The sequence below is a fragment of the Cyprinodon tularosa genome, unplaced genomic scaffold, assembly GCF_016077235.1.
Source record: "Cyprinodon tularosa strain WSP-4 unplaced genomic scaffold, ASM1607723v1 ctg315, whole genome shotgun sequence".
Taxonomy (NCBI): Eukaryota; Metazoa; Chordata; class Actinopteri; order Cyprinodontiformes; family Cyprinodontidae; genus Cyprinodon; species Cyprinodon tularosa.
Genome location: NW_024039025.1, coordinates 246,490 through 318,578, shown reverse-complemented (window position 1 = coordinate 318,578; position 72,089 = coordinate 246,490). Strand labels below are relative to the sequence as shown.

At 37.5% G+C, this 72,089-nt stretch overlaps 1 protein-coding gene and 1 long non-coding RNA gene across 4 annotated transcripts; one reads left to right on the top strand and one right to left on the bottom strand.

Annotated features, from left to right (window-relative positions):
- The first annotated feature begins 26,303 nt into the window (after nucleotides 1–26,303).
- On the top strand, nucleotides 26,304–28,107 carry LOC119788360. The gene is made up of 3 exons (XR_005281450.1): nucleotides 26,304–26,591; nucleotides 27,024–27,144; nucleotides 28,054–28,107. It is a non-coding gene; the product is annotated as an uncharacterized LOC119788360 (long non-coding RNA).
- A 9,647-nt stretch (nucleotides 28,108–37,754) lies between these two features.
- Nucleotides 37,755–71,303, bottom strand: LOC119788367 (cAMP-specific 3',5'-cyclic phosphodiesterase 7B-like). 3 transcript variants are annotated; one of them, XM_038292661.1, is made up of 13 exons: nucleotides 71,023–71,303; nucleotides 68,349–68,409; nucleotides 56,029–56,118; nucleotides 53,871–54,034; nucleotides 53,709–53,772; nucleotides 53,424–53,519; nucleotides 51,594–51,694; nucleotides 50,538–50,669; nucleotides 50,349–50,440; nucleotides 48,694–48,838; nucleotides 44,312–44,408; nucleotides 41,778–41,858; nucleotides 37,755–40,714 (listed from the first exon to the last, which is right to left on the bottom strand). In XM_038292661.1, the coding sequence occupies exons 1-13, from the start codon at nucleotides 71,041–71,043 to the stop codon at nucleotides 40,497–40,499; spliced, it is 1,362 nt and encodes a 453-aa protein (XP_038148589.1). In that variant the 5' UTR covers nucleotides 71,044–71,303; the 3' UTR covers nucleotides 37,755–40,496. The 3 variants fall into 3 exon arrangements, with proteins under 3 accessions (XP_038148589.1, XP_038148590.1, XP_038148588.1); XM_038292662.1 differs by lacking the exon at nucleotides 68,349–68,409; XM_038292660.1 differs by lacking the exons at nucleotides 68,349–68,409; nucleotides 71,023–71,303 and adding an exon at nucleotides 60,081–60,677.
- Nucleotides 71,304–72,089: the final 786 nt, after the last annotated feature.

The window sequence follows — 72,089 nt, the reverse complement described above, 5'->3', positions numbered from 1 at the left end:
TATCTATCTATCTATCTATCTATCTATCTATCTATCTATCTATCTATCTATCTATCTATCTATCTATCTATCTATCTATCTATCTATCTATCTATCTATCTATCTATCTATCTATCTATCTATCTATCTATCTATCTATCTATCTACCTATCATCTGTAGTTATGCACCACTTGTAAATGGTGTTAAATAGCAGTGCTCAATGACGATGGAAATCAATCGCCCCTTTTATTTTCAAATGTGAAATGTGCATTTCAAATGGAAATTCATGTAAAAATCAATACATAAAGTTATTGAAATGTTTACAAAATGGATTTGGTATATAAGTTTTAAAGAATTTAAAGTTGAAACTGTATGAGAATGCCAGAAGTAGTAAAATGTTCCTACTTTAACCAATGCTGGCGGCATCACAGAAGCAAAGGAAGTATGTTGGGGTGAAGCTCAGCAACACTGAAGTGGAGCATTACACATAAGAAATGTTTGATATCACCCTTATGAATGATGAGGAAAATGAGCACAGAGCAAGAAGTGTTTTATATTATTTAGCAAGTTGCTAATGATCCTCTGCTGATTTGTAAAACAGATTATTTTAAACATCTCCTGTCTTTGACATTGAAAGAAAAAGTAAAAAGGAGTCGTTACCTACGATATTTGTGACCGAAAGGCAAGCATAGCTCAAGATGCCACATAAGACACATTTGGCTTCTTTTTTTGAAGAGCTTATTTGCACAACCACAAACCTCCTAACACTTTTTTTTACATATACCATTTTGATTCCGTCACTACCTTGCTTGGTTATTTATAAGCATAAAAGTATTAAGTTGAGACCGACAACCCCATGGCATCTAGGTTCACTCCTAAATCACACCATGAGAGCAAAATAACATCTGACTTGTTGCCAAAGTGCTAACAATGTCAATAACCTCTCTACTGAAGTTATAAAACAACTAAAAGCATCATTTTTCTTAACATTATTACGTACAACTTTCTGGAGAAAATGTTGTGCTGTTAAACTAGAAAATCCTGAAATGAAAATATATCTGAGCTGTTTGAAACCTAAAGGAGATTTGCCTTTGTAGGCAAATCCCTCCTTTGTAGGAGACAACCCAATTCAACACCCAGCGCACAGCAGGACTCTTTTTGCACATCACTATCACTGTTTCCTGTCCTTGTCACCTCTCTCCAAACACTTTTACACTTTTGGATCATATTGAGTATAGTTAGGATTGGATCAGCTTCCTGTCTGCAGGTACAGATTATCCTGTTCCAAAGGTAATATCCTTGGATCTTTGCGCATTTTGTTTTTCTTATCACCATCAGCAAATTAATATATGACTGTGGTATCTGTGTGAATTCATTTTATCATGGACTCTCAGCTTCTAGTGGTTTACAGCTTCTAGCAGGTTTTCTTCAAGACTGCCCATTTAGCTTCATCTTTCTCTTGTCATATCTCCCCATCCTATGTTCTCTTGATAAAAAACACCATTCTAACAGCATTAGGCTGCTGCCAACACAGTATCTCTTTGTGAGAGGATCTTAGTTTTTCTACACTCAAAGTTTTTAATGTAGGCCAAAAATTTAGCTTTTCATCTCATCTAATCAGTAAAACTTTTCCCCACACATTGCTTTCTGGGTTCTCTACATGGCTAGAGGACAACTTCTTATATACTTCCCTATACTTATTACTCTCAATGCTGTCTTGCTTTTTTTCTTCTATAAAGAAAAAAATCTGTCTATAAATTCAGAAAGACAGACATGTTCTCCCGTCTCAGCAATGGATCTTTGTGGATATCAAGAACAGGTTGTGGTTTGTTGCATAATGTGTGCCGTATGTGTCATTTTGTTGTTGGATTTGTATGGTGGTACATAGAAAAGACAGCATATTAAAGCTTTCCTATAACCTCGTTTTTGTACAAACACTGAAAAAATATCTGACCTCTTTTGTCATTATTAGAAGCTAAAGTTCATGGGTCACAGGTAGCAGATTCCTGATTCAGGATTGCTAGTTTGCAGTTGCTCTGTATTCTTTCCAATTTCAGATGATGGCATTACCTACCATTCACAACAGGTTTGCACTGACTATGGCTGGTTGCAAATAGACAGCCCAGCTCCAGATCCCGCTGTGGAAACCATGCTCGCAAAAACACAGGTTCAAGTGGATTCACACTCTTTCTGGGAGTTTTAGGGCAAAACTTGTTTCCGGTAAGGATAAAATTCCTTTTCATCCTCCAGTAGCCCCTCTGTTTCCTAGTGCTTCTCTTTTACCGTTTTGTTTACCATAATCAAGTTAGGGTAAGTTGGAGGGTTGACTTTATTCTGAAAGGAACTCTTTCTTGTTTGGTGCCATATTTTCCTTGTTTTGCTTGTGAAAATCAGGAGCCTGATATGCAGGCGTCTGCACTACCGTGACGATGGTTCATTTTCAGAAGTTTGTTCTTAGTAGATTGACAAACGAGAATGAAATTGAATTTTTCCAGATGGCCATCTGCTTACTGCCACCATGCAGCTTTCTGTGGTGGTAATGCTCTTTTTTTAAATACTAGCTACATATTCACTATGGAGTTTTCTAAAGAACAATAAATGCTTTGTATATTTCTTCTTCAAACTTTGCATTAGTTTTCTTCACAGAACAGCTTCACCAATGAAATATCTCAACAATCCAATCTATTCACTAATTTGTTTTATCTATTTTGGTGGATTTTTTTTTTTTTTTCGTGTATCAGTCAAACACAAACACATTTCAAACTTCAAATTTGCAGAAATGTTTTAAAACCTGATTTTTTTCCTTCTTCTTTTTATAGAGGTAATGTTTAAAAAAAGCATTTCTGAAGTATTTCTAAACAGTAATAACTTGAGTCGATAGCCAAAAACATGTTACGTTTCATATTTTAGTATGTATTCATTTTCCACAGAACAAAACTAGAGGTGTAATACACACCTTGAAATTCACACGCACTTACATGTTAAAAGACAAAACCACAGAGCTTCACAGTGTAGTTATCTGGATGCAACACTGGGTCTATGTGACCAAGGAGAGGCGCCTCAGCACATCAGCGGAATGGTGGGGGAAGTGTGTGTATGATTTCTTGTGGGGGGGGGGGGGGGGGGGGGGGTTGAGGTATGTGTGAGGACATGAGTGTGTAATGGGGTGGGGGGCAGGAGTCAGGGTGGTGGGAGCACAGCAGTGTAGAAAGAGATAAGAAGTTGTGGGATTTCGAGTTGAGAAGGAAAAAAAAAACCCAGATGGATGTGTAGGCTTTCTGTGAAAGAAAAATAAGTTTATTTCAGCACAGTTAGTGGTCATATGAATTAGAATCAAATACAAAACATGATGCATAATCTTCTTTTGCACACAAAACAGATAATTATCCATAAATGAATCAAACATTTCAATTTAATCAAGCAGCAAAAACGCAAATCGTTACAGTCAACATGCTCGAAAATTATATTTGTTGGAACACAAACAACAGCAAACATATGGAAGACGCTAAAAAATATCTACTCTAATGCTGTTTTGTTGTTTAGTTTATCCTCAGAATTTAACAAAGAACTCATGCCGCTCTAATGAGTGTTTAAAGCCTTTTTTATTCAGCCGAGAGTAACATCTGCCATGTTCAGCCCTTATCCACTCACCACACACCATCTGCTGGGTGCAGCTCACTACCTTACTTTTATCAAGGAAGCCGTTAGCTGGGGATTCCCAATTTCTCCTAGAGTCTTATTCCTGCTGCTTAGAGGTGATTAATCCAGTAAGAAGAAGATAGAAGGATGGAGGTGAAAGGGCAGACATGGATGGTGTTCCTCAATTAAGACAAAGAAGTATGTGAGTAGACCAGAGTCCAGGCGGTGTTCCAGAAGACTCCGCTATGCACAAAGGCAGTAGGGATTCTTGTCAAGGTAGCGCATGCGTGTTCTGTTGCCTCATTTAAGTGGACGCACACATTAAAAAAAGGCACGTATGCACAGCAGCTTCCTGTGTGAACACCTTTGCATGAGCAAAGAGGTAGATGAGTTCTGTGCATGGCTTTCATGTAGGGTGATGCACTACAGAAAAAAGGTGAGAAACAGCCATGCAAAAAACAACGCTTAGTAAGCTTCATGCTTTGTTTTCTGTGAGGACGCACACCAAATTCAGCCGTGGTACAGCTCACAGCTGAGGTAAGCAAATTTTTCCCAGCATTTGTGAAACCAGCTATCCTACTCTTCACACATGCGCACCAAATACCTGTGATTTCCCTTGTTCACCAGATCAGGTTGACTCTTAGGGCATCCGTACGCGCCTGCGGTGGACATTAGAGCGGCGGAAACTGAATGCAAGAGGAAAAAAGAAGAGTGGGTTATGCAAAATCTTTACGTGACACAGTCATCTTGTCACTACATGGATGAGTAGAAGATGGCTTAAAAAAAAATCAATGGACCCCTTATGAGTGATGTATGATTGCTCATATCTGTGAGCGGAGTTAATCAACCTCAAGATGTCGTAATAACAGCAGAAGAAGAACCAACAAAAGTTGGTCTCCTCATAAACTCTTGTAGCTGTATCTACGTATGCATGTGTTTGCGCCCTCACTTAAAAGCAAGCGTACATTCGATTTAAATTGCATTCTGAGAATTTGCCCACATCAGATGCATATGCTAAATGTATTAGAGGCACACACACCCTGACAAAAACAAAGGGTCCTGTGGGAGGAAGTGTGCGTGAGGGAAAGTACCTTGTAAAAGACAACAACAACAGCAGAGGTGCAGGGAGTGACAGCTGTGTACTGAGGCTGATATGAGGGATCACCTATGAACAACAACAAATGTAGCTCTGCACAGCGCGGCTGCCTCCAGTGTCTGCATAATAGGTCTGATAAACAAACTCCTATAAACGATGATCTGGCACTATGGTGGTGTTAAAAATGTCTTCCTATCATCATCCAAATGTAACTTCTACTGGCAAAAAAGGAAGGCCGTTGACATCTACAATGAACATGCTTGCATCACGTCATGAGTGAGTTCCCCCATGCTCTTAAGATGCTATCACGTAATGAGAGAACAGAGTTCACAGAATGTTCCAACTACATGCTTTGCTGAGAAACAGCACATGTAGACTCCTGTGCATAAGAGTCTACATCTGAGGTGTTGAAACTTATTATGGATGTTAATTAATAGTCCATCTATATAGCTATCCTTCAAAATAATTTAACTCTTGTGGGTGTTTTCACTGCTCCAATTTGGATATTGAGTAGTAGTTGCCACACACTTGTAAAAGCAGTACAAGTTGTATGTGTAAAGCTGGTCCCCAAATGCTCTGGAAAAAAATGTTTTAAGTAGCAATAAATAAGAAATGTGCTGTAATTTTAACCCAGAACATTCCCCTTTGGCATCTGAATGAAATTTGCCCTTCCTGTCATACGCGGTCTGTTCTCTACATCAGCAATGTCTCAGTTAAGTATTTCTCGTTTTAACTCTAGTACTACATTGATGTGTTACCATCGTTCAATCTTATGTGAATTCCCAGAATCAAATGCGGATTCCCAATATAAACAAACAAACATGTATGATGAAGAACTTCGAAAATAACATGCAGCATTAGATATTTGAAGTTCCCACAAAGGAAAATTGTCATTTTTACCCATAATACCATCCATCCATCCATCTATCCATCCATTTTCTCCTGCCTAGTCCTTGTTAGGGTCGTAGTGGGGCGTCTAAGGACGAGAGGCTGGGTACAGCCTGGACAGGTTGCCAGTCTTTAGCAGGGCAACAGAGACACACAACCACACACACACAAAAACACACACTACAATCTAAGGACAATTTAGATAAGCTAATTAAGAACCCACACGTGCAAGGGGAGAACATGCAAACTCCATGTAGAAAACCCAGAATTGAACTCAGAACATTTCTTGCTGCAAGACAGAAGTGCTAACCACTGCACCACCATGCATCCTATAATACGTAAGATTATAAATAGAAAATAACGTTTGTTTTGAAAAAATAGTAGTTATTACGCAAACAGAGATCTCACTTGAGATCCAATTTGACTTAAGAGGAATTTAAAATGGCTGACAAGGAACCAGCAATGGTCATATTTTCGGAATTCATTTTAACAGAGAAAACTATTACAAAAAGAAAAGGCATTGGTCAAAAGAGTGGAGATAATGCAAGCAGGAACCCTACCTGAAACACTGGTGATTTCTTGTGTGATTTTCTCCAGGAAAACACTTTCCAATTGCCTATATGTCATATTTAACATACTCCGCTTTGCTAGGAAACACCTCACATGCTAGGATGTTAGACCAGGACAACACATCCATCACAATTTAAGATCAGAGAGGCTCTTATGTCCTTTCCACAACACTAGATCATGCCTAACACACCCCACGGAGTGGGATTATCTCATAAGATCATCTTTAGAGTCCTCACAATGCTGTGGGTATCTCTGAAAGGGAAGGTTGGAGCAAATAACTTCTTGGTTTATAAACTTCAGTTTAAAACAGCTTGACTTTAATTGATTGAAGAGTGATAGTTGTTTTTATAAACCACACCATTTGAAAACATATTCAAACTTTAAAATTGGCTTTAATAAAGAGAAACATTTAGTTGAAGGACAACAATATCGCTTTCAGCCAGCTGATCAGCAGGGCACATAGACAGATTGCGAGGCGGGGGGTCCTTTACTACCTTATGACAAGAAATTTCATTGGCATCAATCTAGTGAAGTGAAACTTTTCAAAACCTTGGCATAATCTGCTTCAAGTAACCAACCCATGTTGAGCCTCAGTTTAAAGACCACTGGACTTGTAAAGCAAATATTTGTTGAGAAATATTTGTACTTTTTACAGTGAAATACTTTCTTCTTTCACTACTTTAATTGAATGTGTGTGCTATTGACCCATAGAAATCATCATTTTTAAATTCAAACTAGTGTTGCACCGATACTGATACCAGTATCGGGCTGGGCCCCAATACTGAACTAAAATGGAAGTATCGGTATCGGTGAGTACCGACCAATAGGGCACCGATACCATTTTGAGAGCCAAAAGTTTCTTCAACTATTGTCACCCATTACAGGTAGACAATAAAAAGTTCAACTGGATTTACTTTGTTTTAGCCTTTTTACACATTCTAATCCATTTCAAACAGATGGTATCGGTATGGTATCGATATCGTCCGATACTGCACAGTCAGGTATCGGTTATCAGTATCGGGGCAAAAAAAAGGCATCGGCGCAACACTACTTCAAGCTCATATATGGTATCTTTCCTGAAACAGACTGGTCATTGAATAGCAAAATATTAGCCTATAAGATAAAAGTTAGTTTAGTTAGTAAAGGACTTTTCAAATAAACTAATACTTGATCAAGTTTTCACAACTCTTGGTCTTCTATGGGGGCGGATCATATTAGAAGTCATCATTACACACAATAACATAGGATGTTGTCATAAAATGTAAAATGATATCATGATGTAAACCTGACATGATGTGGGAGAAGAGTTGTCAACATTTGTGAAATTGATCACTTTCTGACACCTTTATTATTTTTGTATGAGAACAGAAAATCTCAAATATCTAGAAAAAAAAGAAGAAAAAAGGCCATTCAAGTCTGTGAGAACTTTCGAGATTTAGAAAAGTTCAGAAGGATCGAACAAAACTTTGGAAGAAGACACTATATAGTGGCTCTGATGTTATAGTATTGTAATATACTCCACTGAAGTGTGAATCTGTAGACCAGATTACCCAAGAGATTAACAAGCAGTGGTGATGGAGGGGGGATGCTCTAAAGCGTATGGAAAACATGCACATGAGAAACACAAATCTGTTACTTTGAATCCATTAGCCTATATGAAAATAAAACTGTTACATGGGGTTGGTGCTAAAAATGAGATTACTCATGGTTGAAAGTAATCTCAAAGAAGAACTAGATGCACTGACATGGGTCTCCACCCAGGGCAGCATAGCTTTTGGGGAACTAGCATATTTTAAGTTAGGTTGTACTACTTATGTCCCAGTTCAGTACTGTGTTACTATAAGAAATGGCTAGATCTCTATAAGTTTTTACACTCACTTTAGCATCTACATTCTAGAATACTTGAGTGGAAGGATAAACCCGAAATGAATCATACCGCACAAAGATTTTTTTTTTTTTACTGCAGTTTGGGATTTAAAAAGTTTGAAATCTATTTTTGAATTCTAGAAATCTTACGTCCACATTGGTTTTGAATGCAGTGTTTGTCCGGCAAAAAAAAAATATATATATTTTGCCTAGAGATGTATTTATCGGGAATGACTTGAAAACATTGAGGGCATGAGTTAAGGGCAGAACGGACTGCATGAGGGATTTTAATGCTAGATATGAGGTTTACATGTTTTATATATATACAGTCAGGAAAACCAAGAGCATATTATAGAGGGTATGTTGTGGTTCATGAAAAAAGTTGTAGCATGTTGTATAAACTTTTACAAGGAAGATTACCCTTACAGTCCCTCATTAACTAACTTATTGTGCATTTAATTTCCTGATCTATCCATCCTTTAAAAAAACACACAGCCGTCTGACCACAATGCAATCCTGTTTGACCTCATTTTCTCCGGTCACTTTGAATTTATTAGCTTAAATGAAAACATAAACCATGCACACAACTGAATGCCCCAACCTGGCTTGGTCATTCTATTACATAATGAACACGATCCATGGTGGCAACTGTCAGTCATGGAAATATAGAAGATATTTAAAAATTTAGCTAAATTAATATTTTAAACTTAAAATATATATATTTTTGGTCATTAATGAATGATGCTGCTAAATGAAAGTTCAGAATAAAACAAGGGAAATTCCTTTTTTAGATGCTCTCTTATGCACTTATGTATGCAATCAGCACATCTACCTACAGGCAATGCACCTCAAATAACATTTGCCAATCTTAATTTGATATCTATTATAATCAAATATATTAGAGCAATAAAAACAGCACATGTGCACGTAAGATTGCTCCAGCGTATTGGTATTTTCCCCAACATTGTCTTGAGTGTTATCTGGCTCGTTGGCCAGATAAGTTGTAAAGTGCAGGTGCACAGCCCTGTGGACGGATAATTGGTCGGTGAGGAGTTGTTTTGATATGCAAACACAGACACTCTCACTAACACTTGTGCAGGTGCATCTAGGTAGATAACCCAGTGTCATGCAATGTCATGCAATGCTTCATGGCTACAAAGTAAAAGATAACCAGATCAAACATCCATTTACAAAAAGCCTCTTTCTTAAGTGTTTTGCATGCCGGGTGTATGGGTATATGCCCAGCATGACACAGAACAGGAAAAGGAGGGAATAGAAAATGAGAGCAGCAGGAGGCAAAATAAACTAAGCAGCCAGAACAAATAGCTCTAAATGGGTAAACATGCAGTTCAGTGGTGCGTATGCAAATTCTTAGATTTGCAAAGAGCTGGCAAGTCTGGTATGGGCACCAGAGGGCATAAGTTGTGAAGCCTTCAATGACCTTTTAAAAAGTGAGTGTAGTCAGATTGAGAGGATTCCTTCTGGAATCTTTAGACTACATCGTCAGCAATAGACACTGTTTAATAGGAGTCACATTGTGTAGAAGTGGCCTGGTAGCTGTGTCATGCCCTTCAAGTAGGAATAACAGAGGTCACAGTGACCGAATACTGGAAGCAATGGGAATCTACCCACATCCTTTTTAATTGATACAGGGATTGCAACTTCAGAACATCAGACCTTATTTCAATCTTTTTTTAAACTTTTTTCCCCCTTACACTTGCTTTTGGTGTCTTAGTTGAGCTGGATGCCCGATGCTTCTTATCATCCACAAAATCCATTTTGAATATAACAATTAGATTCCTTGTTAGGTTGGACCCATTTAACATGGATGCACTTGGCATAACATCCGCAGAACAGCAGGGGGATGTCTGACCTGAAGTACATTTTGGGAAAATAGGCCAAAAGAATGTAGATGCATCAGCGCTGAACTACAGAGGTGTCAGTCTGCTCATCAAGCAATGTTTTTGTCACTCAGAAAAGTGGATCAAGTATTCAAGGCAGACAGACAGTCAAATAATTCAAAAGTGTTTATTTTAAAAACTGCAGATCTGCAGTATCAGCGAGGACTTCTAAGGCAGGAACCTCTGATTTTATGGCTTAGTCCGGGCCCAGAAAACGAGGTAGGATCCATCCGGTGGGCTGCCAACAAGATGTGGCGGGTACCGCTCAGAGTGTTCCAGATGCCGCAGCACCGCAGAACGGAGAACAAGCAGGAGAACAGATCCGGACAGATGGAGGGCAGGATAATTCAGAGGGAGAAGACAAAGCCGGTGTTGAGGACACACTCAGAATTCAGAACCAGAAGGTCAGAAATTTGAAAATATTCCCAAAGGGAAATCCAGGTCGGCGAAAGGAAACAGCTCCAAGTTCAATAAACAGGCGGAATCCATAGACAGGTCAGGCAAACAGATCAGATGGGAACAGGTGGGCACAGTAGTTGAGATGCAGACCAGGAAACCAGAAACACTAAGGTAACGCTGAAATGTTCTCCCCAATGGCTCGAGATCAATCTGACACCGATGACTGGTAGCAGGCAGATTTAATAGAAGCTGGAGCAGGTGGATAAGATGAACGGTAATGAGAAAACAGGTGGAACTAAGCAGATGAAAGAAATTAGCAATCCAACCAGTCATCAGCGCAAAGATCATGACAGTTTTAGTCGTAAAGGGTCATAAATTGCTATTTTAAATATATTTTCAGTTAAAACTAACACATTGTCTCTTTAGTGAGGTTCCTGACTTTTCCACCGGGTATAAAGACACTGATTCTCATTCTTATAACCTTTATGAACCTTACCCTGTTAACCTTACTGGCATGCATGCAGTATGCTCATGAAAGTCATTCTGATATCAGCCACCGACCAGAGTTTAACTTTTGGGTTAAGTCTGTCTTGTTAGTTTTTCGTAATATTCAGTATTTCTCTCTTCCTTGCTGAAGACAGCTGACCTACTGCCCTAAATGTTTGGCCTATATAAGAATTGAGCCTGTAAGTTTCACAATCTGCAAAGGATTAAGTGTCAAAGAATTTCCCCTACTAGGTTATTTCTAGCAGATCTTGCAAGCAAATGGGTAGCCACAGTGTGAGTGCTATTTTTTTTCATTTTAACCAATTTTAAACAGAATTCCTTAAAGTTATACGATGATCCTATTGAAGATTTTGGTTTAGTTTACATCAGCATAATTGCTATATCCACTTACAGATGACATATTAACAGCAAACAAGCAACCACAAACCCCCATTAAAGGTCAGTTGCCCCTAGATATCAGACAATTTGATCTGCAGAGATCTTGGGCTTTGTGCATTCAGAATGTGAAGACTGGATTGCGAACCCAAAGGTGGGTGGATTACAAATCATATTCACTTGAACAATATGTAAAAGGTAGAGGGGTAAATCCCCCACGGGGTAATCTTTAGGTCATGGCCTTTATTAAGTGTGATCAAACTGATTTAGTGGTTTCGTTTAGTAGGAAAATTGTTTGTCTCTATCCACTTTATCTTATCTCCATTAATCCCTGTTCGTTACCGTTTTCTTTCCAGATGAGATGAAAATTTGAATATCAGGCAGTGCTTCTGCTCTGTAAGCTTCGGCATATTTATTCTGCTACTCTAGTTCTCTTTCACAGTCCTTGATTAATCCTTAAAGGCCAAAGTGATTACTGGATTGTACCTTTTGAGGAAGTTTGGAGGCATAATAATATTTAATCAAACAATAAACCACTCCCGCCCTTCTGTATTGGTAGATTTCAGTTTATGGTAGAGCATATTAATTAATCGATTTTAAGTTTTCATTATGTATTGGAGGATTCTACAATCAGTCAAATAAATGATCAACATTAACGCACAGTTAGTTTGACTAACTAGTTAATTTGACTCAGGATGTAAGGTCCACTTCTACAGGGGCAGAAACTGGCTGTTCCAGAATCAGCCAGGGCCAGGCGTTGTTGTCTGGGAGGCTGTGGTAAGGCCATGAGGAGGATTGCAAAACAGGAAACACAGGGCCTTGATAGCTCTTACAGAGATACAAGAGCAAATGCAAAGTGTGTGGAGCTTTCAGAGATGGGTTTGATTAAAAAAAAAGAGTGTGTAAATATGTGGCATCAACAGGGCCCCATCTGACACTTACCACTACTCACAGCAGTAAGTACAGGATGTAGGCATGGTGTGTGTGGCCATGTATTTGTTACCTTGTGGGGACAGTATAAGGCCAATTTCACATGAATTTGCTATTTTTGGGGGAGTTATGGGTTATGTGAGTACCATTCAATGTCTCCATGCTAATTTTTTTTAGGACTATTGTTGTGAAAAGAGTTTGGGTTAAGTTTAGGATCAGGTTTATATTGTTAATAGGTAGAGTGGGTGAGGGTCTGGGTTAGACCATAGAAATTAATGGGAGTCATTGCAAATATCCCCGTAAGGATAGCAGTATCTAACTTCATATGTTTGGGTGAGTGGGAATGTTGGAGATGTGTTTAGAGCTTATAGTAATTGATGTGATCAAATGTACAGAGGCTCTTAGCTGCCTTTTTGTTTGCTCTGCTGGGCTGAATGAAAACAGACTTCATGGAGTAAACTCTGAATATTGGTAGAGAAAGAGAAAAAAAACATTAACCTGGATAAGTTTCATCTTTGTTGTTCCTCTCTGAGTCAATATTTTTATGTAATATGCACATATCCACATTATGTATTTTCCATGAATCCAGCCAAGACAAGTCTGAACATGCAAACGAGCACATGATCAGATCCTAACACGCCTGTTGAACCAGTCAAACAGCACTTAGTGTATTTGAAGACTTCATTAGAAATACGATAGGGAAGGCCATGAGGGGGGCAGGTGTTCAACATGTCAGGATTCCTACTGGAAGTCTTTGCAACAACACTTAAAAGATACCTTACTTATTTACTCCCAAATGTCCTAGTTTTTTTGTTAACCTTTCTTCTTCTGTTCTTAAAACCATGGAACTAAGATTTTTATTTATTTTTGTATTAAAGCCTTAGGAGATTTGAGGATATAGATTAATTCAGTATCCTATAACTTATTTTTTTGTACAACTAAAAGCTGTTTCTAATTTGCGTGGAATATAGACACTTTGGTGTCAATGGAGGTTAATGTTACCTGTGGTCTGATGATTAAAGAAAAGCTGAAAATAATCAAACATATCTTTTTTGTGCATTTTAGGACTTTAGATATCATGCCAAATGAAGCCTAAAGTTATAGTGTTGCTGTAAGTTATGGATTTAAAAATTTTTATAGAAAAACTTTAGAGATGTTAAATGGAAAAAGGAAGAAATTGCCTTGTGTCTCATAATTTCAATATTTTTATTGTTTAAAGCTACAGTGTGTAATTTTTAGCGACATGACATCTAACGTCCAGACTGCAGACCGCAGCAACATGAACATCCCCCCCCACCGCTTCTCCCCCCCAACAGTACGGCGAGCGTTACGGGACAAAATGTCTTCCACGACGTCCGCATCACCTACCTTCTCAAGTAATGAGGTTTGTTTACATAGATAATTTTACAGATAGTATTTCATTAGTCTGTGTAGGGTATAGATTTCATGTAGACTTAAGATAATAAATATACCCGTAATGGGCGATCTTGCAATCACTAGTTTGTTGGCTCTGCGCTGCTGTAGCGCAAAGATGTCTGCCTCCATGGCTGCGAGACCCGCTCCTATGTAATTATAAATAACGAATTCTAAGGCAACGCAAATATTAAGGTTAAGAGGCTGAGCTCGTAGATGATGATAAAATAACATAGTTATGTATACTATATTACATTTCTGACTGTATATCCCTGTAATTATTACACACTGTAGCTTTAAGTCGACAAACCATAACAATTTTAAACTTTACAACTATGACATCCAAGCATAAGATGCACACATATGATGCTGTTCCCTGATTACATTAAAAACCATTGAAATAGCACTGAAAAGAGGAGAACATTAGCAATAAATTTCAAACATTTGAGGGAATCCACATATGCATCTCTGATACACTGAAAAAAGTGTAACATGTAACCGTGCATTCAAACTAATGCTTTTCACTCCAAACTAGATCAAATTATTGATTTGATTGTGTAACTCATTCTTTTTGGATTTTGAGACATCAAGTTTGATGTAACCTGAACTAAATACACGTAAAAAGGAACCAAAACAAAGTTTTTGATTTTTCTCAATATGTATATATTTATTCATGGCCTGCAGGTAATTTTTTCTGTTTGAGTCAAATGTGAACTGCGCTTTGTATGCAGTCAGAGCACGTGATGAAGTCAAAGTCCCAGAACATGACAGAGTGTCTCAGTGGTGCAGTGGGTACCACTGTTGCATGTTCTCCTGTAGATGGAGGGTGTATAGAGTTTGTAAAATGGGAAAAGGAAATTATTTTTTTAATAAAGTCAAATGATTTGTGAAAAATCTAATTTGGTTCTATTTAAATTAACTGGTTTCTATGCAAACATTAATTGTTGTTAATTTAGTTTAAAGTAAGTATATTAGGTTGGTCCAATGTCAATATATTAGTTTGGTTCATCAACTGAAATATTCAGAAAATCATTTGGAACAGGCAACAGATTTTAAGTTGTGTCAAGTGCAGTATTATTGTTTACATCAACATAACATACTGTAATCAGGTCATAACAAGCGATTAAATTCAGATTCTGTGAAGTCAAATATTTTAGATGTGTTTTAGTTTGAGCAAGGTTACACTTTTTTTCAGTGTATACTGAACAAGAAATTCAGGGCCCTGTCAAACCTGATCAATTTAGACAGCGTGAATTTTTTTGTATTTTTTTTAATTTTTTTTGGCGTGTATGTCCAACAACAGCCTAACTTATGCATAACATACAGCAGCATCACAAGCCACTGTCCTGATGGGGCAGCAATGTGCCTCAGGTGCCCGGGCTGCATAAAAAGATTTATTTGATAGCGGAATTCACCTAGCTACTGTTTGCAGCCTACCAAAAAAAAAAGGATGAATAAACAAAAAAATAAAAAAAAAGCTGCTAGAAGGTTTGTTGGTCATGGTCATGGGCGTGAATGCAGGGAGGCTCCATCACACTCACCTTCTCACTCACCCTCTGATGGGGATGAAGTCTTGAGGAGTACTGATGGCTTCCTCCTGTGAACCGCCTTTTATACCAAAACACTGCCAATACGCCATTATACAGAAGCTGTAAGTAGGAAACGCGTTCAGCGATTGCTTGGAACACGTCAAATATGTTGATATATGTTGGAGGCAAGTTCCGGATAAGTTACGCATAAGTTATGCACAAGTTACTTATAGGATTCAGATAAGCTGGACACCAGAACTTATGAGTAACTTACACTTAACATATGTCAACGATCAAATAACTTATCTTTACTACATGCCGTGTGTTGACGTGTGCCAGCGTGTTTCAGTGTTCCTCAGCGTGTTCATTACTTATACAAAATGTATCCATAACTCATCCAACGTATGCCAGTGTTTTTGCTAGATTTTCCGTACACCAGGCATATGCTGGTCTAAATTGTCAGTGTGACAGGGGCATCAGTGATGAAAAATATTTAACAATGAAAATACTTTTAAAAAAAGATTTCTAATTCAGACATTCCAAATCTGTAACACTATGTTTGCATTGTATTTGATTCCTGATGACTTTTTGTTATTTCCCCACACAACTTCATTCTTGAATGATTTCATGTTTTGAATGATTTTATGTTTTGCACATCTCTTTACATAAAGTAATTACATAAAAGTAATTACATTACAAGTGGAACCTATTTTGTCATCACTTCGGTTCATACATACAGTGATAAATTCTGTTTGTTTGTTAAAATAATTCTAGTTATTTATTCAACATCCTTTCTGTTAAGTCTTTTCATGCAGCTGGAGAGTCAAAAGGAATAGTTAATGGTCTCTATGTGCTTACTTTAAAAGGCGAGACGATTTAAAATTGACAGGTATTCCTGTGTGAAAGAGTTGGCTAATTTTTTCTTTTTTTTTAATCTAATCTAAATGCAGTGAAATTTTGATAAAAATGAGTCATACAATTGTTCAGTGATGAGAGCAATGCATAAAACTGCATGTCAGTGAATTTAAGGTATTGGGAGGATTTTGGCGAATTATTAAAAGACCCACCCTCTTAACGCTAGAAAAAAATGCACATGCACCTGAAAGGGAATACCTATTAAATACGTGCGAGAGCATGCACAAGCATGCTCTGTTTAAAAGTTGCTGTTCTCATAGCTCATACAAGCCTACTGTGCCCGGATGTCCGCCCTAACCCCTAAATACCTCTATTACTATATAGAGCTAGGAACATATAGTGTAGGGTGACCAGATTTGGATTTCTGAATAAAAATGAGTGTGCCCCATCTGGCCAAAGTAGTAGAACACTTTGACATAGATTTGGAGTTAGTGGGTCACTTGACCTGGAAAGCATTGAAGAAATATCAATTATTTTTGTAATAAAAAATGTCTAAAAATATATAAATGGAATAAAAATTGAGCCTGACTCATCAGACTAATGTAGTAAAACAATTTCACAAAGAATTTGAGTCGGTGGGACACATGACCTGGAAGCTATTGAAGAAATATCAATTTTTTTTTTTAATAAACAAATGCTTAAAATGTAGTGAAAATGAGTGTGCCTCATCAGGCTAATGTAGGAAAAACAATTTCACAAAGAATTTGAGTCAGTAGGTCACATGACCTGGAAGTTAATGAAGAAAAGTCTCAACTTTTGTCTTTAAAAATAGCTTAAAATTGCATAAAAGCAAGTGTGCCTTACATATTTTATCTATTGGCATGATTTTATATTAGTTTGGTCTTAGCTAGTCATAAGATAAGGAATTTATGGATTTTTGTTTCTCAAGAGTGCTTGATTCAAAGATTTGTTGACAGTCTCTAACTGCACCACAGGGTGTGGAAGGAGGGAGCGTCTGAGAGATGCTGGCCGACATCGGAGTGCCGCAACCCGATCAACCATTTGCTAGATCCCGCTGACTCTGTGGAGCTTGAATATCCAATAACCAACTTCAAACCAACTTCACCGTGGTGCTGACGGCTCGGTTCTGCTGCACTGTAGTAGACCAAAATCCCAGAGCATTTTGAAATTCCCCCCCGGACAATTTTTTAGGTGTGAAAAGTAGGACGTCTGGTCACCCCAATATAGTGGACTTTATGGCGAACTCAGTTCAGACAGATGATCACTTCTGCGTTGGTCACATAACACTTTATTGAGTGCATGCTGCATCCTTGTTATTAGTCACCACTGTCGGTAACAACAGCCATTGACGACAGCAAGCTGCTGTGACAGCAAATCCCATAATTTTTGGACATATTTGACTCTTTTGACGCCTTTCTTTTCTTCTCATACACTTCGTAGACACTTTTTCTCTTATGACCCTCGGCCATTTTAAAAGAACCCCAATGAGAAAGGTGAGCTTCAATGACTGTCTGAAACTAGCTCACCACAGATATAAGCCTTAAAGTGCGCATGGACAGAAAAAAATAGCTAACTGGGGACGAGCACGTAGGAAGGCCTTACGTACACATATCACCAGAATGTTTTACAATTAGGAGGACCACTTATTTAAATGATCGACCTGGAAATAAAAGATTGTCCTCTATACCTTTAAGTGAAAAGCTTCAAGTCTTCTAAGAGATATTGCACCCCTGCATTTCTAAATAGGACTTAGAAAATAGCTTTATACAGTAAATTCTGGGCTCTTTGGGTTTCAGGGGGTAACACCTGAAGTGCTCTGATTATAGCAGTGAAAGTTTTAAATGCTTTTGATTCCCAAGTGAATAAGCATGTAGTTGCTTAAATTAGATGAAGTCAATGCAAAGCTTTAAGCTAAAATTCAAACTAAAACATTGTGCTTGTGAAACCACAAAATAGAAGTTGGGAGCTATTGTGCCTGAGAACCCTGGACCAACACAGTGTTGGATTGTCCACTATTGCTTAAAAGAAGAACAATTCAAAGGTGAAGTATTATTTTTTTCCCCTTTATGAGGAACTCTCCTGACTGCAATGTAATTGGATGTGTGTCTGTGTGCATGTGTGTGCCGGGGGGGTTTCTCTGGAACAGGATGTAGCTGTGCAAACGCCTAAAGGCTTCTTTTACTTGTGTTTGCTCAAGAGATGAAACTGCAAAAAACCTGTATAACCATTACTGTAAGCCTCAGGTCTGTGGTGCACCCATGACAGGGACTTTATCCTGTCAGTCATCACACTGTTGTCCCATCAGTCTAATAGGCCATGAAACAAGAATTAAAATCTCAGTTCAGGATCTTCTTTATTATAACTCCATCTTTTAGAAAAACACCAAAGTGCAAAATATCGTACCAATTGATATTTAGCTAAAAGGATAACTTTCCACCCACATATTTGAATGCAAATTATATGCAAATGTCCAAATTCAATGCAAATAGGGACTCAGTGCTATGATGGAAAATTTCTGTTTGGCTCAGTCACCATTCTGAACAAGACCTGTAACATCTTGAGTCTTTTATCAAACCACATTGTTTTTTACTGATCCGGTGGAAACTAGATTCCTTTAATTAAATTCTTGGAGTTGATTTTTAGGAAACTGTAAGTACTGCCATTACATTTTTTTAAATACATATTTTAAATCTTCCAGTTTTGTAAATATTTGTTAACGTTTTTAACTTTTCAGATATACCCCAAAAAACATCCAGAAAATGGCTAATCTCCAGCTCAAACAAATCAGTGAAAGTAAATCGAAAATCACAGCCAAGCAAGACACCTCTGCTCTTTCACATCAAATCAAACTGCAGCAGAAAGCCCTGTTTAAAACTCAAAGCATGTAGACAAGACTAATAGAAAAGACAACTATAACCCAGTGGCTTATAAATAATGTGTGTAGAATGTCAAAAAATTGTAATATCCAGTATATTGAAGGCTGATTGGAAATATACCGAATGGAAATATGACTTTTCAAGTGTTCCAGTTCAGGGCACTTTTTTTAACCAACGCATTACTCCCCCCACTCAGTAGGATACTTGGGGTCAGTTGTATAGCCAATAACAAATCTAGATGTGGCATGAGGAAGCCTAAACAAAAGCCACAATTTTTCCAGCATCAGATGTGATCTAATTGATATTGTTTTAAGTTGAGCATTGCTAATAAACCACATTTACAAGTGGTGCATAACTAACTATATAACATTAGGAAGATAGATAGATAGATAGATAGATAGATAGACAGACAGACAGACAGACAGACAGACAGACAGACAGACAGACAGACAGACAGACAGACAGACAGACAGACAGCTGTAATTGCATCACAAATTCACTTCATACTTTTATCTTCAAAATTATGTCTGAGTAAAACAAACCCCAAAAAAAGCACTTTGTCCAGCAATAATTTTGCAGAACTGGCCTCCTACATCTTGGCCTGTTGGCAGATAACACCAGTTTGCTCTGTTTCCAAGACATACTGTAGCCAGGCCAATTATAATAATCAGTTGGATAAGAATTAAGTGTACGATGTAGCAATTGATTGATCTATTTTTTTGTTATGCTTACTAAAGATCAAAAGGTTGCGCCTGAATTATTAACAATTAGACCATCTGGTAAAACTGGCTCAACAGGCTGCTGGTCAACTAAACAATAACATACATGCAAGTCAAGATTTCTCTTGCTAATAACATGGTTTAGCTAGGTGCATGAAAAAATTGTTGTATGCCCTTTTTTCTCCCAAAGTATTCAAGGAAATTCTCATCCTTTTGTCTGCGGCTTAAAGGTATAGAGGAGGATTTTCGCTAATTTTTGAGAAGACCCACCCTCTCCACAAAAAGCACATGCACAACCCTGTACCCACCCTTGAGAGAGAACCCTTATTAAATGTGTGTGAGAGTGTGCAAAAGCCTATTTCTCCTCGTGCACGTCTGTTTAAAAGTTGTTGTTTGCTTCGCTCATACGGGCTTACTTTCCAAAAGAAGATTTGCAATTTTTCCACCATGTCAGACTCACCACCTGTAAGTAAAAATGGGGACAAGCACATAGGACTGCCTTATGTAAACATATCACTAGAATGATTGACAATTAAGAGGACCACTTACTTTGATGATCCACTTCGAAAAGTAACATCCTGCATGTGCATTTTTTTTTTTAAGTGGAGAGGGTGCGTCTTTTCAATAAATTCGCGAAGATCCTCCGCTATACCTTTAAGTAAAGGACACTTCTTGGTCAGGCATTGTCTGACAACGGAGGGACATGAGAGTGAAAAAGAGTGGGGATCCAGGTGGAAAAAGGGTCCCAGCATTGTAGCGCACCTCGCTTTTCTAGCTGGTCCAATTTCACAAGTCGTTTTCCACCATGGTAAACCAACCAATCAACGCACAGCTCATCTAAATATTCATTAGCATACTATAAAAGGAAGAAAATCCGTAGTTTCATTCTAGGGCTTTTAACCAGGCTTGCATTAGGGCTCATTGAACGGCAACTATTCCATTTTCAGCCTAACCAATGATACCCACCTTATTCAGAGACTTTAAGGACCAGCACCAAATAAACTATATAATCCTTCCATGACCATTTTAACTGATAATAATCACAAATTTCTTCGCAAAGACACAGCTTTGACATTGAAAAAGTTTTAGAAAAGACAGAAACTAAAACAGCTAAAGACATATAAATGCATATTGTAACAGACCTTTAAGAAAAAAGGATGCTTATTTTTTTTTCAGTCTGGACAGAGAGATTCTCTTGGGTTTTATACAGTACCTGCTTTTAGGGCCTAGGAGTACAATTTGGTTAGAACCTGATACAGCACAATTTAATAAAACACAATTGTCTTATAGGAAATAGATGACCCATGTGGGGGTCTGGAAGATGAAATATTAAATTGAGTAATAAAATAAACTAGTAACCAGTATAAAGACATAGAAAAAGTAGAAAATGTTTGTTAAATTCCAATCAAGGATCTTGCTTCATAAAACCAAAAGCGAAGAAAGACTTTTTTTCATCGATGCATAAAAAAGTAACTGTCTAGACAAGGGGAAATAAAAAAAAGAAAGAAAACTTTGATAAATACCTCAAGTTCCTGTTTTTATACCAACCTTCTTAGTTTGGAAATATTTCTCAGATGATAAAAATGTATAAGCATGTTGTGTTGAGTAATCCTTGAGAGACATCGATCTAAGCTCTCGTGGCATTAATCGAACATCTGGTCTTTAAGGAGTTGAAGAGAGTTTAAAAAAAAAATTTTTCAACCAGTTTGTAATTTATTTTAACTGAAATAATTAAATTGAAAAATCCACAGAATTAAATTTTGTGCTGACCTATCCAAGCTGGCATAGGAAATAAAAAACAAGGAGTCAGGCCAAAACAAAGTATTTGTGTAACAAATAATTTCTTTAATGTTTAATTCATTACAGTTGCATTTCTATAACCATTAATGAAAACAATATACAAAAAAATGAACAGGGGTCAAAACAGAATACCATCCATTAAGTTTCTCTATTGTGCTTAAAATGTCTTTGAAACCATCTACTGTAGGTGGATTAGGCAGCACATTCCTTCTTTAAGCCCTGGGCGAGTAATCACTTGCAATCTGAATGTTGTGGGTTCAATTCCTGCTTCCACCTGTCACACGTCTCCAAGTTGCGTACTGATAGTGCTGTGAATGAATGTGTTCATTTGTGAGTGGGATTGCTTTAACATGGCTGCAGTAAACTGATGTGGTTTTTGAACGGTTGGTATGATTAGAAGTGGATCCTTCCAAAAAAAAAAAAAGAGAATTAAAAATAATCCACTGCACTTTGTTTCCAAGTTTGAAGACGTTTCGCTTCCCATCCAGTAACTTTTTCTGTTCAAAATGTCAGGAATAAGGTTAAGTTTGAGGTTTTATACAGTAGCCCATTAAAACCTTGTTTTTGTTTTGAAAGCATTACAAATAGAAAAGGACGAAATGGTGCACTGCTTTAGAATGGTCTAAGTGTCTGAAAGGGGGTTGTTAAAGGGAATTGTTGGCCTGGCTCAATAGGTCCTACGCTCTATTGTACAGGTGCCGGGGTTATAGCAGAAAAGGATTAACTCAATTGCTGCATTGAAGGTTTTTGAAAGCTGAAACCTAAGTCCACCCCCTCTGTTTAAGGTTGGTTTTTAGTGTGATTAGAAGTGGAGTATATGTATCTTCAGTCCATTTACTATTTAAGTATAATTTGCATCAGGGGTGGAAATATGGAAGTATTGGTACTGCAGTTTTTTGACAAGTTGGCAAAAAGCATGGCTTTTTGCATCATGTACTTCTATAAATTGATCTATAAACCTTTATTTTTAACAATCAGTTTGTATTACTGTTTAGAAACTTGACTTTTGTTTACTAAAGTAGGGAACAGTTTAATATATATCATCTTTATAATACTGAGAAGTATTCTGTTCATTAGGGACTGGGTCATGAGGGCAGCAGTATCAGTACTCCCAGAGTTCACTCTCCGGTGACAACTCCTCCAGCTCTGCCGGTTCCCGGGTCCCTCCGAGAGACATAATCCCTCTTGGTGAGGCGTGCATGGAACACCTTCCGAGGGTTTTGCCTAGGGGACATCCAAATGCTGCAGCTGACTCCTCTCGAAGTGAAGAAATGACTTTACTCCAAACCACTCCGCCATGACTGAGCTCTTCACCATATCTTTAAGGTAGTGCTTCTCCACCTTGCGGAGAATTTTCATTTTATCTGCTTGTTTTCAGAATTAGAGAATGACCACAGTAAACTAACAAACTAGCTCTAAATCTTTTAACATTGAGCAGATAGGCCTTTAATGTGATTAAGCCTCTTATGCAGTATGATATCTAAAAACAGTGTTTTGGTCCTCCTACAGGCAGGTTAAAGGTTAGGGTCAGGCACAGTTTGGGACCTTGCTAGGGGCATCTAACATGAGCAGGTGGTGGTCATCATCGCCTTTGCTTTTGTGTTTTTACCTACCTGCCAGAAATGGTTCACAGAGATTAAAGACTGGATGGCAGCACCTACGCCTTCCTCTTTGTTCTCCATGGGTTCCTTAAAAGAGCAGGACGAGATGGTGAATGGAAAGCAATACCTTCACCTCCAGCTGATGCAGGTACAAGAACAGGTTGGACAAGTGTAGCAAAATGATTTCGACACAAGGCAATGGATGAATACAAGCAAATAAAGGAAGAATAGACAAGAAGGAAGGGAGCAGCATCAGAGCTTATTTCCAGGTAATAAGCTGTAAATAAGCACCACGCCCCCCTCTTTTACAATGTACATATGTATCTGTAAACAAGTGGAGAGGGGTAAAAACGAATACATGAAATGAACCAGAAATGTTTCCATTGAAGTCACTTTCATTTCCATCATAGGAAAACCATTGGGTGTCAACATGGCTCAGCAGACAGTTATGAAAACCTTGTGTTCCAGAGGTGGGCAGCTGATGCCTATCTAGTGGTATTCTTATAAATTTCACACTTAATCCGTGAGGGTGTCTGCCCGTCTATCCTGCTCCAACTAAAAAACACAGAATCGTGTTTTCTCTCTGTGGCTCCATATAGTATCTATCTACAAATCTATCACTGTGCTAAGGTATTTATTTTTTCCAGTTTTCTACTTGGACCGAAAAACGCCTGGGGTTTTTCTCGTGGGAAAGTCTGGGAGAGGTATGCTGCTCCGTGAGCAAGCAATAAGACAGGAATCCCGTTTTTCTGGGTCCAGTCTCACTCCCTGCTCCATGATCCTATCCAGGGCTCCCGTCACGACCGGCATCGTGTCAGGACTCGCAGCGGAGTTGGGAAACTCTCGCCTGTTCTCGTTTAGCCGGATCTGGTTTTGGTTGTGCACACAACACTAAGACTATTTCTTTTTTTTTCCTTTCCTTTGCACTGTTTGTCAACTCTTGAAAAATATCTTATATTTTCTCCTATTTTTTACCTCACAATAAGGAATATTAAGTTTCAACTGCTTGCACAATTTGTTTTTACTGATTAATGCAACAAAAATACAAAAAATTGTAATTATCCTGTATTTTATTTGAGCAGTGCTTAAAGAAAAGCGCCGACATTCAAGATGGAGAGACTCACCCCACACCTGCTGAATATATCCAATAACAGCCCTCACTTGTAAAACTCCCCATTCAGGTCGGGTCAAAGACTTTTCAAGAAGTCACATGATTTCCAATAAGGAGCATCCTTCTTAAGAAGTGGGGGTGTTGTTGATGGCGGAAAGGAACTAATTCTCCGCTCCAACATAAATATGGATGTTTTTTAACTCTAATATGTTTCTAAAGGTGGAAGAAAAATGTTTTTTTTTTGTTGTTTGCCAAACCATCAGTGCAGAACAGTTTCAATACAGACTAATAATAATGGGGGTGGGGGATTCAAGAGTGCAAAGCCATAGAATCTGAATTGAGCAAAGAGATCCAAACAGATGGAAACACATTATCCTTTAACATTGTATCATAGAGATCAGAACTTATGTTTCCATCGGTTACAGAAGGTTATTGAGGTCCTGAAGAGGACAGCGCCACACCATCAAAAACATGTTTGACTCTCGGTTTTAGGTTCCTTCTGTCTTTATGTCTGGACCAAATGTAACCAAGCACACAGCTTTCATAAGTGCAAAACAATGTTGTTCCAAAGTAAAAGATATAGTTTTCTTGCAAATTCTGCTAATTTATCAGTATCTTGTCTTATATAACTTTATCCTTATATAAATTATATACCTTTCTTCAACTGTTGTTCAATCACAAACATTGAGCTCAACAACAAAGAAAGGACTTTAGAGCTTTAGATGTTTTTATGTTTCTATATTTTTAGCACTAGTATCCTGTTTATGAGTATTCTGTCAGGAGATGTAATTGAGTGAGAAGTGGGAAGTAATGCGGTAGATATCCACAGACTCAAACCAAGGGCAGCCATGTTGACGATGAGGCCCTCCTGACCCCTTTGCCACCACTGCATAAATGTTGTTCTGTACACTACACTTCCTAGGTCACTTGCTGATGCAATGTTTTGAGTCATTTCCACAGAATGATTGACCAACATTTAACATGATAATCGCAGTTTCTTGCTCCGTTCAGTTCCGGTTGATTGGTAGGGTATGCTCTAGCTTTGGTTTATGGTGTCTTAAAGTCATAGAAATGTTTAACCCCATTGATAGAGGTTTTTGCTTTTAGGTTTTCTTTATCTATGGCATAAAGTGTGTTATAATCTGAGCTCCGAGCCACCTTCATGTTGTTTAACAGGTTCTAAGTAAGCACTTGTTTTGATTCTACAGGTCTGGGTGTTGTCTGGCCTAAGGAGAGTGGTATTGAATAAAATTATATTTGTAATCCCATTGGAATTGTTATTTAACTAAGAGGAGAGTATATTTTGAAATAAATTTAGTTTTTTATTATCCTAATCAGGTAATCTGACAGTAAATTCTGTGTGATTTTCTAAAATATTTATATGCTTTTAGCCACTTGAGAGAAAATTGTCAGTGAGGTAGTTCATCTTACATGCTAATGTATTAAATGTAATCCACAATTAAAAGATTGTTGCCTTTTTAGCACTGTTAAATTAAAATATGTTTTCATGCATTCTTCTTAGAAAAGGTGCTTAGAAAATGTTTAATGAATATTATAGGTGCTCTGAATTATAAAAAGTACTTCTCTGTTTGTCTACACTTTTTTAAATAAAAACTATATTAGTATACATAGTGTTTTTGGGTAAATACTGCAAAATGGTTTAAACATTGATCTGATTTAGCAATACAAGCTGATAAATATGCATAAAAAGTCAATTTATCATGTGGAACAGGAAAATTTAGCAAACCAACTGGCAAAAATCTGATGATCAAAAACTAGATTTTTATCTTCCTTGCTTTAAATATTCTCCTGGATTAACTTTTTGATCATTGCAAAGGATAATTTAATCTCTAATGACAAAGTCTGAAAGTTATTAACAATGTATTAAACGTGTTCTTCATAATTATTGTAATATATACTTATAATGACTTCCCAGCATTATGTATGTGAACACTATTTCCAAGAAAGTGAAAATGAAACAAGCTTGAAAATCAGGAAGAATCCTTATCAGACACCTGCACACATGCTTGTTCTAACGCTCTCTCTCATATGTTATTTGTGTGAACATTTTACCATAGAGAAATCCAACATGAATTACATTATTGTATTCATATTTACCTCCTTAAATTCTTTTCCTTGTAAAATTAACAGCTGAGAACTGAAAAACTAACCAACAGCAGACGTAACCCATGTTGAGTTCTTCTAGAATCTCAGCTTTACAGAGGGAAACATGTCTTCAAAGAGGTAGAAACACTTTACATCCCTATCCTACTTTCTAAATAAAGCCGTTCACAAACCATCACGGGTTTGGAACAGTGAGCTGCACTTACAAGCGAGTGAAGAGGTTTGGTGTTGAAACTTCTGGACATTTGAAGAAAGAGAGTGAGGACACCAGACTGCAGGGAACTCACGCGACAGAACGTCCTTCATCGGTTGTATGGACTGATATACTCCTAGGATTCCACTTACTCTCCGAACCAATGCAGACACAGTGGATAAGAGAAGACAGCAGGAAGTAAGTTATATTACAGTTTGATATTAGTGAAATACCTGTGGATCACCAGTGCTTGTAGTTGTGTTTGAATACATGCGCAGTTAAGGACTAAAACAAATGATGTAAGTTGTGATCTAACCTCTTCTTTGCAAGTAATACGAAGTAATTTGTATAAGCTGTCAATTTGTTCATTTCTAAAATATTTGTCATAGCATCCATGGTGTAGTATGTTATCATCTGTTTAAGTGAGGAAGATTGGCAAAGGTCATGAAAGGACTTCAGGAAGTAAAAAACATAATAAATGGACTCTTTACTTTCATTGGGAAGCAGTTTCATTCTTTATTGTATGCTTTAACAACATCCCAGAGAACTTCTGTTGAGGAAGTGTGATTCAGGAGGAACAACAGCAAAAGCAAATATCGACTTATGTTTCTGTGTATCATTTATGTGCAGAAAGGCTGGTGTATCCCGGTGTGTGCAACATGCATCGGTCCCCTAAAGAAGTGCACGCTGATTCACCCACAGCGCATTCACCGAAGAAGAAAAAAAAAAGAGGAAACCCTCCTGCAATGAGGTGAACAATACTCGGCATATCTTGTCATATTTTTACTACACACTTCCTCTCGTTGTGACAACTTCCCCACAGTTTTCACTACCCGTACGGCTTACTACTACAGGCTGCATATGAATGAAGGGAGATGAACAACCCAGAGACAAACACACACACGGAAGAAGAGGCAACGACTAGGAGGGTTGTTTTGCAACTAGAAAGAGGAAGATGCATATTTCACTCATGCTTTTGTGATGCAATGTGAACGCTCGCACACTTTCACACATTGTGTTATCCAATCTTGTATGCAAAATATCACACATATCTCTTGAGTGATTTCTCACAAAAAAAAAAAAAACTCATGTCAGCCCTGGTACAATGAGGGATTTAAGCAAGATGGAGCATGACAGCATCGCCTCCTCTTTTCCTTTACTCCTAAAACACACACAGCTTTCCGTGGGTCCACCTCTCAGGCACAGTAGATTTGCATTGGATTTGCCAGTCAAATGAGATGCATGGGAAAGTAGGAGTGGATATTTGGAGAACAAGGTTCCTTAGAATTCCCCTGTCCCTGGTATCCCAAAGTCCTATACAACAAGATAAGAGCTTATAAATAGTTGGACGTTAATCTATTTTTACTCACGCATCCTTTATACAGTGTTCACATGTGGTTGATGGTGTAATTAAATGTAGCAGAATGGAATTGGTATAAGGGGAGATTCCTAAACAGTTTTTCTTACTGGTTTTTTTCTGTTAAATATTGACTGCTGGCTGTCATCCATGCAGTATTTCAATCTCATAGAGATTTTACTCTAAACCGTTATCATTACTGTGACTGAAGCTACAGCATGTATCTTTCAATCTGTTTATTTTGCACCCTTTCTTACTGAACCACTTGCTCTCCATAATTTAGATTTTTTTTTTTTTTCACAGAGACCAACATGTTTTCCCCAAGCTTTGCTGCTTTTGGAAAAAATCAACAACAACCAAAAACATCTGGAAACAAGTCTTACCGCAGATTCTTCATTAGATTTAGGTCTGTTTTACTTTTCTGTCTCACATAGCATTTTGCATTTTTGCTGAAAGGTCTTCCACATGCTTGATGTGCCTCCTACATTGCTTCCAGCACAATTTTACATAGGCCTATTTTCTTATCAGCCTCCCGTAAAAGTTGTGGAGTTGTGGAGTGCATGAATAATAGTTTTCTGGTCGCCAGATTCTCACACCTGATTCGTGGATCTTTGCATCTCTATCAAATGTATCACGAGCCTCTCGACTGCCGCTCCGACTAATGTTCTCTCTTCAGCCAGCCTATCTGTTTAAATAGATGGCCAAATTCTCATAGGTTAACAGTTGTTGTATACACTTTCCATTATCAGATGATGGACTACACAGTGCTCTGTGAGCTGTTCAAATCTTGAGATGTTTAATTATAGCCAAAACTACTTTAAGGCCCCATCCACACTAAGATGTGCTCAGGCATAAATGCAAAACCACTTTGAAAATATTTCAAAACTCCTCTTTTCATGGTACTGTGGTTACTGGCTCTCCACAACTTTATCAGAGATGCTTGCGTCATGGGCCTTCCTCTAGATAAACATGCCTACGCCACAAGTGTGGCATTGTACAGTGTTGTGTGCACGCTCAAATACCTCCACGGTTTGTTTTGGTGCATACTGACTACGTTCATTTGGTGGCACACATTTCCTGAGCTGACTTCATGCTTAGAGAACGTAGCCTAAAGTTCTTAAAAACGTTCCCCCCTGCCTGCTCTGCTGTTGTGTTTTTGTCTTCATGATGCTTCTTGTCCACAAAAATCCCTGACAGGAGACTAAATCACACATGTTGGCTCTATTTAATAATGCGATCCTTGTCTTGCATGTTTAAGGTGTTCCTCAGCTCACACTCACCTGGCTTCACCCAATGTGATTAAAAGGCTTCCTGAGAAGCAAAGACAATCATTTGCATCAGGTGTGTTGAACCAGAGGCATATCAAAAACAAGAGGGACTGTTGACCTTGAAGGACAAGGGTTAAGAAACACAAAATCAGAAGACTTTTTCAGGCACTCATTTGTGTTACACTCTTTCAGGGATATTAAAGTAAAAGGGACTGAAAAGAATGCACGCCACACCTTTTTTATTATTGCGGTGTACAAAAGCATTTCAAAGCCATGTGTCATTTTTCTTATACTTTTCAACTGAGCTGAGTGCCAATTTCCAGCAGTCAGTGGGTGAATGGTATGATGCATCATGGACAAGTCCCCACTCTTCAACAATTTGGATATACTAAAACACAGATGCATACTAAAAAACTTTTAGTATGCATGTTTTACAGAGAACAAACTGGGATTTGAATCCATTCCACAGCCCTAAAGCATTTATTGTGATGCTATTTTGAATGATTTTTGTTGATTTTAGAGAGCTTATTGAAAGAAGCTTTATTAACTGAATATTAGAACTATAAATATACAGTCATATGTTTACATTATTGTTTTTCATCACAATGTTTTTTTTTTTTTATCACTGCTGCTTACCTTATCAAGGCTGCACTTTCAAAAATGAAATTGTCAAGAGAGCTGTTCTTAACGAAATTTCTTTTTGTTTACACTTGACAAAATAAATCTGTCTAAGTCTATTTTGTATTCGTGGATAATGCTAGAATATCTATTGGATGACTTGTTTATTAAGACTCGGTGGAAACTATTGGGAAAGCTGCAGATTGCAACAAACAATGAAGTTGTAGCTGTATTAATCCAAACGTATTAGCGGCCATTCCCAGTAGCTTTTCTTTTTTTATGTACAATGAGTATAATATTAGAACAAAATTATCCTCTGTGTCATATGCCATTTTATTTTATGTTTACAAAATTATTTTTTAGCAGGCTTCATGCAAATCTTAGAGAAAATGCTGACATCTCATGTAATGTTGACAAAAAGTACTTATCACATTGAAACTTCAGGATCAAGTATCAAATGGTAAATGCATCTTTAGAGTCTCATTGACCTCCTCCTTTACCTAGTCATATAACATAGGGTTGAGTCATATCCATGTGTTTAACATTAGTTTCTCAGGTTGTACACAAGCAGCTTACATAAGACAGTCACCACATATACAAGCTGAGGCATGTGTAAATAAATCACTAAATAGTTTACTGCTTTTCCGCTATGCTACATTTCAGTTTTAGGCAACAGTTGAACATTTTGGACATTTCTTTAAAGAAAATTTAAAAGAAAAGTATCATCGATAGGCTATAGAAAGGGGAGAAAGAATAAGGCCTTTTTAAGTTATCTTTAATAACTAAATGAAAGCAGAAAAGCTGTAGACAGAGTTTGAGGGCTTTTTTTAAACATAAAATGTTAAGATGAAAAAACTGAATATATCTATAACTGTGACACATGAAATGAGAAGAAATGACAGCTTCATCATGAAGGTGTAACCTGAGCACAGCTTTGCAGAATAAAAAAAGTTTCAGGTTTAAAAAAATTCAACCAACTTAAAGGTTTAGTGGAGTATTTTTGTGAATTTTTGATAAGACACGCCCTCTCTACTTAAAAACAAAAATCCAAATGCACATGCACAACACTGTACCCGCTTCAGAAAAGTTGCTGTTTGCATCGCTCATACAAGCTTACAGGTCAGACTCATCAGCGGTAAGTGAAAATGGGGACGAGCTCGTAGGGCGGCTTTATGTAAACATATCACCAGAATGATTGACAGTTAGAGAACCATTTATTTTGACAATCCAACCAGAAAAAAACCAAAAAACATCCTCCACTGTTCCTTAAATGTCACAATTCTTTAATCATCCATGACTTTTGATTAGTAATTTCAGAAGTTAATCCATGTCACCAAAGCATTTTACTTTAGTGCTAGATTTCTGCCTCTGGTAGTGGCTATAAGCAGCTTCTTCAGGCTTGAACTGACACAGTACAGGAAGAAAGAGCTATATATATATATATATATATATATATATATATATATATATATATATATATATATATATATATATATATATATATATATATATATATATATATATATATATATATATATATATATATATATATAATGTAGTATTTTTATTCTTATTAAATATTTTTCCTATGGTTATGAAAAAGAGTTTTATCTTATCTTAACTGTTCAGTGTTTTTTGTTACCTGAGCAACTTTATTCTCATTACTGATAGCCTTAGTCTGTTATGTAGCCTGCAAAGAGATAAGACGACTTTGTTACCTTCTTATTTAACAAGTATTAATAATCATCATTATCTAAGTCCCGCAGAAACAAAGGGCCTTTTCATAGTTACGATGCAGCCTCTATTAATGGATTGTACTGAACTGTTTTCTTCATGCAGTTTTGAGTTATCTATACTATGAAAGGTTCCTTTTGTTACTTGTATAATTGCTCTCCTGTTTATTAGTGGCCTAGAAAAAAACTTTCTAACAGCTTTAAAGATCGATTCATTTCTAACAGTACGCAAAACATTTGCTGCCGTTTTGCATGTTCTTTAACATAGTTCAAACAATCCTTTGCTGAAACCCAAAACAGAATTTATTGCATGACCTGAAAAAAGGTAGATTTTAAGCTATCCAATGTTTATTAGAGGTTTATAACCCGCAAAGGAATCCCACCATAAAACCCTGCCATGCAAACCACAAACAAACATTACACATGCCCAACTCCCCCCAACTCTAGACAAAATAAACACGGTCACGCATGGACTACTCTACACCTCAAACGTGTGTTTACAGGAGAAACAATATTACAGAGCCTGTGTAATTGTGACTTTGATAACAATATGGTTTTGACTAATGATGCTGAGCTGGAGGAACAGGCCGGGCAGGTTGAGCTGCACTTGATATAACAAGAGAGCACATGAGTTACAGGAAGCTACTCATGTTTTTTCATTGAACCAGGGAGGGAATAGTGATGAGTAATGGAAAAACACTAAAAAACAGCCCCTAACAATGAATTTGGAGCACATAAGCAGAACTCAACTTTAATTAACAAAAGACATATTTACCATCTGGAAATATTATTACTTTTCTGCTTAACTTTCTATAGGTGTTGAACTTTAATACAAGAAGTGCATAAATTTGCAAAAGGTGCACTAAAGGTTGTTTGTTATTCTGCAAAGGTTCAAAGTTCAACCCATATCATAGAGAGTAGGATGACAATAATTAACAAATTAAGGGAGCTTGAGTATTAAAAAGAAATCTACTGGAGAGATTTGGAGAAAATACCCATCAACCTAACAAAAGAAACGTGTAGCATCTATCTTGCTCAAATCAACCCACACATTCTTGCACATATTTAGAGTTTGGAGTATGCAAATGATCAAAAGCAGTCAAAAAATCTATAAGGAAGCATGATGTTTGCACCAACATGTGTGTGTGGTTGTATTAGTTGGGAAGTGCTCTTGGCCACAATTCGTTGACCCTGCAGGGGGGTGGGGGGGGGACAGGTGGACTGTGGCAGGTGTGGCTCTTTAGGGCAGAGCTTAAGGTTGTTTCCATCCCATAAACAGCGCGCAGGATAACATTTTAAGGCTACAGACATTGTTTTGGTGTTATTATATTTGCTTCTTTAGACTGATAACGTACATATTTAGCAAGGTACTGTACATATTGCAGAATGTTACACTGGTTGTGTGGGTGTCCATGGTGAGGATCTGAAAAACTGCATGACAAATGAATTAACCCTTTCCTTCCCCTGAGTATTCATCTTAGTCATTTTCTGACACAGTGCGCTACTTGGAAACCACCTTCTGTAAAAATGTTCAAAAAGAACAAATCCTATTTTAAAGTAAGAAGGATAAGAACATGTTTTAGTTCATGTGTGCATGAGTCTTACTCATAGCAGTAATATAGTACCAGTGCCTACAATTATAAGGCTTTAAAAGTATGTTATATTTTTCTGTCATCCGCTAATATCTCCATTATTTGGCCTAACCAATTATTTGAATGAGCAGTGTCATTTTTTTATTTTTCCTATTCAAAGAAAAGTCAGCATTTCTAAGAGATTTATCTTTAGATATATATTTTTTTATATTTGGATGAACATTTTTTGAGGCAATAGGACTTGGATCAAGGACTTGTTGGTGTTCTTCCACTGGGTTCTCACCAGAGCTTTCTTGAGTTTTGTCCCAATAATCCTGACATAATTGGTGTAACAGAGAAGTTTAAAGGCCTTCTTACATATACAGCTCTTCCCACAGTTTGACACGATGATTACAGCTTGTAATGACCACTTTAACTGCATCGTCTTTGTCGACCTTACACTTACCAGATTTATTTTGATTATTGCAATGTGTTTATGGCCTGTCTTCAAAATACATCCACAGGTGGACTCTAAATTTAACTCATGCTCTTGATTCACATATCCAAAATGCTCATCTAAAATTTTCCCAAGTTATTTAAAGATATAATGATATTACTGTGTGTGAAGGTACGGATTTGTAGAAACTATTGATCAAATCTGCAAAAAGACTGTTTCTCACATTTTGGCATTTACTAAATTGACATTATGTTGACTATTTAAACATGAATTGATGGTTATTTACACAGGAAATAGAGTTAGGGGGCGTAGCGCCACCAGTGATCTTCCTGTGTGAAACATGCACCGAGAGGAAAGGGTCTCTTAAACATTTTAAGAAAACTTTTTGTTTTGTTTTTACATCATTCTACATGTTCCACTATCAGTACATGATATAAGGCGGTAAAGGATGAGATTATAAATTAGTGCATTTTCAAATTGGTCATTTTAGTGCAAGGCTTCTTTGGTCTTGGTCCTTCTCTAAATGTTGACATTTGTTTGCACGTTTAACAGCCAGGACATATTTTCATGGACTAAATAAATTGTGAAATTGATCAGGTGCAGAGAAAAACAATTCATCGGCTGGATTTTATTTTAAAAGAAGTCCTTAGTCTTGTTGGCCTGTTTGAGATATTAAGGTAAATAAAAAGGTCGACAACAGAGCTGGAACATACTAGTTCATTACTCTGGTCTACTAGTCCATATTAAGTATAAAGGAGGCTATGAATTAGAGGAAACTGGAAATTCTACCTGATTCTGAAATGTTTATTTATGTCATAGAGAAGGTAAGACTGTCCTAGCTGCTGTTCTGATGCTGTGGTGCTGATCAAACATTGATTTAAGATCACTCCAAGTCCTGGTTAGTCAAAGCTGGAGATTAAGTATCACAAAATATGCAGCCAGGGAGCAAAACAAAAAAAATACAGAAAGAGGATGCTGACTAACAAGAGGAGATTAACCCTTTCGGTGCACAGCACAGCAGCCAGACATACAAACTGAGAAAGACACGCTATATGAATGCCACAAGTTTCATTTTTCACTTTCTGCACATAGCCTTCACTCTGTATCTTAAAGCTGCAGGGCCAAGGCAGAATACAGTTGACATTTCTCTTTTTTTAAGTAGAAAAGTGTACATCTAAGTCAGGTGCAAGTCCCACGCACGGTCTCACAGCTATAGATGATGGCAGGGTTACAATCCGGGGTAGATACTTATCAGTGTAGTGGTCTGATAGTGCGTGTTTTTACCAAGGGAGCGTTTGAATGAGTGTAATTTTAAGGGGCTAAGGAGGGGGCTCTGTTTGCAGTGTCAATATTTACAGTGACACATGCAGGATGAATGCTGACTGACTCTTGTATGGGCGTGTGTTTGTGTGTAAGGGGGGGGGACTGAAAGGCAGAGCTCAAATAGGCACCTGATGACATGCTCCAATGAAAAGATTAAGGTCATAATCCTAACTTTGTTTTCTAAAATCTATAAATCTGTTTGTTTTTTGTTTTTGTTTTGTTCTGTGGTTGTAACTGTTAGCCTACAGTCATTAAAAACTAAATTCGCAGAGAACAAGAGAAAGTGTTTCTGCAGCGTCAAACAGTTCTGGCTGTAACACTGCGTAAAATAAAGTTTAGAGAAACCATTCATTGCTGTTTAATGTGATTTATTAGTGGACTCCACGTCTTACACAACCTACACACCTGATTTGCATTGCAAATCGATGCCATGCAAATGAGGGAAACACAACCTGGCTGCAGAACTTTTCAGTTCAGAACACCACCCTATAAGCTCTCCCTCGTGCATTAGATTTAATTGAACTTTGACTCTGTATGTCAGAGGTTTTCATGGTTTTAAGACCCTTTTTGTTTGAGACGTGAATTTTTTTAGGCCGAAAGAGTTTGGAGATCATCTCAGTTTCATGAGTCAACACTGTGACTCATTCATCCTCATCCTCTCTGTTGTTTGACCTGCAAACTACAACCGAACACAACTTTACCTCCAAAGTTTTTTGTTGACACATAAACTTTACAGCCCCAAGCCACGGTTACATCACACAAATCATCACTTTGATTCATACGTGACCTAACTATTATTTACTGTAAACAAAACAATGTGGAGAGCCCCTCCCCAACCCCTTGCCATGAGGAATGGTGGGTCTCTCTTTCTCATTTCCCTCATAGGAGGTAACCAGAACTGCTTTATTGCCATCTAGTGGCCATTTGATTTATGCACCTACCCCCTGTTGAAGCCTCTACTTGTAAACACAAATAAGTACACAGGGACATTATTTACCTTGATTATTTATTATTCTGTTTACAGGTGCCTAGAAGTATAAAGAGAAACCAGGTGAGCCATTCAGATAACATGATTAACAATTCATTTGTGAAATAAATGGTGTATTTTTCATGTGATCATATCTTAAATTATTTATGATACTAAGGTTTTCCATAGAAACATTAGAATCTGCATGAAATGTTAGACCTTAAAAAAGTTGATCTTAAAATACATGAATTCATAAAGAATGCAGCTCATCAATCTACTTCTACTGCTAATTTTTTTTTTTTTTTTACTTTAATTCTATATTTTTTCTTGTCATTCTAAAGCATTAGGTCAGAAAAACAAAAAAAACAACAAAAAAACCCCAGAAGATTTTTGCAATTTTTTCTAACCCCTAGATGTTTATCAAAACCAAAAATTTCAATGTACATTATTGGGATTTTTTGTTATTAATAAACACAAAGTAGTGAAAAAAATCCAGCATAATCAAATGTGTTTAGAGGTCACCTGCTTAATTCCTAATGTCCTGTTTGAAATCTGCTTACAGGGAGCCCGATGTTTTATTGCAGATAACTATGACAACAGCATCCCCATAGTAAAACATGGTGGTGGCAGAATCATATTCATGCAGCTACAGGGAGGCTACCTGGGATAAATGAATAGACAGATGAACAGAAAACGCCTGGATAAAAACCTAATTAGAGACTACAAAAGACGAGAGTTTGGGGCAAAGGTTCAGAAATTTAGCAGGATAATCCTAATAAAACTTAAAAGAACGATTCAATGGAATGGAATAAATTAAAAGGAAATTGCTGAGTCAAAATCTAGACATATAACCTGTTAAAAAAATGTCACAGAGACTCTGCCAACAAGAGTGAGCTTAAGCTTTTGTTGCAAATGGACAAAAAAATTGACAAACATTCAGGGCTCCAGATGTGCACAAGTGGTACTAAAAGACTTGTGACTAAATGAAGTTCTGTTTCTATACAATATAAGCGTAGGAGGTCAAATACAAATGCGTGTCACCATTTTTAACATCTTTATTTGCAAAAACATGAAAACATTAAACTAAATGAAACACAAAGCCAATCAAATCTATTAGAACTTGTGGTTGTAGCTTTATAAAATCTTAGAGCATAGATATTTTAATCAATTGTTTTTCATTAGGTTTTATTTTTGAGAGAGAAAAACACATAATCTCTGCTATTATTGTGCAAGAAAAACTTCTACAGATTTATCTCATTACACCATGGCAACAAATTACATATTTGACTGCTATATTTTTATACTAGACCTGTGCATTTTATTGGTACACTTTAAGATGAATAAGTTGATATCACACCTGTACGTAGACATTCAGTACATAATATAAAGTAAACCTAGTATGGCTCAGTTACCCTGTAACAGTGTTCGTTCTGAGAGGTATTCAAAAACAAGGCAGCCTGATGATTTACTGTTTGGACCGGTTGGCACTGACAGCAAATATATGAATTGTAGAGAAAAATCTTCAGCACTTCTTAGGTAGCATATTCAGAAATTGATGCATCACTTTGTTCCCAGTTCATAGCTGCTTTCAGGTTTGGAAGCTAAAAAACAGGACCGAAACAGTCTTTTTGGGGTCACTTTCTGGAGTTCAAAAACGGTTAAGTTAAGCCCGTTACAGTTTATAAATACATTTGTTTTATCTGTTTCATCTTTGCAACATTGCTTTTAAAACAAAGTGGGACTTCTAGCAAAGCAAGCAGGATGCCATTGAAAAAAAATCACATGTTGCAAACTAAAAATACACAGAATTATTGCACTTCACCTCTTAAAGGAGGCAATATCCAACTTTTATCATTTTAACAAGCGTTTCTTTTTAAAGCTGAAATGTTTGCTTGGATTAATAAAGTTCCTCTGATTGCATTTGCAGTGTCCATCCCATTGCAACAAATCTTAGATCTAATAATTTCTGGCATATATACCTAATAAAGTTCAGCAAAATACACATATTTTATACTTGTATTTACAAATATATAATGATCTGCTGCTGGAAGCATCATGTCCACCAGGCATAGTGCACACATTTATTACACATTTATTATACATGAACATCTTTTTTTAGTAAATGTTTACAGATAGTAAAGATAGCATATACTGTGACATCAAGTGAAGTAAAAAATATACAGATGCACAGAGAAATTGGCTGGTGAGCAGAGCTAGGTGAGTTTTAGCTTGATTGGCTCTGAACTGTGAGAAACTCAACAATCTGATGGTTTTCCAGTCAGTGAACACACCATAGACTCAGTTAATATCCCACTGGGATTGGTTGCCAGTGGGATTTGCAACAATTGATTTCTCTTATTTTTACACTTTTGGTCATAAAAGGAATATACAATTTAACTATGTTTTATATTAAGCAGGATATTGGAATTTAAAACTCTGAAAAGAGACCTCTGATTTTCCGAACTGACATTTGAGCTTTAGTTGATGGTCAGGTTTGAGAGATTGAGTTATTTACAGAATAAGTGATGTTTCAAAGGTACAGGAAGCACTTTAAGAGAAAATTTAATTGTCTATAGGAAAATGTCTGCTGTTTAATCCAGCGCTACTTTCCTAACAGTTTATTTTTTTTAGGGTAGAAGGGTTGAACATATAACAGCGAAGTTGTTTCACTTTACCCTCATGAGCTTCAAAGTTCTCTTAATAAAGATGCTGGTTCTGGAAATAGCAGCCCTTCATACTCGGAGAGCATGTAATGGTTTACATTCATTCAAGGAAAATGGTTCTTAAACTGATTAAAAATACCACTTATAGATATATATTTTTTTTACCTCTTAGGTCAAGATGTAAATATGACTGACGTTAAAATCGCACTGAGAAATGATCTAGTCTACAGTAGGGATGGACAGTTATAGCATCAAGTATTGCTAATCAGGGAAATAAATGCAATGTCTGCAAACCCTCAAGCACTACCTAGATAGAGACTGATACTTTTAAATGATCAGGCCATCAATCAATACCATTGTTTGAAAATATATTTGATGCAATTATCGTATGCCCTTTAGTGGCGCGACTTAATTAGTGCTGTGAAAAAGCAAATTTCATCATAGATAAGCTTTACTAATGAGGGCTTTGAGTGTAAGCAATAATAGATTTATTTATAGCCTTTTTTTAACAACTTTGTATCACTTTTTTGTACATTTAATATCACAAAATATGTGAAACTTTTCATCCGATTTTGTTACTTATTCAAAGTTCTGAAACCCAGTGAGATTTTTTAAATAATGTGAAACCAAACAGGCTATTTATTATTAATGACATTAACTATTAATCAAATTAGAAAAGCACAAATAAAGTGCATCCTTGTTTGTTAAAGACATTACAAAAAAAATTGATTGAGAAAAAGTCAGAACATATTTCAAACACGTGGGTGAAGCGGTGGTACTTAAAAAACAGATCATTAACTGAGGCGGTACTTGCAATAAAGAGTTTCAGAAGCATTGATCTAGGCCTTTTACAACTATGAATGCTAACCATGCTAACTTTAAATATGGAAAAAACAACAGAAATCAAAATGCAAACTCTATTGTAATTTTCTTCTTCATTGTATGACTGCAAAACCATTTTTCAAACGTATTCATATTGAAAGCTTCTTTGATTTTTCATCAAACTATGACAAACAAGCGTTTCAAAACCAAAAAAACGTAGACAGTTAACGAAGCAGTGAGCTAATGATAATCAACCGGGAGCCAAGCCACTACAGTACTGAGTCTGCGTTTCAGTGAGCTTATATGGCTGAAGTAGAGCAGGCAGAAACTTTTATATGATGAAACGTACTGTCCAGAGAAGCACATAAAAAAAAAAAAAAAAAAAAAAAAGTTTCAATGAAAGATAAAGCAGCTGTTAAGGCTTTTTTGTGCACGAGATTTTAAAGTGAGGCTGTGATTAAAATCCATTCAGTTAGAGAAAAGTGAAATGAGTTACAGAATACAGACATAAAAAGGTTTTTGGCATGTGAACTGCTGGGATTATACATCACAGTATGTAAAGTTTATACAACTTATAATCTGATGAAACCGTTTTTTGGCTCATCACGCGATGATTCAGCCTGACTGTGAAACATCAAGGCAGCAACACCGACCTAAGCCACTTTTAGGGTGAGTCATTATTTAAATCGATGAGCTGAGTCAGTCTTAAATGGAGAACATGCTGTATGTTACGGTGTAGAGTACCTCGACACAACAACTCGATGCTTAAGAGTTAGAAACGGCTTCAGTGAAAGGTAAACCAGTGAGATAAAGACACACAAAAAGCCCAACTACAGTGCAAGCATTTTGACACTTAAAAATTTGATTATTAGTACATTCTTAATAATAAAATGATAATATACATATATTTTTAGCACAGTCCAGCTGACCATCTAGTTCTGCCTTTATTTGTTCTGTCGCTTGCAAACCAAACCAATATTAAAAATCTCGACAAAACCCAAAACCTTTTAGTTCATTAACTTTTTAATTTTATTTGAGTACAGACTAAAGTTTGTCAATATTCTTCTTTGTTTTATACTACGATTATTGTGCTCCTCAATGAATCTTCTTACTTTTTGTTCCCCGGCAATGCTTCATTCATCCCAGCTCCAGCAGAGGGAGCTGTTCTTATTTACTTGCCACCCTGCCTTCCAGTGCTCCAACTGTAAAGAGCAGCCAGCCGTGGGAGCAAACGAGCTGGAGAATAAACATGGATTTGGATAAAAAAACATCCTTCCTCCATGTAAAAAGGAGATCAAAACCCAGCAAAGCAAGAAGGGAGACATTATGGGATGTCCTCTGCTTCCTCATGTCCTCCTTGAGGCTCAGGCTCCTCAGCGTGGGAGTGAGTTTTTGTTTCTACTGGTGTGTGTACGTATCTGAGGCGGCTCCAGCAGGCCTTGTTCTTGTGCAGGTGGGCCATCATTATTTGGCTGAGCACGCTGGGCTCAGTGAAGCGCTGCCACTCTTCAAAAAGAGGCTCCACAATGTAGGAGATAAAACCTGTAAAACATTTTACATTCCTTAATCAGGTCCACATCTGCTTTAAAATAAGGCACTTTATTTCAGTCTAAAACTAAAGAGATAACAAACACCAAATAGTATAAATACACATGTTCAGTCATCAGAAAGCAAAATATTTTTTTGGATATTAAAGGGGTCATAGAATGATTATATAGGGTATTTGGTGCTGGTCTTTAAGGTCTCTGAATAGGGTGTGTAACATTGGTTGGGCTGAAAATGGCATATTTGCTGTTTTATGAGCCCTAATGCAAGCCTGGTTAAAAGCCCTAAAATGAAACGACAGGTTTTCTTCCTTTTATGGTATACTCATGAAAATTTAGATAAGCTGTCAACTGATCGGTTGGTTTACAATAAGCAAAGCTGCTGAGCAAAGACACATCATAGCAACAAGCACTCACTCACTGAAAGATCAAATAGTTGATATGGTAGGGTGACCAGATGTCCTGTTTTTCCTGGACATGTCCTACTTTTCATACCTAAAAAAAAGGGTTGGGGGGAATTTCAAAATCATCAGGTTATTTTGGTCAAATACGGTGCAGCAGAACCGAGCCGCCAGCTCCAGGAACTCCGGCGGACGGGAGGAGGGAGCCAGCAGAGGAAGGAGCAACCGAACCCAACCCGGTGATGTAGCCGCAGCCCGTGCAAAGCATGGTAAGGGATCTTCTGATAGACAAAAGTAATCCATGCCTTTTGTGTCCTCGGATCCTTGGAAAGACTGTGAAAAGTTTCCCCTTTCTCTTTGCAGCCTGGAACACTGCATTTATGATAATGAACCAGTGGGCTGGTCTGTATGTCAATTTCCGGGCATGACAAAAGTACAGGCCAGAACCAAATAAGGCAACTTCCCCGAGTTTACGTCAATTCGTGCTTCGTCTGAATTCATTTGTTTTATGGTTGAGGTTTAGAATTGTGAGATCTGCAAAGAAAGGAGTTCTCACTGAACTATCGTTATTCATCTATGACAATGGAAATTCAGTTTTGCATTCTATGACCCCTTTAAAGTCTTTTTGTTAGACAGTAATGAATATTAAACAGATATTACCAATCTGGATAGCTGGAATAGAGTCTGTCTGTTGGTCACAAAGTGGACTGATCTCCAGGTTAAATTTCCTCTCCAGCTCACCTTTCAGATTAACAAAGACAGCATTTATAAAAGTATTTGCAACCAGAATAAACAGCAGATACAGAACATCAATATATAGAAGGAATTACATTTAAAAAACATATTTGCTTCGAAGTTCATTAATGAGAGCAAAGAACTTAAAATCTAGATCCAAATCTTTAGGGGTCTCATCTATGAATCATGCATATACATATAACGTGGCCTAAAATTACATTCACTGAAGCCCACGCAAAGTTCATCATCTTAAAAAAAAACAACTTGCCGTATACATGTCTGGTCTCTTAGAGACTTGGAGCCATTTTTGAGGGTACCAACAGTTTAAAGATGGCGTAAAATTGGGACAAGATGGTGATTGAGGTGGGAAACTGAAGCTAGATTGCATCATAATTATTTTATTTTATCTACAAATGCGAAACTAATTGTCAACTGACTCTATCAGATCTGGAACCACAGTGTGACATATGCTCTTGTCTCAAGAAAAATAAAAAGGTTCACAAATCAGTTTAAATTTAATAGTCCGCACAATATTCAAACACCTCATCCTCCTTGTCATATTGTTCTTCTTAATGATCAGGAGTTGCACAATAGATTTTATAAATGAAACACCCGACAAGCCCCACACGACAGTGGCCAAAATTATTTTTTTCCTGCGAGTTTGGTCTAGCCTCGATCAATGCCCCTAGGCGTGACGACAAAGCTGCGCGATGCTGGAGAAAGCACAACAAGGAAGATGGCAACAACTATTGAACAGTTCTCGTTTGACTCAGCTTTGGAATCAGTTTTGGAAGGTTTAGACTTGGGGTTTTGGGATAAACGTGAGCAGGAAGAGGCTCTACGCTCATTAATTTTTAAGAAGGACGTATTCGCTGTTTGTTCACACTCCCCCCACCTGTCACGCTTACTACGTCACAGTCCGTTGCGCTCATTGGTCAGAGTGTTGGCCAATAGGCACAGACATGGTTTGAAAGAGAACGGGTTTTTCCTCATCAACAATCTTCCGATGTCTCATTCATCGGGGCCAGGCTAAATTACACATTTACTCTCACATTTAGTCTGGTTTAATCAGGCTAATGGTGTGATGTGATTAAACATTTAAATACCTCCAAACCACCTGTGCATAATGGATGCTATGATTAAGCCAGAGACTTTGTAAATGAGCAGAATTAGGAGAGGACGCATTTTCAGGGATGACCAATGTCATCCAATGACCGATGTTATCAGTTGGTCAGATTCCATAGAGCGGTGCTCATGGATTTATGCTCTGAACGGGTCCAGTATTGAAGAGACCGACCCACCGGTTCATCACAGGTGTTAAACAGAGGTCAGTAACTCTGATATATAAAATATGAAATGGCCGAGGCTTAATGTGCTGTCAGATTTATTAAAGATACAAAAAATTGTGAACGATTAGGAAACACTTAGTTTAATAGTTAAAAAAAATATATATTTTTTTATGATAGCTGTTGAAAATTCTCAGTCATCCCGGGCACTGCAACCACACAGCAGCCTTAAATCAGTGAAAGCTGTCAACCACTCTGTGTGTCTTTTTGGCTCTTATTAGCACAATATTCCCCCACAGGTGTTAAACATCGTCAACAATTCATTAATATGACTGAAGCCACTTTTAGGAACAAAATCATTCTGTGATTTTATCCATCAATTAGACGTATTACAGTCAGCAGTAAGTAGCTACAACGCTGCCCGGATGTCCTTGTTAAGAGAATCAGTGTACTTCAGACTCTGATTGTGTCATTAATGAGGCTTCCTTTTATTTACTGTTGCCACCAAATCAATTTATCTGAATCTCCACCTAAATCACCAGCAATATTTCTAGCTCAGTTAATCCTTGCTTTTTTTGCTGTCTTGTGGTTACCATGGTAACCATTAAATAGACTTGATCAGCTGGCTTTTGTAACAAAAAATATACACTGATTTGGCACTTTAGCATGGACCATTTATGCTTGCATAAATGTGTGAAGATCAGGCATCCCCAAAGTCAATCCTCGAGGGCTTTTTAGGTTTTAGAAGTTTCCCTGCTCCAGCACAGCTGATTTACATTGATAGTTGATTAACAGGCTTTTGCTGAACTGCAATCATCAGAATCAACTGTGCTAAAGCAGAGAAACCTCTAAAACCAGCAGGATAGCGGCCCTTGGGGGGGTGCCTGGTGAAGATGGTCGAACATGAGGTGGAGCCTTGGACGATAACTTTAAGGTACAGCTGTTATCTATGAAGGTAAATTGCTCTGTTTTGTGCACATGATTTTATAAATCAAGTTGTTTATTTTTTAACATATTCCATTTTCCGGTTTTTGTAGTTCTTACAATATTTTATAAATGAGAACGGAGTCTGTAAGCCATGACTCCGTTTTCATTAGAAACCCTCTTTTTTTATCATTCAAAAGCACCAATAGAAGTATCTTTAGTGTAATTCTCGTCATTAAGTTTACTCACCTTGCCTATAAAATTCCTCACACACTCTCTCACTCCACTGCCTGCTCATTTGCCATTCCCGACATGGGTTACAGATATCCGCGCATTTCAGGGCAATCTAAAGTAAAGAGAAAATAAAGAACACGTCTCTACGGAATGAAAAATGATGACAAAATATGAATTTTATAACAGTCCAGTTAGGGATATTAAATCAGACCAAATTTTTGCTGTTTTAGACAAGTTGGGATTATCAAATTGATTTTGGTAACTGTTAGAATAGTAATGAGGGAGAATGCATTTGAAATTATTATCCTTTAATTCGAAACTTTACACACTACAGTAAGCTTCTATGTTTTTTTTTTTTTTATTGTATGACTTGGGCTTTAGTATTGTGGCAAAATACATAATTTATTATAACAGTTTGGGTCACATGTAAGGAATTTAGTCAAAGGGAAATTTTTGTTTCTACATTTTAAACAACAGGAGTTTGTTGATGGTTTACGTCAGTGTTTTCCAACCTTTTTTGACTTGCATACCCCTTTGGGCATTTTGTCTAACCATGAGTAGCCCTCTCAGTCAAAAGTATTGATGATTGTCCCGAAAGTGGAACGTACAATAACTAAAATAAAGACTACTTCAAGACTGACCTCTGTGAGAAGCAGAATGGAGAGATAAAGAAGATCTTTTGTCCCGGCTTCCCCTTGAAGGACTGAATTTTTTTAATCATTATTATTATTTTTTTTTTTTTCAATCTAATTTAGTTTTATTTTTATCCTATTTTATATGTTTTTATTTTTGCTAATGGACAAGTGAAATATCTCTATCACGGATAAATAAACTAACTAACTGACTAACTAACTAACTGTCATGGTTCTGTTTTGGCCTGGCCATCACCTCCTTTTATTTCCCAGTACCTCCTTCTCTCACACAGCTCAGCCTAACTCCCTCACCAATTAGTCACACCTGTTTAGCACCAATTAGTCTAGACTCACTCCACCTGCCAGCCTCTCTACAAAAGCCTCCCTCAATTAGCTCCTCCCTGCCGGCTTGTATTCAGTCACTACAGATTCAGAGTCAGGTTGAGGTTTTCGTTGCTGCGCTGCTGGATCTGAGCCGTCTACCTGTTAACTTTCGTCTGCACCTGGAGTGTTACACCAGCTCAGCGATACTCTGTGTGGTCCTGTGGACTCGTCCAAACTCTGCTCACCAAGAACTCTGTCTGTAAACCTGCGGATGTCTGCAGCCTCTGTCACCTGGAGCTCACGCTGCCCGCTGAGGATAACTGCAGCTGATGCTCACATGAACTCTTCCAGCTCTCGTCTGGTACAGCCTCTGGTTACCTTCATCCATAACTCATTACTGTCAATAAACCCTCAAGAGTAGGTGTGTGTGGGTGTGTGCATTCTGGGTTCATCTAGAAAAATTGACACAAAATCTTTTAATTTAGTATTTTTTTTATTTATGTTTTCCATCTCAAATAAAAAAACAAATTTGTTGCCTGGAATTTGGTAAGGAATCATAAATATAAAATAAAATCCTATTATAAACCTGTATTTATAAAACTGGAGCTCTTCTGAGTAACTCACTTATAAATATATTTAAACTTAATGACTTGGGAACAAAATCCAGAACAAAAATTTTACTCAAACTGACTTAATTCATTTTACTTCGTTTTCATCCAGACACCTGAGCTGCTTTGATGAGCTCCAATAGTTCAGTGTGAAAAACAGCTGATCCCAGATTGTTCTCTACATCCAGTCTGCTGTTCTGCTTGGTTGTGATGTGTGTTAAAGCTGAAGGTTAACTAAAACATATCAAAATAACTTTTTGTTTAATAAAATCTTGCCTTATTTTTTCGATTTTGTCCTCACAAAGCAAAACAGATCCCAGCTCTATTTTATTTTACCGTATTTTCACGACTATAAGGCGCACTTAAACGTCTTTTTTTCCCCTCAAAATGTGCGGTGCGCCCTATGGTGCGGTGCGCCTTATGTGTGTTGTAACTGCGACTTTTGAGACCACCTCATTGAGGAGATGATGAAAGAGTGGCTGAATGTAAGGAGGCCAGGTGTTTTTTTTCCACCCCTCACCATCGCTGTTAATATGTAACTCCATGCGTGCCCATCTCACAGCTGATGTGAAAAACAAATTAACGCTGCTCGACATCGGTGTGAACCGGACCCAGCAGGTGCAGCAGAAGCAGCGTGTTTACATGCAAAGTCAATGGTTGACGCGCGTATAGGTGCAGCAAAAGGTCCCGCAGCGCGTTTTGGTGCAGCACGTCGGGAGCGTTTAAGCATCTGAAGTACCGCCAACGCGCTGCTGCTGCTCAGATGGAAAAATTGAAGTTTTGCTGCTGGACGCGCCGCATCAACCAATCACAGAAGCTGATCTGGGAGCTGCCAGCGAGACAGACAGCGCTCTGATGACATGATATTAACGCAAATGGAAAAGGCTGGATGGATGCGTGGCTGAGGCAGGTGTATGTGAGAAGACTAGGTGGTTTTTTCCACGCATCACCATCGCTGCGTGCCCATCTCACAGCCGATGTGAAAAAAAGATGAATCAAATGAACACTGTGCTCGCCGTTATCCCGGGGGTCTGACAAAGGAGCTTCAACCGCTCGACATCGGTGTGAAGCAGCCGTTCGAAGTAAGGCTGCGAGCGGCGTGGGAGCGATGGATGACCGACGGAGACCACAGTTTCAGGATAAGAAGGCAGCGCCGGGCAGATTACGCCACAGTTTGCGGATGGATTGTAGATGCTTGGACTAACGTGTCTGCTGGCTCTGTTGTTCAAGCTTTTGCAAAAGCCGGCATTATTTCTGAGGAGCTGCGCTGCACGGAAAGTGACTGACAGCGAAGAAGGGGAAATTGGCATGTCTGATTTAGCGCAGCTGTTTTATTCAGAAACAGAGGATGATGACTTTGATGGGTTTGATTAATACTTTGTAATAAATACATGAATAAAGCACAATCATACTCAGTTTTGCTCCCGCTGTATTTTTCTCCCTGAAAACTTAATTCAACAGCATCCCCGGCGCGTCTCCTCCTCTTCAGCGCGGTGGCTGGCAGGTGTTTTTTCATCTAAATAATCTAAATCTTGCAGCTATATTTGCTGTGATCAGTGGGAATAAAGTAGTTTTAATATGTTTTTAAGTGAGAAAGTCCACCTGAAAACTTAATAATTGCAGTCAGTTCATCCAGATTATCTATTTCTGTCGGAGGCGCTCAGACCCCCACATACCAGCGGTGCGCTGACAGGAGAAATCCTTTCGTTCACCGCGGCTGCTGGCAGGTGTTTTTCATCTAAATAATCTAAATCTTGCAGCTATATTTGCTGTGATCAGTGGGAATAAAGTAGTTTTAATATGTTTTTAAGTGAGAAAGGCCACCTGAAAACTTAATAATTGCAGTCAGTTCATCCAGATTATCTATTTCTGTCGGAGGCGCTCAGACCCCCACATACCAGCGGTGCGCTGACAGCAGAAATCTCTTCATCAGCAGCCTGTAGGCTGGGCAGCCTGGGGTTCACCGCGGCTGCTGGCAGGTGTTTTTCATCTAAATAATTTTAGCTGCAGGCACCAGGATACCGGCAATAAAAGCGAACATATTCCGTCAGCAGGTTTCAGGATTTTAAGTTAATTTAGGAGTTATTACAGCGCTGTGTCATCTGCGATGTTGGTCTGTCTCACGGCCAGCTGCCAGGTTTGATTAATACTTTGTAATAAATACATGAATAAAGCACAGTCATACTCAGTTTTGCCCCCGCTGTATTTTTAAATACGCAGTAGAGGTATTTAAAGGTAGTAGAGGACTTGTACCTGTATATAAAAAACGCGCCCTATAGTCCGGTGCGCCTTATGTGTGTGTTAAATACAGAAATGGGACACATAACTGAGAGTGCGCCTTTTAGTCCGGTGCGCCTTATGGTCGTGAAAATACGGTACTACCTAAGAAATAAGAAATAAAATATTTTCATGTACCCCATGAAATGCACTTGTGGACCACTAGAGGAACGAGTACCCTTGGTTGGGAAACACAGGTCTAAGTGAACAACGGCGTTCACGAGGGAGTACAACTTACTCTACAAAAAAAAAGTTAAATTGCATATTAACGTCCCTCTTTGATAAAACCTGACATTTGGAAGGAAGAAGAACTAACCAATCAAAATGCTATAATTAAAACATCTGATTCTCCCCACCTTGCAGGAGGGACCCAGTCTAAAATATAGCAGTGAGTTTGTGGTTTTCCATAAACTTGAATTCTACTTTATTTTAACTAACCACTCAAAAGCATAAAAAAATTCACCATTAGCCAAGAAGAGATGGTGAAATTTCTTTCATGCAAGGTATACCAATATGTATTTTTGAAAGCACATTTTAAAGGGAATAGGCTAAATACCTGCAGTATGAAATGCCTGTGTGTTGCCAGTTGAAGGTCCAAATCCTGATTATCAAGATGCTCTCGGAGTGTCGCAAGGAATTCGTTTTGCCTGTTGATGTCCGTAGCCAAGATCAGTGAGCCCAGCTGCTGTTCTATGTCCAGCCTGTAGTTGAGAAATGCAAACCAACTGCTTTAAATTGAACTGTAACAACTTCATTTTAAAACTGTTTCTTACACCAGTGCCTTCCCTTAAACAGGAAATCAAATGCATTTGCAACTTTATCTAGTAATTTATTTGGTATAATATCAAAATGAAAAATGTTTAATTTATGGTTACTTTAGCATAGTAGCAAAGTCTAATGGCATGAAATAATTGTTTTTATTAAAACCAAAGTTGCTACACTGATTGGAACCCCTTAAAATCTTATAGAAAAAACATTGAGCTTTTCTCTGTTCTTATAAGTTGATCAAGAGACTAAAAGAGAAGGAAATTAACTTTGGATTAGAAAGTCATGGTTTTTTTTTTCCAAACAAAACATAGGCATGACACAGGGACTCAATCCACATAGCTACTGTTAAAGATGGGAGAGACAAAAAAAAAAAGTAATTTTAACCTGGAGAGAGACACAGAGAAAAGCTGCAGTTAGAGAAGTTTTATTCTATGCAATTCAGTTGATTTATACATTTCCAATTGACAACATGCCAACCCTGAGCACTCCGCAGAGACCACCCAACCAGACCATACAGTCAGATTGGTCAAAAGTTTTCAAGGAAAACCAGCTGATTCCATTGACTCATTTACTCTTCTGCAATCCCTCACATCGAGCATGCATGCAGCGTCTGTGGAGGGTAAAACCTCCAGCAGAACCAGGCTCAGTGTGAGCAGCCATCTGCTGAAGCAAACTGGGGTTCAAATATTTACATGAAAGAAATTAGTAATTTGACGCTCAGACCCCGGCAGAAGACTTTGATGCTGAGATTAGACATTCGCTTGGATGAGTAACATAGGAAAAGGATTAAAGTTGTCTCACTCCACGGGGCCTGGCGCTGGAGGTGGAATAAGCCAGAGGGTGAGTGGGACTGAGTGAGGGAGGAGATGAGGCAGAGGTGGAAGAAAGTTTGCTTGCGTGCAGGGGAGAAGCTAGGCCAGGAGCTAAATTAAGGGGATGTTGAAATAAAATGGCCTCAGAGGAGGTACGGCCCCGACTATGATTGGCTGAAGCTGAACGAGGGACATGGCAGGTGGTTCAGGTGAAGCTAATAAGAGTCCTCCAGATTTAATTTTCTCTTAAGCTTCATTTAGGGAAGGCACAGATTTTTTTAGCGACTGAAAATGTCATCATCGTTCTAAGGTTTTCCAAAAGGGTTTACATTACCTTACAGGGGGGGAGCGAAGATTTTAAAAGGATGTTAAAAGTTCAAGTTTGATTTGAAATGTACAAAATAGTAATACACTTTATGGATTAATAGCAAAAAGGTGGAAGATAATGCATTTTTTTTAAAACTGGAGATCCCTTAAGAAAAAAAAAAAGAAAAACAACTGAAAATATACCAAAAGGTTTAAAAAAAAAAAAAAAAATCCATCTAAAAAAAGGGTTTTTGCATTCAAATCTTAACTTCCATAAGAAATCCAACTTAATGCATAAATTGCTGGGATATGCGTGTTTTCTTACGACATGTCGGCAGACAGGTGGTTCAGAAGACCCGACTCTCGGAGCATGCCCACCGTGGATCTCCAGTGGTGGCTCTCCAGCACAGAGGTGTTCTGAACAGGGAGAAAGTCAGTCTCTACGCGCTCTAACACTAAAACCCCCCAAGTATAAATCCAGACGCTGACACCCATCAGCCGGTTAGGTGCTTACCTGGTAGAGGGATGCCAGGTGGTGTCTAGTTTTAATGAGAAACGGCTGGTTGACACCAGGGTGATCCACGTCATGAGCTGCCGCCGCCATCAGACCCAGGAAGACATCCACAGGAGTCAGCTGCTCTGCCAGCTGCAACACACAAATGCTCTGAAAAGGCTTGAGGTAATATTACTAATCCTACTTCTTAGTGCCTATTCTGAGAAACATCCAATTTCTCGTTATTTAATTTTTTAAATGAAATATCTATAGAATAGAACAGAATAGAATAGAAAGTTCCTTTATTGTCCCACAAGGGGGAAATTTTGGTGTTTACAGCAGCAAAAAGATTATAGAAAAAATTGTCACACAACTATGGACCTTAGAAAAATGTGTAAGAATAACATAATAGTGAAGTGTTAAGAGTTAACAATGTGAGCAAAACTCTCAAACAGATTTAATGTATACTAACTAGAAACGTATTTTTGGTCAATTAGTAGACAGACATCTGCCTTTACTTGAACGACCAGTTTACTGGTCTTTCCCTTTTTGAGAGGCTCAGAGAAATAGGATTCTCGGTCGGATCAAACCTTAACCTCCAAATTCATCCCACAATAAAAATTAACATTGTTAGCTGTTCAAAATTCAGAATCATTATGCATCATAGTAGGGAGTTAAAAACTGAACGCTAAGTAAAGGAGAAAAGAGGATATCGATTAGTGAAAATGCAGACTCGCATTTTATTTTCTGAAGGGGAGTGTAAGTTATCTTCACTATACTCGTCAGTGGGTCATATTAAATTTCATGTAGTGCTTTTAACTAAATGGATTCATCACAAAGTCCCTCTTGGAACAACATAAGCAATTACTGTATGAGGGGAAAGATGCAAAGACACCACATCTGGTCAGAGGGCTTCAGAGAAATCTCTGAGCTCCAGGTGGATGTGTCACTGAGTTCAAGTGAGCAAGAGACGTCCCTGAGGGAGCACAACTAATAGATTATGTCAAAGAGAAGGCTGGGACCGGTGGAGCTTTAGATTGACTGGAAAACACTGACACAGTCCACATGTGTGTTTACCTTGGTCTCTTTTAGGTAGCAGTACATGGCTTGAGTTACATCAGCAGCATGAACAGCATTATGATATGGATTGTTGGAATGGTAATCCTCCTGCACCATTCCTGCAAAGCGTTATAAAAGCATCAATGAGAAGGGATGTTATGAACAAATTTACAAGGGTTTTTGTTCATATCAGGTTTTTGCAAAACATAAAGTAAGTATTGATAGTATTAAAATACAGAAAATGGTATGAAGTGTTGAAAAGGTAATTGCAAGTACTGCTAAATAAATTTGCACTACAGGACTTAAAACTGTTGTTTTTTTGTGTGAAAAAAAATCTTTTCAGATTTTTTTAAGTTGACAAGCTTCTGGACTGTAAATATATATCTAAGCCCATTTGGTATAGAATACATCATAAACGATGAAGGATCTGAAAGGAATGAGAGGATTGGCAGTTGGAGCAGCCCTAGTTGGCAAATAGCCTGATTAGTGAGCTCACCATACCGAATGCATGTATTGCACTACTAGGTCCTGGTCATCCCAATATCTACAGGTCTTGGTGCTTTTAATAAGTTAGGAAGACTACAAGATGTTTATTTCACATTCAAAAATACTTTAAAAATTCTGGGTAATTCCAACATTCGTGAAATTTTAAAATAGGAGTTGGAAGCGTTTGCTCTGAGAGAGCAAGACTATCACCAGCTATCAGGAAGGCTGAACAGAGTACAGCAAAGTGACATAAGTTTGAGATCATAGAATTTTTAATCTTTGTCCGCAGTTCAGGGAGATATTTTGTGAATTTCAAAGCTAAAAAGAGCTAATGCTGGTCTTGTTAAGCTAGACAACATTATACGATAAAGACTGTTTAAATTACAAACTATGTAAACTTCAGTAAATTCCAGGTTTGAAATAATTTGCTGTTCCATGAAAAACTTCAGGACAATTTCTAATCCGACTTCCCTTTAGTTTTTCTAATCCAAATTTAAAACAAAATGTGGAGACTAGGATTACCTAACTGCATGTGAGATTTTGATCGCTCCCAAATTCTAATCAGTTTTCAAAAACTGTATACCTTTCAAGACAGTGTATTACAAGAATTTTGTAATGCTTATCTGAAGAGCTGTTGACCTCTGATAACCAAGTTTTAAACTTATGTGAATACAGAAAAACAGAAAACATCTCTTGAATTAATTCCCAATGCATTGATTGTGTAAAAACCTATTCTACACTTAATTCACGATCATTAAATAGTCCTGATTATCTTAGTCTATTTTAGCTTTAGTGAATGATGTCATGATAAATAATTTAAAAAGAAAAGTTGTTGGACAAACAACCTTTTTCCATAGAAACTGAAATTTCTATTTTCTAGGAATATGAGCCAGAAAAATCTGTATGAAATATAAAAATATATATTTTAAGAAACTACAAAGATTAATGCCAGGTCTGGTATTTTCTTATGTAGAGTTCTAATGTAATGATAAAAATTTGAAGACCAATTTGTGGCTTTTAGTCTCAGTCAAGCAATATATCACAGCTTTTATTTCAAAACTTGTATTCATTTTAATGGTTATTCATCTGGTTATGTTTCACATCTTTTTGTCAATATTTTACCTGAAAATGGGGAATTTTATATTTAGTCAAACACTGTTATTCTAAAGGTGCTACAGAAATAAAAATGTTTATTGAATGAGTCTAATAGATCCTTTATAGCAGTTTTTAAGCTTTCAACTAGCAGACATGTCAACTTAAAGATTAATTAGCATGAACTAGGAAGTTAAAGAATAGAACATTTTATTGGTATCCTAGCTACAAGAAAAAAAAAAAAAAAGCAAATGTCTGCAGCTAACTTACCAAGAAACCTGTGTAGTTTAACCATATCCAGCTGGAAGTGGTGGATCAGTCCACAAACATTGAAGAGGTGGCTCATCAGAGTCACCAGACTGTTACCTATGCAGATAAAAACATAAAACTTGCATCTTTTAATCCTTCATACATGACAACACAATCGTTCCAAACCATAAAACGGCCCATAGATAAGGATCCCGCAAAAAAACCAAGAGGATATAAATATCATGGGGGGGGGGGGGCATCTTTTGGATGAATGAAATATCAGCAATGATTAAAAACAAAACTCACCATTTGTAAGTCGGTCAAAAAGGAAAATGTCAAAGTTCCACGTGTCTACTTTTGAGAGCATGTGCTGTAAAGAGAGACATTCATCTGAGCTGATTAATTTTTCCACAAACATGAAGAAATCTTATAAAATCTTTGTTTGGAAATTTGTTTTTGTGTCCTTACAGCTGCCTGTCCCAAGTAGTCATCGTCCAGCAAGTGCAGGGACCCGGGAGTGTGGGGCATTAATCCCCTCAGCAGCTTGGAGGCATGGCAGTATCTCTGGAAGCTTAACAATCGCTTAAGTTTCCTCCTTGTGCCGGACTCAACCTCTCCTGGCTGGGAACTTGCTGAAATAAATAAAAAATCAAAGGGTAAAAGTCAAGGACTAAAAGGGATCTGAATTACAAAAAGGGGGAATAAAGATACAAGTTTCCGATTGAGATCAACTTTAATGATCCCCACAGAATTATGATTTTCTTTTTTTTTCTTTTTTAAGAGGAATCTGTAAGACACAACTTTGGAAATAAAATAAAAACATACAAATAATATGCACAACATTAGACTGAAAATAAAAAAAATATATATAATATAATTAATATTCATCCATCCATCCATTATCTGACACGCTTGTCCCGAGTGGGGTCGCGAGGAGTGCTGGTGCCTATCTCCAGCAGTCAATGGGCGAGAGGCGGGGTACACCCTGGACAGGTCGCCAGTCCATCGCAGTAATTTAATATTCCAATCACCCTATTATACAATAGTAACCATTCAAATGCCCCCACTTTCCTTGATGGGTCCTTGGCTGGTCCCCTACAATTACTTTTTAAATATCAATATTTTTGCAGAACTATTCTCTCATGATTTGTGGACATTAAGATCTAAAGAGAAGCGTCAGGTCAGACCCTGTAACTTAGTGTAAGTTATGGAGTCAAGAGTAAAAAAATATGCAAGAGGGGTCACTCCAGTGGCTTGAAGTTTGAGGGGATTTTACTTTGGGTTGGAGGGGAGTGGGAAGGGCCATTTTTAATGGCTGCTACTGTACATCAATCTTGTGTTTAAATTAAATTTAAATTCCAAGACGTTTGACTTTAGCAGTTAAAAATTAAATAAATATTCCAGGTTATTGGACAGAGGTGGTAATTTTAATTATATAACAAAATTATAAGTCCAATTTATCACAATTTTTTCATTCAAACTTAGGTCTATATCCAGAGTGCGAAATACAGGGGGGGTCCAGGGGGGCTCGACCCCCCTGATTAACCCATGAGACCACCTGAAAGCCTCAAAAACAAAATTTTAAGGGGGTCTTAAATTGTGTAAAAAAAAATTTAAAAATAAAAAATTTTTTTGTCACTAATGGTCACTAAAATGTTTTTAAGCTCAACATGTCCAGTATTTAAAATTCAAAACATTTATTCACAAATATGTTCTGTTTTTTGCCAAGTTGAGCCAGCCAATCCTGTTCGTGTATGCAAATTAAACATGTGCGCGCCAAACAGAAGAAAGACGTAAAGTTGACAACAACGTTACGAAAATAATGGAGATGGGGACCCCCCCAAATATTGACAGGTATTTCGCACACTGTCTATATCCTTATAAAAATACATCAAAGTGCATTCTGTTGGTTGATTTTCTAATAAATATAAATCAGTGGAAGGTACTTAGTTTTATTTGGTTATGATGTAATTAATGAAAAGGGTTTCAATGAAAAGGATGAGTAAGATTTTATTTTTATTTCAGTATAATATCTGCTTTTAACTGATCACAACCATTCAAGGAAAAAAATATCTTTCCAATATTTTGCCCATATTATGTCTACCATTTCCTTCCTTCCTTCCTTCCTTCCTTCCTTCCTTCCTTCCTTCCTTCCTTCCTTCCTTCCTTCCTTCCTTCCTTCCTTCCTTCCTTCCTTCCTTCCTTCCTTCCTTCCTTCCTTCCTTCCTTCCTTCCTTCCTTCCTTCCTTCCTTCCTTCCATCCATCCATCCATCCATCAATCATATATAATAAATATAAATGAAATAACTAATCTTACAACCAATACCAAATACAGATGTTATTTAAGAGTAAAAAAAAGGTATTGGAAAAAAATTCTTTGTCATAGAATAAATAAAAAATACTTTTTTTAAAACTGGAATTTGGAAAATGATTTTTCAATGGAAAAAAGCTCTCTCAAAATATTTTTTTTACTCTCAAATATTGATTTTTGCAGACCGTGAAGACATTTTCTCTGAAAGCTGGATTTTTATAATAAAACTTTTTTTCTCTCTCTCTCAAAACCAAAGTCTCTGCTCTCGATTTAGGATTTCTCTCTAAAACATCGGGGTCAAAGAGGAATCTTACTTTTCAGGATCCGCAGATCAATGGGTGGGAAAGAACCTCGTCTCTCTGCCAGCAACACACCAGCATGAACAGGGTTCAGCGTTCCATCAGCTATAAGAGATGGGGGGGGGGGGTAAAAAACATGGCCAGAGAAATAAAGAAGAGGTAATAATATCATATATCAAACAACAGTGGGGTTCTAAGAAGAGAAAAGTGATGCATGTTGATTTTAAAAGCAACTGTTTTAAATTTTGTGAATTTCTGATGTAAAAACCAAAAATCTTCTATGCAACAGCTCTTATAAGCTAACATGCTCTTTGATAAAACGAGGAAATGAGGAACAAAAACAGACAGAATTCTAGAGTAAAGAGGAGAAGTCCACAGAACCAGAGGCCTGGGACAAATGAGATAAAACAGAATGAGGTCCCTACCACACACACAATCTTTCTAGTCTGGAAACTATGGGAATAATAAATAATTTAGAGATCAGCAGTCAGGAATTGGAGCGTAGTTTACCCCTAAGGTTGCCAGTTCACATCACCTCTGAGCTGCAGCTAAAAGCAGCTGGCAGTGGCTTGCTGTCACCGTGGCAACTGCTGGGATCTGCCAGAACCCGCCATTAAAGTTTAGCCTCTGAAAGAATTGAGGCGTCACTTTTTTTTAACTTTGTGGGTAGTAAAAAAAATGGCACCACTTCCTATTTCTATGCACAGTCACATGAACATATACTCAGAAAAGTGACTCACTATTTTCAAGTGGCCTACTTAGAGCACAAAAAGAAGCAAACGGGGAAGCACGGCTTTCCCTTCATCTGGAACATTGGCAGAGAAGACAAAGACAAAATACATTATCTGGTTAACACCATAGAAACTGTTCACTCCTCCAGATTGCAGACAATCTCGATCAACTACACAAACAGCTGCTCTCTTTTGCTCCTCTTTTCTCTGGTCCCTTTTCAACCCATTTTCTCATCGTTCCTGTGTTTACATCCTCTTCCTTATTCTGATCCAATCCGTCTCGCCAGCCCTCTCTGTGCCTTTCCCTTCCCTTAGCGTGGTAGTAACTGGGTCATTGTTTTTCCTGCTGCAAAGAACTGGGTCATTTACGATGAAAATGCGAGTCAATCAGAAAGTGTGCTTGAAGAAGCGAAAATGTGCCCTAAACATGAACACTATTTTGGACATACATTTAAAAAATGAGGTTAAATTGGTTTCTCGATGAGTCTTTTGGCCGCTACCTTATTCAGGGGTCAACACAAACTAGGCGAAGATTTACATCGGCTCATAGCATAGTGGGAAAAGTTTTCGTGCAAGGGGTATTGGTGCACTACACAGAAAAGACACTATAATGAGAAAGATCATTATGAGATAATATTGTAGAAATATTGCAAGGATCAGCCATCAGCCAGGAACTATGCTTAGGATAAACAGCAAAAGCTTGGGTGGTTATCAAGGAATTGTGTACAGTAGGTAGATCTGAGAAATTGTGTGAAAATGTGTCACATTTCCCGTCTAAGTCAATAGTAGGGTTGTCAAAAATATCGATATTCAAAAAAGTATCGATACTGAAACGTTGTATCCGGATACAATACTCGTTTTTTAAAGTATCGATACAGTGCCACCACCAGTGGCACCTAAACAGTCATTCATCTAAAGTGCAGAATAGTGGAAAATGCACTTTCTGAACACTGTGTGATTGAATAATTCTGTGCACTTTTCAGTTTCAGACTTTTTTTTTGTAACAGGTGCAGCTGCTGAGAATTATTTTTGTTTCTTAACCGGTTTGGCTAGCATCATTGTTATGTGTGCAAAGCATAGCAAAGGAAGGAACACTTAATTTTAATTTTATAAGTTTTTCATCAAGCTTGCTTTATATTGTGCACAACATAAAACCTCAAAATATTGTTCTTATTATTGTTTATTGTATTTATTTATTGTATTTTATTTATTAATTAAAATATTTCTGTAGAATTTTGGAGTCTTTGTTTTGGTATCGAAAATGGTATCGAGTATCGAATATTTTCCTTAGTATCGGTATCGAGTTGAAAAGTTTAGTATCGTGACAACCCTAGTCAATAGTAGCAAAACTTCCGGTAAACCATCATGGAAAGCTTTTGGAAATCTTAGGGCATTCCTACTAGAGATAGACTGATACATCCGCCGACTGATATTCATTTTTTTATTTCGATATTGACCGAAACGCATGTCTTCGCCGAATTTAGCAGTCATACCCCGAGATCCTGTTTTGTTTTTTACTCTATTTTTTTAATCAATTTGCACAGTCTTTTATTTTGTGCTTTTACGGCACTAGTGGCTCATTTTTTCTTTTCTTTTTTGACAGTAGACTGACAGGAAAGGGGGTATGAGAGAGGGGGATAGACATGCAGCAAAGGACCACAGGTCAGATTTGAACCCAGGTCGGTCGAGGGCTAAGACATGGGTCGTACGCGCTAAGCCCTGCGCCACCTGCACCCACATAACTGTTTTGTGTTAGTTTTGTTTAAAATGATGAGCAACATTTGGTATTATGTCATTTTTGATCCTGTAAGTGGAGGAAGGGAGAGCAATATCAGCCCCTCATAAAAACCGGCAGAACATATTCGTGAATGGTTAGACTGATTAGACCGATATTAAAATAAACTGTATCTGTTGATCTCTAATTCCTACATATATGGCTTTACGTTCTTACAATAAAAGATTAGATCCAACTATGACCTAATATCTTTTTTTTTAGATCAGCACAGAATGGAAAAAAAGGGAAATAGGGTGTCCTCCTAGATACTGTATATCAAATTCCTCTTAGCTCCAAAAACTACATTCCTTTATTCAAAATACTTGATTTTTCTACTTGCAACTTGTTAGCTGGACACATTTTTAGAACCTACTCCAACAGGTTCTTTCTGCTTTACTTTGTCCGATCTGCTCCAGAACATGTAGAGAAGTTACAACCCCTGTTCCAGCAGCTGGAACTTCCCTACATGTTCTAACAGAGATTGTATGTAGTGTAAAATAGTTCATATAAACAAAAAGTGTTAATCAATCAAGATCCATATTCAAGATCCCAAATTTTATTGCAAACAATCCTTGTTTCCAGGTTTATGATATTTTAAGTCTGCAAAAAAGTCTGCAGTTATCCTGCAGAGGAACTCTAAAACTTTTTTGTACTTCTTTAATTGCAGGACTATATACGTGTGTGATTGTATGAGTCTTCTTTAAATCTAAGGGGAAAATTTGCAGACAATTCTGTATTCTCAATATTATGAGTCACTGAAGGGAATTTCTGATTAATCAGAATTTCAGAATTAATCAGCAATAGTTTCTGATTGACAGCTGAGATACAGTCACTATCAGTGGGGCTGTTTACTGTCATATCTAATATTTAATGTTTGTCTTTTTCTCTTTATCATCATGAGATTAGGTATAAACTTTAACCTAATCATCCACATTCTTCTGAGCATATAGATGTTGATTAGCAGATGATACTGCAGCTTTATTTATTGTCTCATCTCCTCAGCTGTCAGATCGCCTCGGAGTATCCACCTACGTCATTTGAAAACATGCGTCCAGAGGCACGCTTGTCAGGGTTAATCTGTCACACACACATCGATGCAGTTTTCAGAAAATGCAAACCTGAACTCAAGCATGGGGGCAGGAGAGGGAGCTCTAGGTCTCAATTTCATGCACAAACCAAACAAGAACTAAAGATTAAATCTAAAATTTTATTAAACTGCAAAAAATATGTTTTTAAAGTAGTATAAGAGAGAGAAAATGAGAGATCTGAGACATAACATCTGATTTATTGATGGGTCACAATAAGCTGCTCTTGGTATCCACTAACTGCTGCCCACTTAATTCAGAATCAGAAATACTTTAATAATCCCAGAGGGAAATTACTTAAACACAAGTTGACACACATTATAATAATAATAATAATAATAAATCCAATTTTGTACCGCACTTTTCATTAAGAAAAATCTCAAAGTGCTACACAGTGCAAATAAAATCAAAGATAAAAATTATGCGTCATAGACAGTGTTTATCAGATCCATGTTTCCCACAGGCTTTATTCTTTACCTTCCAGATATGTACTGCTGTTCCCTTTGATCAGCTTCAGCTGTTTTACCTCGCCAACGTCCTCCTGTTCCTCTTCCACCCAACAGCTGCCTTCACCTTTCTCTGGCCCCTGCGGTCCTCCCCTGCGAGCTCTCCAAGCCTCTTTGAGCTGTCGGATCAGAGCTGGAAGCTCCAGGGCCAGCGACAGCCCAGCACAAGAAATAGGAGGGGGCCACATTCGTGGACCGGGAGGCTGGTCTGGACAGACCCTGACACCAGGATCGGAGTCCCGCATCCGAAGATCTGGACTCCAGAGCCCCTCCACGAGTGGCATTAACACCACAAAGAAATAGATGATGCAGAGAGAGGAGGGAGTCAAGGAGGATGACAGGGACAAGGAGGCATGGAAGAAGGAAGAGCTCAGCATCAGATTGGGATCAAAAATAAAAAGGAGGGTCAACTAAGAGTGAAACAACTCCGGATTCAGGACAGAGTGTCACAGAAAGAGACAAGAAGCAGTGAGGAGATTCAAAGCAAGCAAAAAAAATCCATAATTTTAAAGCCCTAAACCAAAGAATCTGAAAAGAATGTGCCGCTATCCAGTTTGAGAGTCCAGAACTGGCATTCATGGTCCCGCTCAGTCTGTGATGTTGACTCTAAAAGCCCCTCCTCTCTCAGCGCAGAGCTCTCTTACACACTCTCCCTCTAACATGCTGCCCTCCTAACAACATGTTAAGCGATGTGGCTGACAGCCAGTCTCATAAGTGGCTGTCACAAATTAATTCTACTACACACATTTTCATTTCATAAACTAATCTACGAAAATATCAAGTCTTTCTGTAGTGGCTACATTTCTTTCCTGACAATAAAAATTATCTTCACCACTCTTGCAGGACGTGAGGTTTCTGACTTGTTAACCCTTCTTAAGAACTGAGGCAAAACAAATACAAAAAATTACAACAACAAAAAGAAAAACAAAGAGATGGTCCATCACATCTAATAAATCCGTAGTGACAGTCGAACTTACAAATAACCTTAATGGTCAGAAAACTGTTTTTACTCATCCTACTCCATTAAAACTTCTAATGCGCTGCCATGCGCACCCCTGAAGCAAAACTGCTCACATGACCTTAACTAAACACAGGACATTAAAAGAAGCCCAATTAAATTATATAATATAACCACAAAATATAACCAAATGCTTAATAAAATAAACAGTATATCTCAATAACTATTTTTCAATCAGATTATGCACTTTCTGTGCATATATTTCACTTAAATCAGAAAAAGGGATTTCATTCACCTATTTTCCAAACCTAAAACAAATAGATATGTAAAAACTAAAATAAAAAAACTTTAAATGTAATGGGGTAATGTAGTATGAATTTTCCCTGCTGGGTTTCATGAAATACAAAGAGTTTAAACTTGCACAGAGGAAAATAACCCTGCTAATGTCTCTTCATGTGTGTTTGGCTTGATGACATCACAAAAGTTAATTTGAGTAGCTAAATGAGATAGTTTGCCAATGGAATTAGTATTTTTAACTCTTAAAATGAGATATGAACTTGAAATAAGACAATGCAATTGTGTTTTCTTATTTTAAATGTAAATTGTCTTGTTCCATTGGCAAAATGTGTCTTTTATCTCCACAATCCAAGATCAAATACACTTATTTTAAGAAAAAATTACATATCTAGATTTCAATCTTTTCCAGTTTGGAAATGCATCAGTCTGAATTCAAACTACTTCAGCTTACATGAATAACCTCTCCTTATGACTTACTTTATACTTTATACTTATACATCTTCAGAAACCAGATTCAGAGAGACATCTTCCATGAAGCCGAGATGCACAAAATGTACGACACAAATAGAACGAGTATAGCTGCCAAGTAATGTTTTTTCCCCCCCTTTATTTTGTCCCCCAGTTATTTTGTCTGGTTTTTACTCAAAAGATGTGGATGATATGGTAGGCTCTTACTGCAAAGACATGCATCCATGTCTGCTTGGAAATTATTCCCACTGTGAGTAACAGGCGAGGCAGCAGTGCAGAAGTCCATGTTCTAATGTCTGGCTCACTCATTTTGCTGCATTCATTAAGAATTCAACCAAATACAAAAGAGGTACTGGACGGTGCTCCATAATAAAGCTGGATTTGATTTACAGAGAGGAACTTCTTGACACATAAGAAAAATAAAATAAGGATGAATACTCACAAGAAAAAAAAAAAACATAGACCAGCCTAAATCAACTCTGACCCCTTGGCTTCAGCCTTGCGTGATGTTATCAAAGGTATTTTTTGCTGGAATTTTTCATATTTATTAAAATGTATAAATATATAAAGAAAAATCTACCATAGCATCTTTTATATAAAATATCTGAGGTGAGTTTGATTAATATTTTTCTAACAAAGTGTTTCGTAGTCTCAATAAAACTTTTTTCAGTGGACAAATGACCCAGTGCAGGTGCTTATAGAGATTATAATAATAATAATAACTGAACTGTATTGATCTCACATTGGAGAAATTTATCTCTGCCATTGTGGGGCACCCGGGGAGCTGTGTGGGGTTAAGGGTCTTGCTCAGGAACCCAGAGTTGCAGTCTGTGGGATTGGGGCTCGAACTTAGAACCTCAGGATTCAAAGCTTTATGCCCTAACCGCTAGGCCGCTACTCCCCTTAAACAATACTAAACTCTGTTTACACTGTTTTATACTTAGTCGTGAAGTATTCACTGCTTGTTATCCTCTTTTCTCTCCCCCCCTTTTGCTGTTCAGCTACCGAAAATTAAAAGCCCATTAGTGACACAAAAACCTAACAAAAAAAAAATCTTCCTTATATCCAATAGTTAAAATTTACAGAACAGACTCCTTTTAAACACAGAACGTATTCTGCTGTAAAATGAGCACAGGTGGAGAATAAACTATTAGAAGAGACATTTTATGGGATTGGTTTGGTGCTGCTTAAAATTCTGCAACCCAGTAACCCAGCCTCGGGGATCTGAGAAATGCAGAATAATATGAGTTTAGTTAAACACTCAGTGTGTGTATAAAATAAATAAATAAATGGCTTGAAATCAATCAATGAAGAAAAAAAAAAAAAAAAAACAAGGGTTCAGCGACTGGTTTTGTTGAGCTTGACTTGGTCTCCTTGAATAACTGGCAACAGAAGCCTGGCCAGAAATTGACCGACTTGTAAGCAAAATGACAGAAACAGGAAACAACCAACACAGCTTTTATAAGTCCATGCTGATTATTTTGACATCTGCCAATCTCTAGGATACGATTTCTGAAGCCGATACTGCTTTTTCTACTGCCATTTACCTGACAGAAATAACACAATCACAACAAATGTGGACAAGTCTCAATTTAAATAAAAAAGAAAGATTTGTCACCAAAAAAAAAATAAAAAATTAGGATGGATAGCAAATGGATCTGAATACATGGCTGCCTAATACACTAATGAACCGGTAAAATGGATACATGCATCGTCTGATGCAATACCAGAATATTAGCCAACCGATGCTTAGTCTACCTCTAGTTTAAATAAATAAAAGCTTAAAGAATGCAGTGCAAAAACATACCAACACACTCACTGACATGCAGACACTTAGTCTTTCCGAACGGCCTTGAACATCACACATCAACAGCAAGAAGCTGACGATAAGAAATGGCATGAGGAAACGCTGCTTCTGTAATTCAATTCAGTTTATTTATATATTGCCACTTCACAGCACATGGCATCTAAAGGCACTTTACAGAGACAATACAGTAGGATTGGTTGAAGTGAATTAACTGCACTCTTTATAGTAAAATATTGGATATGTAAGTGAAAATGTAAGCATCACTTCATTAAAGACAGATGCATAGAAAAGTGAAATAAGCTTACTGCATTTTTTAGATGATTCTTGGTTTAGACACTCTTAACTTACATGAATGTGCAACCGGAAAGCTCTTGTAGAACTTAGCAAGAAAAATAAAATTTAACTATCTGATTCTGTTGTGGTGGAGCAGAAACAGTCAAAACTTTCCTCTTATTCATGACTTTAGGCATGAGGTACACACCTACACCAGGCTGTCTTACTAACCTAGCCTGAAGAGAGGTAGCAAAACGTTGAATCAAAACTGAGCAGCCAGGCAGCTCAGCATCCAAAACTGTAAGTATGATAAAAAGCTGTCCCCACTTCTATTCACATTTGTTTTGTTGCTAATCTGATCTTGAGAAATCGTTGCAGTCTTTAAAGTCACTAATACAATGCAGCTTTTGTTCTACTTTATAAGCACAAAAGACTCCAGGGACTTCAAGAAAATGCTTTAAGAGGGATCTTAAGGGTGGTGTAGATCGGTGTTTCCCAACCTTTTTTTTTACTTGTGTACCCATTTTGGGAATTTTTTTGTAACATGACTCAAAAGTACTGAAGATTGTCCAAAATTATAATGTACCATAATTTAAATTAAGACTATTTTACTTCATCTTTTAATTTGAGCATTACATTTTTATTTAAAAAATGCTTTCCATCCCAAAAAACAAACAAAAAAACAAACAACATAGGTATGTTTCCTGGAAGTTTGTAAAGAATCAAAATATATAATAAATAAATCAGATTATAAACCTGCATTTATAAAACTGGAGCTCCTCTGAGTAACTCCCTTATAATCATATATAACTATGGTCCTCACAAAGCAAAACAGATCAGTGCCCTATTTTAATTTACAACCTAAGAAATTAAATATTTAATGTACCCCTTGCAATGCAAACAAGATTTCCTAAGGAAGGGTTCGACCACTTTTACAACCCTAGGAGCCATTTTGTCCTACTGTAAGTCCAGCTAAGCAAAATTGGATGACAGCAACAAAACCAATAGATTTTATTTTCATAGAAGAAAATCTACATTTATGTAAAATAAAAAAGTATGTTCTCTTTATGTTTGTTTCCTTGAAAATAATGTTAAAATCCTTACAGAAAGGAAAACATCATTTTTAAACTAAAAACATATAATAACTGAAAAATAGATATATCTTTTACACTTAATGTAAAGAACTGTGAAGGCTAACATTTACAATTTATCTTTACTATTCAGTACACTGCTCAATTCTTTATTATTTTCTCACTAAAATACAAAGAAGAAAACGTGCAACCACAGAATATAAATACCATCAAAGGAATAAAATTCTCTCGGATCCAAAAATTAAACATGAGCACACCAGACCACTAGGGGGAGCCGAACACCATGTCAGACAGATCCAACAAAGACATTAACAGAATGAGCAGAAAGTTGCAAAGATGTTTTCCTTTTTTTTAAAACAAGAGACGTAGGCCAAATCCCAAACCGCTCCATAACCACTAACCCTTAACTTTAAAGGGTCACTCGCAATGAAGTCTCCCTCGCAGCTGTGGAAGGCGCCTTGATTGGGGGGAGGGGAGGTATAAACGGGAATGGAACAATTTCTTTCCTTCAACAGAAAAGGAAAGCAGTCAATGACACCCCATGTGTGTGGCTGTAGCTTTATGGTGCAGGTTAACACAACATTAAACAGTTGCCCCTTTCTTAAAACAACTGTACAGTCAAAAAACTAATTAATCACAATCAAACTTTATTGATTTCACACTGGAGAAATTCACTTGTGCATCTTAACACGTCACGTGGTTCCCGACAAGTCAATCACATCAACGCTTCTCCCTCCCCACTTTGCACGTACCCTGACACATGAACGAATCGACCCCCCAAATGCTTGTGCAGGCGCGAGGACCAGTGACGTCAGGTCAACTCAGTCACATTACCTAGTTCGAAGCCATAGTCGGTCTGCGAGTTACTCTCTAGTAGCTCTATACGGTACAAATTGTGATTCCTGTGTGTTTTTTTGTAGGTTATGACGACACGATCAGCCAGCAACTACCCAGCTCGACACCTACAAAGCAAGGACTTTTTAAGCCCCTCCACCCCTGCCGCTATTCTGGCTTCACTCCACGGCTCTGATAAGTAATTACCGTATATTCAAACAAACATGGCTTTGACCATCAAAGCCCATACTGTCAATGTAATGCTTTGGGGGGAAAAAACATGTTTTGTCGGTATATGTTTTGCTTGTTTGGGTATGTTTATGCTTGGTTTCCTACAAGACTTTTGTTAGCAACCACAAGCGTTGCTGCTCAGGCTGTTAACTCCTATATCCCAACATCGCCATCAAGACCGCCTTTGACTTGTTAAAATATTCACATCCCTGTGGTTTGAATGTTGCAGTTGACAAACAATGGTTCAATTCAATGAGAGGCATGATACAGAAACAGGACTATATTATAAACAAAACCATGTTAGAAGCCGGCATGCGTCCGTCTATGTTCTTTGTCTGTCTGTTTGCTATATGTAGTATGTTTAATGTCTAAATGTCTGTCTGGGGTGTAAAATATTTGTCCGATTATGTTTCTATAAACATAAATAAACTGATTATTTGGTGAATTTAACAGCAGATAATTAGATTACAGTTATGTTAAAGCATAGATTAATACGGCAATAAACCTAAAAATCCCATGGATAACTGGACTCTCTCTATGCATCCAAGTCCAGACATTTGATAAGAAAGGTCTGCAGGAAACCTGTTGCAAAAAGAGTCGAATTTTTGCACGTACTTATAATTTGGATGCGTTTTGAGTAATTCAGTAATGTGTGGGACCAAATTCATCAGCAAATACTACAAGACAAACAATGACAAAACTTTCTTAAAAAAGAAAATACAAATAATGTGCACAAGAAATATGATCTGGTCAGACAATTTCTATTAGGAAGTGTTTGGTTTTAGTTATGCTGTTTCTGTTGTTATGCCAATGCTGTCAATGTTTCTGTGATTTTTGGAGGTGAACTTTGGAAAGAAAAGCTGAAAATATAAGCAAACTGTTGTCTCCTTGTTCAAATGTGTGTAAAAGAGGGAAAACTATGGGTCACTTTATAAGAAATGTATTAATTAATATATTTACAACTTAATATGTCTTGAAATTAACATATTAAAGGTTAGAAAATCTATTAATACTTGAAGTGCTGTACTGTAAACCCTCCCCGTTCCCGCTCAACATTAAGGTCCAAAAACTGGTTCCGAGTTCCGTCCAGAGGCAAACGGAAACAAAACAGACACACATATATTTCACACACTCACACACATCATGATTCAGAAAGGTATAAATAGGGCTCAAATAGAGGGCCATATTTGGGGGGAAACTGAGATGTCTGATGATGTAGCACTGAACTTATGAAGTGTTTATGACAGCTCTAGGAATTCAAATTGTAAATAAATGTTTCACCCCTCGGTAGGACAAATTGTGAATCTATTTCAAGTGTTTTTCTTTCTTTCATAAGAGATTTCTACCAATGAGCTTCCACAATGGTTGTGTATTTTGAAAAATACAGGCTGCTGGAACCCGATTTTTCCAAGATCTCCTACCGCACCTTTAAGCGCACTGCTCTAACCTTTAGGCCACCACTCATTTTGGAATTACTTTTTTTTCATGAACTAACATTTGATTTTCTGTCAGTATGACGAAGATGCAGCAAACCAGCAGAATTTACATTCCATCACCAAGTCCAGCGAGCTTGCAGCGGACATACCACTGGCCCTTCCCCCTATGTGGTTTGGGATGACACTTAATGTGGTGGACCCTCAGTGAGAAGACAAATTGAGGATTAGTGCTCAGGGGAAGGTTTGGAATTGGGCCATAAACCTCCTACAATATTTAGGAGCCGCTGTTCTCTCATACCAGCATACCCATACTCAATACGCATGCGCAAAACGTCATATTTTTCTTTTGCTCCTTTAGTTTTCTAAGAAAAATAGACTTTAAACTAACTTGACAGGCGTTTATCCCTTTAGTAATGTACAAAAAAAAAAAATATATGGTCAGATTGGCATACGAATATAAAACACCGAAACGTAACTAATTAAATAGTTTTTTTTTTGTACATGACTGAAGGGATACACGCCCGTCGAGGTAGTTTAAAGTCTATTTTTCATACAAAACTAAATGGACTGACTGTGGGTATGCCGGTCTGACCGGGTATGCTTATCTGACAGAACACCACCCATCTAACTAGATGTTTGACTCCCCCTAGTGGACTGCTGCACTACTGTTTCTGGTGTGAGCTCTTTTTTTTTTTTTTTTTTTTTTCGATTTGTGTTTTTTTTACCATATTTGTAGCAGTTTGCTTTCCATGTAGGTTTTTTTTTGGTTTTGTCTGATTTTCTGTAACGCTACACATCTCTCACTTTTTACACAGAGCAGTTCTGGAGCATTAAATGTTCTTACCCAGCATGCGAAACTGTATGACATTCTGCTCCAACCATTTAAATGAGACACCTCCACACCTCTGTGGCAAAGAGAGAAACAGAAAGGGGGGAAAAAACGTTTCTGTATTAGTATTGGTTTAGCTAAAAATTCACACTGCACTGAGAGATCAACAGTGACCCTTATGAATGAATAAACTGTGAAGCTAAAAGTCATGAGAAGAGCCACTGAGCTTTCTCACACTCATGTGATGCCTGGAAAACAAGGACAACGTATCCCAGAGGCTGTTCCATTAATGCTTTAATCTTATTTATTCATACCCAAGTAATAGCTTAAAAACTTTAGTGATTTAAGTAGTTTAACTGTAACTTATGACGTCCTCTAATCAGGCTAAGATCTATAAGTGATCCAACACGGGTTTATGCAAATACATGTTCTAAATTTCAAACCTGTTTGTTTTAATTTAAAATAAGTTTCAAACCAGAGTAACTGAGGCACTAAGTGACCCTGGCATCTGCTGTCCCAGTATCAACATGTCTGTGTTTGGTACAGTGACACTGGAAAAAGTGGGTCAAGCGGCACAGTGCCACACACTGCAATGATCTGCAAATTAATCACATGCTTCCACATGGCTCAGCCTCTTGGACAGTGGGCTTTTTTTAGTCATTCACTATCAGAGGTGTGTTTGTATCAACTTCAGGTCACAAGATCGTGCTTTTTGTTTTTCCTTGTCTTTAGCAAATACTGATAACAGAACAGAGAAAACATAATCATTTACACACGGAACGAACCATTGTATTCAGTATACCATTAGACAGTTTAGGTATGTTTGAGATAACCAGCACTCTGGGAAGCTAACTGCCTTAAGCAAAATAATTTCAATAATTAGTGGGCTTTTGAATTCTTTCAGTCCAATCATCTCAAAAATGTGAAGAGTTGGAAAAAAGCCAAGTTATGAAAACACGGCGGTCTACCTTTACCAATCAAAGCTCAAGTGGGATAATCTGTTGATTGGTTAAATATTAGTGATGCACTCCACATATCTGACTTTTATAGTGGAGAAGAAGCTGTTGTTTATAGACCCCACACATAGTTTTTTTTTTTAAATATAAACGCAGTTTCTGAAGACTGAAAAACACTTTTTAGGGCTGAAAACTAACACTGCACATCACCCAGCGCTATATAACTCCACTATTCAACAAGGTAGTGGCAGCATCATGGATAGGAAAGCTGACTTCCTGATCAGATAACCCCTGGAAACTTCCAGGCCAGTTCCGGTAAGAGGAGCCCAAAGATGTGCTGAGGGACTATATATTTCTCCGTCTGGCCTGGAAATGTCTCATGACGTTGGGGAGAGGAATGTCACGGGTTCCCCCTGTAACCTGATCTCAAATAAGCAGAAGACAATGGATGGGTGAATTGATTTACAACCCATTCAAATGTTTACTTCACAACCTGGCAGTAGGGCGTTTCACAATTAAATAAAATCCTAATTAAATACATTGAATTTTAAATCTGGCATCATTTTGGGGCGGTTTCAGCTAAAATAGCCTTGGGACACATTTAGACTGGAGCCTGATAAACTCACTGGCCTGATAAACACTCAACAAATTGTCTGTTATCTGCAGTCTCAGCCCTACAGAGGAAGACACATGTACCTTGAACAGGAGGATATGCATGTGAGCGAACGCACTGTTTACTGGCAGGCAGGAAATGGGTGGATGGAGGTAATCCAGACGCAGTGACATCCTCCCCACGTGCTTATGACAGAATTACAATATAACAACTTGTTATGGGGGCTTTCTTATCTCTATATTTCTTATAAAATATCATATTATTACACTAAAGTATTATTTTAGCTGAAAATTTTTGCTTTTTGATAAAAAATAAACCTATAAATAAATATTGGTTTTATAAATCTTTGTTATAGAAATATGATCGCATGACAATCTCACACTTAAACTGAAAGACACGTGAAGTGTATGAGTTAAAATGCAAATCAAATAAATATCTGTACCCATATGGAAATGTCAGAAATATTCTATCCTTTAACCAACTTTTTATCATCTAATAAAAAGGACACACCACATTGTGAAATACATGTTTTAATGGGAAAAAAAACTACAATTGTCAGCTAATATGTAACAGTGAGAGATTTATTTGAATGGTGAAGAGAAAATTGTGTGAAAAAGTCCTCCGTATCTCAAAATCAGAGAATCATAACATTTCTAATCTTGTTTTCCTATTTCATAAACATGTCTATTTATGTCTTAGTTAATGTTTGCACCATGTACTCTATAATATAAACACAAAGAGCGAATCCTTTTTGTTCTATAAGGCGTTCACCATCTGTTTGCATGTTTTCTGCAGTATCCCTGCTGCAGGTAGACTGCTGTAAACTGAAGTGACCCATTGCAATAATAACATTAAGAATAAACAGAACCTGCTGCACCCTGTCAGAAAATTAAGCTAATCTTAACTGTCAAATACATCCTTTAAAAAGGTAATTGGTGTTAATATATAAGCTTAAAAATATATTATTATATTAATATGTTATTACAATGCTTCCTCATAGACTAAAGTTTCCTCATGTGACTGGAGAGACTTCACAGGTCATTAAAGTGTGACAGTTATATCGTCTATGAGGTTTCAGCAGAACCTTCCCAATAACAGAACATTCTATAGTTGTACATACCTCGACCATTAAACAGGACATTTAACCATCCCGGCTGCTCAGGCGCAGGAAGCTGGCGGTGTGTTTTCATGTCAGGAGGAGAACGGCAGGAGAGCTCCGCATTCGGCAGAGAGGAAGTGGCACCTGTTTATAGACCCAGCTGTTTCATGCTCGTCGAGTGACTGACCTTATTCACCCTGCGTGGGAGCAACAGGAGGGTGTTTGAAGGGAAAACCTGGCGGTGTTTTCCCCCTGCAGCTCCTGCCCGCGTGCTCTGCGTGTGTATTTGATGGTGAGCTGAACCGCAGAGAGCGGGGAGGGGAGGGGCTACTTTGTAGCCATTGGTTGTAGCATCATGGGGGGTGGGACTTTAGCTGAAGAGGACCAATCCGGGACAGGCACTGTCACGGCTTTCATTTTGATTGGTTGTTTAGAAATGTTGGTAAACAAGGTTTTTATGTTTACTACTCAGATGAGATTCATTTAATCGAGCTACTTGCCTTCTTTGGTTTATTGTGATCTAACAAAAAACACATTAAACGAATAGTAGAAAAGTTTTACCTTAACAGATTCAAGTAAATTAAGGGCGGCTGAAAGTATCTGACATAATAATCGTGTGTCTTCATGGGAAAGGTGTTATAAGTTTTTTTTTTAGAAAACAGAAATGAAGAGCTGGCTCGCCGTTTTTGATGACTTGAGGGGTTGTAATTATTTTGATAATTAAATATAAATCATTTTACAGAGAAACTGTACATTGGCTTAAAGGATTTCTTTGAGCTCTTCGTTTCCTGGTGTTTTTAAAGAATCAGTTTTAAGAAGAGCTACAACTTTCAAATAAGCTCTAAATAAATGCAAAGTTTTACGACAGTCATTATTTTTATGATATTTGACCATTTTTGGGTCTAGGCTTTGTGGTAATATTTTTAAGATTTATATTTTTGAAAATCCTCTGTTTTGTTTTTTCCAAAAACTAATATGTATATATATATATATATACACACACACATATGTATATGTATACATATATACACACACATTAGTTTGCAAAAAACAAAACAAATGTTGGATTTGTATTATTTATTTAAGCG

Bases quoted from the DNA above. Each gene is read 5' to 3' on its own strand.
- LOC119788367 (XM_038292660.1), bottom strand. From the start codon at position 60,486: ATGCTGAGCTCTTCCTTCTTCCATGCCTCCTTGTCCCTGTCATCCTCC. The intron at 53,520-53,708 runs GTGAGTTTTGTT...TTATCTGCATAG, and splicing joins TTTTGACCGACTTACAAATG to GTAACAGTCTGGTGACTCTG. The intron at 41,859-44,311 runs GTGAGTAAACTT...TTAATCTGAAAG, and splicing joins TGAGGAATTTTATAGGCAAG to GTGAGCTGGAGAGGAAATTT.